The following is a 72089-nucleotide window of genomic DNA, read 5'->3' as shown; positions in this document are numbered from 1 at the left end:
GATGAAAAAGTCTTGAAGTTGGAATGAAAGGGGGAAAAGATTAAGAAATTAGAAGAACCTATCTCTTGAAAATGTGAAGAAGATGAAGATGAAAAGTGTGAACTTTGAAACTAAAGTTTCTATTTTCGTCCGTTGGTTCTTTACTTCTTTGTGTTGGTTGTGATTTTTTTATATTATGATTTTTAATTTTATTTTTTTCCAATTATTTTTAACAATTGCAAACAAACTCTACTATTTGCTTTAGTACTTTCTTACACATTTATATGATCTACTAAATGCTTTAGTACTTTCACTTACACAATTTCTTCTTTAGTCGAATTTATTTATCCAAGAATTAATTTTTTCTTTATTTTATTTATAGCATTATTTTTTTATTTACTTTATAGTGAAAAGGTAAAATACATATAGTATTATAGTAAAATACATGTAGTATTATGAATACTAATTAATATAGAATAAGAGGAGATATTTTTCTTCCTTCTTTAAATTTAATTTAAAAATATAGTATTATAAAATGGATTTCTCTTTTATGTAAATTGTTATAATAATAAATAAACATAGAATTATGGTACTTAATGTCAATTTAAGAATTTAATTTAAAATTAATTCAGTCAATTTTAACTATGAAAGATGATTAAATTTAAACTAAAACTGGTTTAATTTTAAAATAACGTGAATAAATAATTCAAATAATTCAAATTTAGGTTGCTAGTTTTGAATATAACTATTACAATACTACTAATGATATATTTTATAATCCTTTTTAAGGATTAAATGAAAATATTTCATCTATGTAATTTTATATTTCATATAATTTAAAAGTTTATTACGATATTACAGAGTAATTTATAGCCTGTTGCGATGTTACGTAACAGTTTTAGACTGCAATAGTCATGATGTGGTGGACGAAGCATCTGTTGAGGGGGAGGCTGAGGGTTTGGTAAGATCGGCCGAGATAGAAAGTTATGAGAGTTTTTTTAGTTTTTTTTAAATCGGTTAAAATGAAAAAAGAAGAAGTGTGTTTTAGTGAGGAGTTTAGTGGTTAATCGCGTTTTAGTTCCCCATAGTTAGTCATCTTTTTGCACTTTGGTCACCTGCGAGGGACAAATCGATTATTTACCCTTTTTATATTGAACTCGTTTTGTTATTTGCCCTTTTTTACTCATGCTATGTATTAATTAGGATCTTCTAATACAATATTTGATTTAGTAATTAGGATTTCACCGTTGTTTTAATTAAGGAGCAATTCGATTCGAGTTTTCATATCAAATGCTCGATTACTTGAGTCGATTGTTCGAATCCCCAAATTATTACTTATTGAATAATTTTAAAATTTATTTAGTTCAACCCCTTAAATTTTAATAGTTAATTAGAACAATTATTAGAACCTTGATTTATTGGCTAGTCCTCAAACTTTAAGTGTTATAGATTTAGTCCTTTTACTTTAGTTTATTTACACTAAATTCCCTAAATTTTAAATTTTTATGTTTAGGTATCTGGACTTTAGTTTCCTTGTACAATTAGTCCTTAAACTTTTAAGTAGATTTTTTTAAATTAACATAATTAAATAGGTTATTAGTTAGAGCTTCCACTTTAGGTTAGATTTCAATCTAGACCCTTTAATTTAAGGAGTAATCTGAGTTGGCCCCCGCCTAAATGCTCAAGGGAACATATCGATTATTCAATTTAATAACTGGTTAAAAAATCAAGTAGGGTTAATATTAGAGACTATGTTTTTAGGTTCTTTAATTTTCATAATTTGACACTTTAAGATAGAGAAAGTATTAATCTACCTTTAGTTTAATAAAGATTAATAATAAATTGTTTGATTGCATATTATTTCAAAACCTAATGCAATGTTCATTTATTAAGGAGTCAATAGTATATCTCCCGCAAGTATGCTCAGGGGGTGACTACTGGTGTTTCCCGAAATAGGTCAACATCCTTTTCAAGACTGCATCATGATTTCTAAAATATCGAGGCAATGTCCGATTATTGGGAATAATAGTTGATCTCACGCATTCATGTTGGAGGGAGAATGCTATTGGCTTAAATAAAAGAACACCCTCTTCAACTTTGCATCCGTAATTTAAATTAGATAAAGTTTGAACTCAAAATTTTCAATTCTAAATATAGGGTAATCAACTAGGTACCAATTATTTGGGCGTTGTGGGGGTGCTAATCCTTCCCCACGCGTAACTGACTCCTGAACCTATTTTTTGGTTTTCATAGGCCCTAAAATTGGTATTTTGATAAAAAAAATAAAATGTTTTATTAAAATTACACGATTTTTATGGTATCCCGATCGCACCTTAAAATGATTAATGGCGACTCCTCACATTTCAAAATCTTTTCAAAGAAAACCTCTAAGTCATACTAGTTTTCCCCCACCCGGGTAAAAAAGGTGTCAACATCTTGGCAACTCATCTAGGGATGTTTTTTAAAACAACTTGAGAGTCGAGCCACGAGTTGGTTACCCTATATTTAGAATTCTAGAAATTACGAGTTTGATCTTATTTAATTTACATTTCATTATGTTATTTAAAAAAAAGAGGATTTTCTTTCTGGTTAATGCTTACACTTTTGAATTTATTTAAGATTTTTGTATATCATAGCTCTAAACCCGACCTCAATCTCGATTTACCTAAGTAGGGGAAAACGTCACACCTTATGGGGAGTATTGGTATTCTTTATGTGGGTCTGAAAAATTACCTCCAGAAAGCTTTGTAAGTTGCATGTCCAGATATCAGTTTTAAGGCACGCTTTTAGCGGTGTGATCCCTTGAGCCGAATTTGATTCGCAAGCCTGTAATGGCCTAGAATCAAAGCCAAGCTTAGCGTGTTGTAAAGATGGCTTGGGAACCCTTTGATAGAACCCAGCCTCATCTAGAGAATTTAGTAGACCTACCCTGCTAGAGCCATGCAGATAACATAGGATAACTAGAACGTATGTGGTTAGGATTATTAATTTCCTTTGTATGCTTTATTTTTAGTCTTAGCTTTGAGTCGTATTTAATTATTTTTTATAAGTTTATGTTTCTTTGAATAATCATTTTAACTGACTTGATTATTTTTATCTAATTTATACTAACTTGATTTCCTTTTGTCTTGTCTTGTGCTTTGTTGTATTTTTTGCATGAACATGACATATCCTTCAAATGTATTGATCCCTGAAATAACTGATCTTTTATAAGGTTCTTGGAAAAACAATTCCCACACCAATGCCTTTCATTGGGTTAAATGGAATTTCAAAGATACTTTACGTAGATCGAGCAACATCAAGAGATAATCTACCTACTAAGGAGACAAGTCAGACGTCTGCCTGCTAAGGTAACAAGTCAGACTTAAAAAGATTCAACACTGAAGCCAATTGTTGAAGGTCACAAACCATCTCGATAAATTCAGAAAGTAGGTGATGAAGTAGAAGTTTTAAAATGTTTCAATATGCCTAAATTTGACGAAAGATGATGCAATACTCAAATGCTCGTAGGAGCTGGACAACTTGAAGATGGATAGATTTTCACTTCCCCAGTGTACCGAGACATTGTCGGTTTCTCAAGAATTATTCAAGGAACAATTATTTTTGGGATCAATTCCTTTGTTGCATTTGCATATCACATTTTTGTATTCTCATTTCTATATTTTGTGTCCGTATATGCATCTTTTCATTCATATCGATACATTGTACATTGCATGATATACATTACATTTTAACATGCATTTAATCACGAAAATATGGTAGTAACTTATGGAGGATTCCATGACATAATTTCTAAAAGGTAAATTGGAGCCAACTTGGCCTTCCTTAAGAAGGATAAGAGCCATAAATGAGATTTTAAAACGTGTTGGTAGAATCGAGAAACTCCAAGAGCAACTTATCAAGACTCAACAAGAGATGATTGATCAAGCAAGAAATTTCCAGGATGAGTCTAGGGAACAAATGTCCAAATTATTGAAGATGGTGAATGTTGTGATCCATGGGGAGAAGCCACTAAAGGATCCGTTGTAAAAGATATGAATGAGATTCCAAGTGATAGAGTGGGGTCAAAATGTCACTGATAGATAATCAAAAACTTGTTAAAGAGAAAGATATCTCCAGCCATATCCAGAAGTTAAATGTGGTCCCAAGAAGCATCATTGAATTCATAATGAATGAAGAAGAAAAGAAAGATGAAGGTTTCCTTATGAGAGATTGTCCTCACTTAATGAAGACGGATAGAGAAGAATCCCAAGTATAGATCAAGAAAACTAAGGAAAGTCAAACTCTTATGATTCAACACCTTAATCTCTCACAACCATCAAGTCAGGGTAACTAAGCTCAACCTCCAAAAACAACACCAGTTAGCCTTCCCTCACGAGAGTCATATGATAAAAAGAAGTTGAATAGTTTTCAATTCCCTCCCTTCCACTTTTCGTGTGAAAAGATACATTCTGAAATGCTCAAAGTCGATCTGATTATACCGTACTACATCTAGTCGCAATGACCTCCGAACGAGAAATTGTCCTATAAGGAAGTCCCTTGGATAAACCAGATTGAAACATCAAGATGCTCAAATATTTCTAGTAACCTTGAGGAAAAATTTCAAGATCCTCTGAAGCAAGAAATTCAAAGGTGCAAGGCAGGAAAACAAAAGGATAAAGTTTGATCACTATAAATCTCTCTCCCAAAATAGATTAATCTGGTCAAATATTATGAAGGCCATATAGAACAAGAGAATGAGAGGGGAAACCCAAGCAAGAAGGTTTCAGTAGATGTAATTCGAGACTGGCCCATAAGATGGAGAACAAATTGGTTAGATGTAAGCCTCAAAGCATTTAAGATGTCTATATCAGATTTTCTGGTGGTAAGTGGGGGATTAGACATTTCAAAGAGTTTGAAAAATACTCCACCAATCGCTGAAAATTAGATGTTCAAAGTATAACCAAGACTTTCATCCTCGAACGAAATTAATTTGGATCCAAATTTGGGCCCAATCTCCAACAAAGGAAAGATGAGCTAAAAAAGTAAGTGAGAGAGAAAGATGTAAGCCTGAAGAAAGTTGATAGTATTTTGAAACATATGAAGAATACCCTCCAGTTTAGAAAGGTCGATGTTGAACCATGCTTAGTGGAAGCAACTAAAGAAGAAGAGAGGCTGAAAGATCAAGAGTTACACATCACCATTTTGCCTGAAGATGGTGATGATGGAAAATTTACACTGAAATCTGACCATGTCTCCCTGAAGAAGAACTAGACAATTGGGTTACAAAGGACTTTCTCAAAGTTTTAGATGAAATTTAGAGTAAAAAAAATTATTCCTATTTCTTTCTCCCGCGAGCATTTGGGAATCTTTTGTGAAGGGTTGATATGTTAATTTTACTTTTTTTTACAATTAAAGATGATTTTTTCATTCCTTAAGTGGAAATCATTTTATACACTACATTCTTTATCATTATTTACATTCTTTTATTTTACTTTTGAAATTCTTTATTCTTTCATTCATTCCATATAAATGTTTATTACTCTTTCAAATGTACACATTCGTTCCAAATTTTCTTTACAGTTGTCTTAAACATTAATAGATGAATGTTTCTAAATTTTTAATCATGAGATAAATTTTGAGCGGTCTGTGCTTAGTAGAAATCTATTAGTACAAAAATGAGGTGGAGTATGATGTTTTTAGTAAATTATCAAGGCTAGTGAAAAAGAATGATAGAAATATCTTATATCACAATGAAGAAGTTGAGATTTTGAACTTGTGACAAATGAAGAAAGAAGAGAGATAGAGATTGGCACTACTTTATTTCATGAAACAATACAAGAGCTAATAGAGTTGCTTCAAGATTTCAATGGCATCTTTTCCTAATCTTATCAAAACATGCCAGGATTGAGTACAAATATAATAAGTGGAACAAGTTCCTGATAGCCCAAACGTCTTTGAAAATTCATTGAGATATGTGTTGAGGCTACATGATAAGGGTGAAAGAAATGAGAGAGTTATCTATTATCTTGGCAAGAAGTTCATTGATGGCGAGATCTGATACTTACCAATTCAGAAATCATGATGTGTTTTGGTATGGGCTACTCGAAGACTCGACCCACTAGAGTTCTTAATAGAGTCGCCAGCATTGACTAGAAAAATGTCTCACTAGTAAGTGTTGACATTGTGTATGTGAGTCAAAAGACGATAAAAAAATAAGTGACATAGTAGATTTTCTAGAAAGACATGCATCAGATGATTACGAGTCCCATATCTTTATTTTTTTAGATAAGGATTTAATGTGTATCTCAAACGTAGATGATGTTGTTCAAAATATGAATCATGGAAGATTTATCTCGATGGGGCATCTAATTCTTTAGGATAAGAACTAGGGGCAATGGTGATTGATTTAGAAAATATATGTTACCCTTTCAACAACAAATTGTATCTCTTTTGCACTAACAATATGGTAGAATTTGAGGCTCGCACTTTAGGGATAAGATAAGTTGTGAAAAGGAAAGTTAAGTGCTGAAAACATGTAGAAGTTCCTCGTCAATAGTCTTCCAACTACAAGGATAGTAAGAATTGCCATAAGAAATTATCCTTCATCATGTATACATGTCAAACTTCAATATATACTTTGATGAGGTGTAACGTCATTTCCATTTGGCTTTAGAATAAAAATAGTCTTACTCATCGCAGTCAAGATATCATCACTTCAAGTTTTGTCAAAAATAGAACTAAGATGAAGCTAAAGCTCGATGTGATCAGTTGAGCCTCATCGAAGAAAAGAGATTGAAAACTATATGTCATGGACAAATAACGCAAGCTTATGATAAGAAAGTTCATCTAATAGAAGCCTTAGAGGAGGATCTAGTAATTGAAAAAACTCTTGTTAGTTCATATAGATTTATGTGGGAAATGGGTGCATGATTAGGAAATGACCATACGTTGTCAATGAGGCCATTTCCGGAGGAGTGCTAAGTGATTCAATAAATTCATATTCAAGTTTAGAAGAATTACACCTAAAGAGGAAACAAAAAATGAAAAATGAAAATGAAAAAAATGAAGAAAATAAAAAAGAAAAAATGAAGAAAATAAAAGAAAAGAAAAAGAAAAAGAAAAAATGAAGAAAATTGAAAGGAGAGTTCAAGATGAGAATCCGCAAAGATCGTCTCGAAACCAAAGGAATGTTTGAGTTGAAAGCCTAAAAAGGCGGCTCAAATGCATTTTGATATTAAGCATCCGACGAATAAAACTCTCTCAAGAGTTCGATAATTTGGGATGAGCTTTACAGCTACAACATTTTGGCAGCGTCTGAGTCCTTTTAGACACAAGCTCGCGTCTACAGACATTTTGGAAAGATTTGAGATCTTCTAGACAGAGGCTTACCTTAGTGCTCCAAATTATATCAAGTTGATTGGTTCAAGAACATTCATGCTAGTGATGTTTGAGGCATCTAACTTTATTTCTTGATTTTCTATCCTTTCTATGATTTCAACGACTTCATAAAAAATCATATTTTCTCATTTTAAACCTTATAAGTAGATTAACATAGTTCAAAAGAAAGGAAAAGATTTCTTGGTATTACTTTGAAGTAATCTTTAAATGCATGGAACTTTCATTTAATCTATATAAATATATATATATATATATATATATATATATATATATATATATATATATATATATATATATCATTAGTAATATTGTAATAGTTATATTTAAAATTAGTTACTTAAATTTGAATTACTTAAATTATTTATTCACGTTATTTTAAAATTAAACCAATTTTAATATAAATTGAATCATCTTTCATAGTTAAAATTGATTGAATTAATTTTAAATTAAATTCTTAAATTGACATTAAGTAATATAATTTTATGGTTATTTATTATTATAAAAAAATTGCATAAAAGAGAAATCCATTTTATGATACAATATTTTTAAACTAAATTTAAAGAATGAAGAAAAATATCTCATCTTATTCTATATTATTTAGTATTCATAATACTATACTACATGCATTTTATTATAATACTACAAGTATTTTACCTTTTAACTATAAAGTAAATAAAAATAATGCTATAAATAAAATAAAGAAAAAATAATTATTGGATAAACAAATTTGACTAAAGAAGAAATTGTGTAAGTAAAAGTACTAAAACATTTAGTAGATTACATAAATGTGTAAGAAATGACTAAAACAAATAGTTGAGAGTTTGTTTGAAAATGTTAAAAATAATTACAAAAATGAATTTAAAAATCAAAAGATTCAAAAAAAATCACAACCCACACAAAGAAGTAAAGAACCAACGGAAGGAAACACAGAAACTTTAGTTTCAAAATTTCAAGGTTTTCATCTTTATCTTCTTCACATTTTCAAGAGATAAGTTCTTCAAAATTTCTTAATCTTTTTTTTTCTCCCTTTCATTCCAACTTCAACACTTGTTCATCTCAACTCAACATTGAAGTGAAAATACAAGTAATTTATATTATTATTATTATTATTATTTTATGTATTAGTTAAAAATTAAATTTATCTTGTTAGTTGAATTTAGGATTGTTATGAAATTATTATTTTTTGGTGTTAGTTATAAATTTATCTTATTTGTTTAAATTAATATTTTTTTCGTGTTAGTTATAAATTTTTTTATTTTTGTGAATCCTTCTATTATGAGTCACAAATATCTTTATTCAAACAAGTCTCAAAATACATGAAACTTGAAATAACTAAATAAAAATAATCTAGAACTAGAGGAATTCAAAAAATACTTTATTAGATTCACCTTCTTTACTTTTTGAATGGTGGTATTATCCTTACAAACTGCCATTATACTTTTCTTTTATTTTTGAATCTGTTTTATTGTTAGTGTTAAGATTTATAATTATTATTTCATTTTTAAATACTTTATTATCTACTTTGATCTTATAAAACGAACAATATATGGTTTATGTGCAGGTATAAGAAAAATGTCACATTCAAAAAGTAAAAATGTGAAGCTCCTAGTGATGATTATGGTTGGAGTTGGGGAAAACCTATTGAAGGCCATCATAATAATGTTAGATTCAAATTTTATGACAAATCTATCAAAGCAAGAATAATAAGATTGAAAGAGCATATGACTGCAAAAAAATAAAAATAAAAGAAACAATGTGGCACTTCGTCCAAATGTCTCGACTGAAGTTAGAAAAAACATTACTCAATAACTGAAGAAATTTCATAATAAAAAAGCTTTGAAGAAGAAGAAGAAGAAGAAATAAGATTAGGAGATTAAGAAAATTGTAGTGATATTGATTATGATGATGATGAGCTAACTATTGCAAGACAAGAAAGTATAAGATCTAAAATGAAATGGGAAAAAGACAATGTTGAAGAGCAAGAACTGGCCAAGATTCGGTTAATAAACCTGGGGGTAGTACTTCTGAATCTCGAGAATTCATAAGATCATTCAGTACCATTGATTCTAGAATAAGTGGAAGGGAATATCAGTGGAGTAATTTTGACGCTTCTGAAGCTAGATTATCATATATGGATCCCATTCTTGAAAAATCAAAAAGTTTGAAGCAACCAAAACTTACTACAAGCTTTTTAAAAAATGCAAAAGCAAATCTAGGAAAAGCAATTTCAAAATTAATATTGCATGAAGTTTTACCAACAAGAATTGCAGTCGCCATTTCTACATCCCGTACTTCAAGTTACAGTTGAAAAATCGATTAGGGGTTCTTTAGCTTATGAGGTGACATTATGTATTTGGAAGAAGAGTATAAAGAAATAAAAGAATGGGTGAATGACTTTAAGCCTATATAGGAAGAAAGATGTGTGACCATCATGTGATGTGTGACCATCATGTGATGTGTGAAAAGGGACAAGAAATCAATATATAATTAGTTTCATAATTTATAATCCTGAGGTACCATCATTAAAAATTCAATTGATGCTAGTAGTGTCACCTCTCATATGGCTGAGTATTATTTTGATATAATGGACAAAATGGTGGATGAAATTGGTGAAGAATTTATTGTTCAATTTGTTACTGATAATGAAGCAACAATCAAAGCTAGTGGTAAAATATTGATGCAAAAAGAGAAGACACCTACATTGGTTAACATGTTCTGCATATTGCTTGGATATTATTTTTTGAAGAAACTGGTAACAAAAAATGTGTGAAAATGTCTTAGATCAAGTAAAAAAAATCACTTCTTTCATAGACAATCATACATGGACGATTGATTATATGAAAAGGTACACCAAAAGTATAGAAATCTTATGACCAGAGAAATGGTAATTTATTCAGAATGAAAAGGGTTCAAGTATGCAAGAAAACCAGTTGATTAGAGATGATGGAAGTCATTAACTCCACTCAATTTCAAAAAAATACGGGTGATGTTTTAAAGATCCAAGAATTTTTGATTAAAGTATTAAGGATGTGTGATGGTGATGAAAAACCAACTATGATTTTTATTTATGAAGCTATGGATAGAGCAAAATTGGCAATTCGAAGAGATTGTCGATTTTACCAAAAATATTGGGAAATAATTGATAGATGACGGAGTAATCAACTTTATAATGATTTACATTATGTTGGTACATTATAAAACTTATAACCCCATAAAAATGCCATATTTAGGGTCTTTTCACTTAAGTTATTGACTGCCTAAGAGCTCATATAGGATTACATAGATGCATTTAGGAGCATTTAGTTATATGTGGTGCAAATATATTTTGTCGCGGTATTTTATTTTGTAAATGGTGTTGCGTTATAGGGAAGGTGTTTTGTTTGATGATCTGTAGGATTTGGGAGCAAGGATAAACAAAAAGGAATTGTTGTGACATGATGAGATTGCTGAGCAGAATGAAAATACCAAACCGGACGACATTTTGGAAGAGAAAAAATGAAACAAGATATTTTTAAGAGCCAGATGTCCTTTTCTTCGAGTACCACCAGTCACCCGAGAGGAGACATCTGCCACCTGGGTCGTCTGATCCTTTCGGGACCACACCCAACTGAAGCTAATCATGTCTTGTACTCATCCAGTTGCCTAGAGGGGACCACTGCCATAGCTGCTCACCCCCTCACGTGAATGAAGCATGTTTGGGGTATCCTAGGAATTTTAACACAAATTCCTAGTTTATTCTCCCCTATAAATAGGATATGAAGCCAACATGAGAAAGAGACTTTACACACGCCACCTTGAGCTTACTTTCAAAGAGAAAAATGTCTCTCTTTTTTTCGTCAATCGTATTTTTTTGGCATATTTCCATTAACAAGCTAGAGGGAGTTGCGAGCTAGATGTCCGAGAGGAGCTAGCGAGCTGAATCAATTCGTGGTGCCCGAGGGGAGCTTTGATAGTGCACGTCGAAGGCTTTTCCTCCTTCCCTTTGTTGTTTGATCTTTTTTATCTCATTTGGGTTATAAGGAACAAATTAACTTCTTGCCTTGTTGCTTGAAACATTCGAACCCCACAATGAACTAGTCTTATTTGGTGCGAGTTCATTTTAGATATTTAAGTTTTACTTTAATGAATGGTTGTTTTTGTATGTTGTTATTTGTTTTGCTTATGATGTTTAATGCCTTAAGGTTGTAGGAGCTATGAGAGTAGTCATTCCTTAGGAGATTGCTTAGTGTTCAATAGAATGACTAAGTAGCATGTCCTTAGAGAGAAACTAAGGAGGATCCACATAAGCAAGGGGTTCTAGGTAGTAACTAGGCCTAATCCAACCTTAGTCATAAGGCTAGGATTTCAATCGACTAAAAAGAGTAGTACTTGATCGAGAGGTTAGATGTTTGTGATGTCGCTAAAAGGTATTGTCATGACATATCATGTTATCTAGACATATATGATCCCTACACTTGCTAACGCCAATAGGTTTTCCATGGCATCTTGAACCTGTCGAGTCCCTTGACTAGAGATAGCATAGGGCACCCTTAATTAACACTGTATGGCAGATAAGACATAAAAGTAAGCTATCCTAAGAAGTAGACTTAAATTTTCTAAGTGACTCTGATCATTCATTCCCATAGTAGTTTGTTTTGTGAGAAGTCTAAAGTCCTGATAATCAAATCCAGTATTTACATTTTTTTGCCTTTACATTTTCATTTGATTGCACTAAACGCAATTTAATTTTTCATGACATTTCCATCCATTTTTCCATGACATCTCCATTTGCTTCCACATCACACTATCATTCCATTCCCACCAATATCCATTTCAGTTTGCCACAGCATTCTCATTTGTACATACCATCACTAACTATACTTAGGTAAAATAGTAAATTGCTTTGACTGAACTTATAAATTTCGTCCAATACTTGTGGATATGATACTCACTCATCAATGTATTAATTGTTCGATTGTGTATACTTGCACATATTTCGCGACCATAATTTAGTAGTCACAATTCGCAGATAAGTTTTTTGCGCCATTACCGGGGATAGACAACTAGAAGTTAATTAGTTTTATCATAGGATTTTTATTTTACTTGTTTATTTTTTTTATATATAGTTTTACTTTTATTTTCCTTGTATTTTCAAGTTTTTCTTGGTGTATGACCAGAAGACATTCTGACGAGCCATTAGAACCAATTGAACCTGAGATTGAAATGTTGTTTAGGAAAAGAAGACATGCTCAACGTGCAAACATATATCAAATTGAAAATCAAGGTATTAGTCATGAGGAAGATCATAATGTTGACGCAATTCTGAATGTTGGGAATGCAGTCAGACCTCGTTCCATTTGTGATCACTGAAATCCTATCTTGGACGACTTAAATCCAGGAATTGTGGCACCCGAGATTCAGGCAGCCCATTTCGAGCTCAAACCTGTCATGTTAAATATGCTAAATTCTATAGGGCAATTTGGGGCATGCCAAATGAAGATGTCAGACAACATATTTGTAACTTCCTGGAGGTATGTGATTCTTTCCATCAAGGGGTGCACAAAGATGTATTAAAGTAAAAGTTGTTTCCATATTCTCTTCGACTGAGCAAGGGCTTTGTTGAGTGGCATTCTAGCGGATTTGATTAAGTCTTGGACTCATATGTGCAAAAACAATTTTCTACGGTATAATCCTCCGAACATGAACACCCAACTGAGGAACAATATTGTTTATTTTTCGTTAAACTGATGACGAATCAATGTATGAATGCTAGGATAAATATAAAGGATTGCTTCGTAAATGTTCAAATCATGGTTTCAAGATTGGACTCAAGTGGTAATGTTCTATAATGAAGTTAATGCGCCCACGATGATGATGGTAAATACCTCGATAAATGGGACATTACTCGATACATCACCTGTAGAGGAATTTGACATTCTAGACAAGATTGCCAACAATGATTATTAATTTTCATGTACAAGGCTTGAAATTGGGCAAAAATAACATGGAGCATTCGAGTTAGACACTAACGATTCTGTGTCTGCCCAACTTGCTGCTATAACCAATATGCTAAAGAATTTGCAAAGACCAAGTGAGGTGAAAGAAGTGAAGGCAGCCAATTCAGCATGTTTATTATGCCATGGCAATCACCATGGGAGTGAGTGCTCGACCAATCAAGAATCCATCAACTATATGGGAAACTATAATCGAAACAACAACAACCCCTATTTGAACACATATAATCCTGGATGACATCAACATCCAAACTTCTCATGGAGAAATCAAGGAACCACCAATACTAATCAACTCGTTCAACGGTAAAATTTCAATGACTCCTGAGGTTTTCAAACGAATATGCCTTGGCATAATTCTAATAAGGGAATGCCATCTTTATCTAACACAAGTTCTTTGGAGGCCACAATGCAAGAGTTTATAGCAACCACGAAGACCATGTTGCAAGATCATACGACCTCCATAAAAAAACAATGAACTTTTCTTCAAAACCATAATTCATATATGAGGGCATTGGAGGGTCAGGTTGGTCAAATTACCACGACATTACAAGAATGTCAACCATGTCGTCTGTCGAGTGACCTGAAGTCTCAAAACCTCATGGAAAATACAGTGTACTCACTCTACATAGTGGCACCCAAATCAATGTAGAAGACGTGTTTTGGGGGAAGACCGAAGACTGATTTACCCTTGTAACCGCGCAGGTTGAGTGTGAATTGCCAGAAGAGACGCAAGTAGAAGAGGATAAGGATAAGGGTTTATCGAGTAAAGAACTGAGGGAGTAAACAAAAATGCCAAGGCAATTGTTGTCCCCGCCCCTTCATTAAAGGAAGTCAGACCCCCATCACGTGAACTTAATGCCTAAGTCAATCTTCGTGAAGCTTGGAATAGGAAATGCGAGACCCACCTCGGTTATCTTATAATTAGCCGACCACTCCCATGTTTGTTCCAAGGGACGAGTCGAGGATGTCATTGTGAAGGTAGACAAATTCGTATTTCTAGTAAACTTTCTTATACTAGATTGCGAGGTTGATACCACAACACCCATAATCTTGGAGAGACCCTTCCCAGCTACCAGATGTATTCTTATCGACTACGGGAAGGGTGAGCTTACCATGAGTGTGGCCGACCAATGTGTTACAGTTAATTCCTTCCGTACTCTCAAATACATGGATGAGGCTGAAGAATGCCAAAGCATTTTTGAAGTAAATACATTGATAACAAGAGAAGCTGATCAATTTTACCATGACAATTTCATTCATCTGGAAATTATGAGAGGCTATTTGAAGAATAAAATGTCGAAGAGCCCAGTGACTTTTCTTTGGAGGAGCAGCATGTTATCTTTCTCATAGCTAACCCAGGTACACGTTTTGAACCTCTTGATTTCGATGAGTTTGTTCCTCTTAAGCCCTCATTACAACATGCACCTACCCTATAGTTAAAAAATTTGCCACAGGATCTTAACTATGCTTATTTGGGTAGTAATAAACTTTACCAGATATTATTTCCTCTGCCCTTACTTCTAACCAAGAATGTAGTTTGTTAAGAGTTTTGTCACATCACAAGAGAGAGTTAGGATGGACTATGGCAGATCTGAAGGGAATAAGTCCTACCATTTTCATGTACAAAATCCTACTGAAAGAATGCCAAGGTAAATCCATAGAACCATAAAGATGATTAAATGAAAGAAATTCTCAAATGGTTTGATACTAGAGTGATTTACCCCATATATGATATTTCTTGGGTGAGTCCCGTCCAATGTGTGCCAAAGAGGGGAGGCACGACCGTGGTGACAAGTGAAGAAAATGAATTATTACCAACGCACACTATCATCGAGTGGCGAATATGCATGGACTATCGCAAACTAAATAAGGCCACCAAGAATGACCACTCCCCTTTGCCTTTTATCGATCAAATGATGGATCAACTGACTGGCAATGCATATTACTATTTCTTGGATGGATACTCGGGTATAATCAAATTGTCATTGTACTAGAGGACCAATAGAAGACCAGGTTCATGTGTCCCTATGACACTTAGCTTTCCAGAGGATGCCTTTTGGGCTCTGTAATGCCTTGACAACATTTCAACACTGCATGCAAGCCATGTTTTCTGACATGGTTGAGGATTTTCTATAAATCTTTATGGATTAATTCTCCATTTTTGGAGATGACTTTGAGAAATGCCTCGACAATCTGACAAAGGTACTCAAGTGATGTGAGAAGACCGATCTCATGCTGAATTGAGAAAAATATCACTTCATGGTGACCGAAGGCATTGTTCTAGGCCATAAGTCTCTCAAAAGGGCATTGAAATAGACAAAGCCAAAATCGAGGTAATCAAGAAGCTACCCCCACCAACTTCTATCAAGGGCATTAGGAGTTTCCTTGGACATGTTGGGTTTTATAGAAGATTCATCAAGGACTTCTCCATGATATCCAAGCCCTTATACACTAAACTTCAACAAAATCAGCCCTTTGTGTTCGATAAAAATTGCCATGGTGCATTCAACGAGCTGAAACAAAGACTTATATCTGCACCCATTGTGGTTCCTCCCGATTGGACGTCACCATTCGAGCTGATGTGTGATGCGAGGGATTTTACAGTGGGAGGTGTGCTTGGGTAACACAGAGGTAAAATTTTGCATGTTATATATTATGATAGTCATACCTTGAATGAAACACAACTGAACTATACTACCACTGAGAGGGAATTACTTGTCGTGGTATTTGCATTTGACAAGTTTAGGCCATACTTGATAGGCACCAAAGTCATTGTTCACACTGATCACTCAGTTATAAAATACCTAGTGAACAAGAAAGATGCCAAGCATAGACTCATTAGGTGGATATTACTTCTGCAGGAATTTGACTTTAGAGGTAATAGATAGGAAAGGTATTGAAAACTAGGTTGCAGATCATTTATCTAGGCTAGAGAACAATTATGAAGGCCATGACATTTTAAATATCCAAGAAGAATTTCCTTATGAGAAAATTTTATATGCCACGACAATCCTGTGGTACGCTGACATTGTCAATTTTCTTGTTAGTGGTATTTTGCCTAATGAATTGAACAGCCAGGGCAAGAAGAAGTTCAAGCATAATGCCAAGTTCAACTTCTGGGACGAGCCATAATTATTCAAATAATATGTCGATCAAATAATTCGACGTTTTGTCCTTGAGGAGGAGCAAAGAGACATTCTATACCATTACCACACATCCCCCTGTGGAGGACATTTCAGAGGTGTGAGGACTGCTGCTAAGTTTTTCCAATCAGTTTTTTATTGGCCATCACTATTTAAGGATGCTCACGAGTTTTGCAAAGCGTGTGATAGATGCCAACGCACTGTGAACATTTCCAGATGACACGAAATACCATTGCAAAACATTCTGAAGATCGAGCTCTTTGATATTTGGGGCATTAACTTCATGGGATCATTCCCATATTCTTTTAGAGACTTGTATATTTTGCTTACTGTGGACTACGTATCTAAGTGGGTTGAATTTATTGCCACACCTATTAATGACTCTAAAACTGTGTTCACGTTCCTTCACAAGAACATCTTTATTCGATTTGGAGCACTGAGAGCCATCATTAGTGACGAGGGAACTTATTGATGTAGGATGATCTATACGCTTTGGTGGAAGAGAGTATATAGCCTTATTGTGTTCTGATCTAGGATTGCCAAGTACTCATGTCCTTGAATTATAAGCTTGGGCTACAATAAAAATAAGAAAGAAATATGATTAATGTTGAAATAATAAATGGAATAATAAGATAAATAATGAAATGAAAGAATAGGGATAGAGATGGATGCGAAATTGATGGTCTTGATGGATGAAGTTGATGGTGTTGATGATGAAATGGAGATGGTGGTGTTGTTGTATCTCAATCACACGAAAGAGGAAACAATGCTAGGAAGCACAATCCCGGTCTTCACAAACTTGCTTGAGGGGTGGTAGAAGTGTCTTCAACCCACTAGATATCAATCTAGGAATTTAAGAATCAAAATGGAAGGAATGATGCCACAAGTATATGAATTATACTTGCTTAATTGATAAAGTTCACAAAGAACTTTGAAGAGAATTTAACTCATAAGAGTATGTTTTATATATGAGATGAGATGAGTACAAATGAAGGCAAGCCTCTCAATTTATAGTAAATGAGAGGGCTTGGCCGAATGGTTACATAGGGATTCGGCCTGGTACATGTCTCTATGGAAGTACATAATGATTCAAGATGAAAGGATAAGTCCCTTAACTTGGTGTTGGTTCGGCTAACCCTTCATGAAGGGACTTAATGTTTCGGCTACGGGTGGGACGACATCTCCCTTGGCCGAATGTGCATGTTGATTCATATTGGCACCCTTTTCTTCTCCTCGGTCAAATGATGATGTGCCTCCTTATGTTTGGCACCAAAGGCTCTCATGTGCATGGCATGTGTTGTGGCTGAATAGGCATGGAGCTCTGTCTCACGTCCCTTGGTGATTTAAACCTCCAATGGTTACAATCTCTTCACCAACATGCTCCTAGATGAAAAGGCATCTTCATGGGCAACATCATTCATGAAAGGTCATAATGTTTGAGAAAGGCAGCCCTTCATGTTTGAGCTACTTCAGGTGTGAATGAGATGGAGGTGAACTGGCCATATGTGACTTGTATCATGGTGAAAGTTATGGTAGCTCCTTCTGAAAATGTACCTCTTGAGGTGGCAACTATTCGCGAAAAGGTACGATTTCACAAATTTTGAATTAGGACATATTTGAATTTTCCTAAGTGGTGATGAAGATGGTGCAACTCCCAGCTGAAATGAGGTCATCTTGTAGCTCAAATATTCAGCTCAATCTAGTTCTGAGCTCACGGGCCTCCGAATAACTTTTCACCAATGTGTCCTTATGCTCTCCTAAATGTTCCTATGTGAGTTTCCTTACTGTTACATGCTCCATTTAGCTTCAATGTAGCTCCCAAGTATTGGTCGAATATGCCTACATTCATAACATAAGGAAATAAATTAAGTATATAAACTTATATATTGTGTATAATATAAGAATGTGAACTATAGGTTATTTAATATTCAATATGTAATATATTAAACAACATATTATCTAATGGTTCTTTCTCATTAAAAGATTTAAAAGCATTAATTCACTTATGAGAAAGTGCTTCCCTCAATTGATTTACCTTTCTACAAGTGATAGGTCCTTTAGGCATGACTTCAGGATCCATTTGTGTAGTTGTGATCACATCATTTGAGCGATTTGTCCTCAAATCATCGTTGTCTTCAAATGGAGAGAGATCTGAAATATTAAAAGTTGCATTTACATTGTATTCACCAGGTAGATCCAATTTTTATGCATTATCATTGATCTTCTTTATAATTTGGAACAGTCCATCTCCTCTTGGTAACAACTTGGATTTTCTTTGGGAAGGAAAATGTTCTTTTCTAAAATCCACCCACACCCAATCACCTTCCTCCAATTTTAGTTGCTTGCGTCCCTTATTTGCTTGTTGTTCATATTGCCTTGTCCGTTTTTCTATATTTTCTCAAACTTGTTGATGAAGTTTCTTAACGAACTCAACCTTGTTCTTGCCATCTTTGTTGATCATGTGTTCCTGAGGTAAAGGAATAAGATCTAGAGGTGTTAAGGGGTTAAATCTATAAACTACCTCAAATGGTGACTTCTTGGTCGTTGAATGGACTTCCTGATTGTATGAAAACTCAATGTGTGGTAAGCATTCCTCCCAAGCTTTGGTGTTCTTTTTTATGATAGATCTCAATAATGTTGATAATACTCGATTCACCACTTCGGTTTGCCCTTCCATTTGAGGGTGAAATGTTGTAGAGAATAAAAGATTTGTCCCAATCTTACTCCATAATGTCCTCCAGAAATGGCTAAGAAATTTGACGTCTCTATTGGATACTATAGTTCTTGTAATGCCATGTAATCTCATAATTTCTTTGAAAAATAAGTTGGCCACATGTGTTTCATCGTCTGTCTTGTGGAATGGTATGAAATGTGCCATCTTGGGAAAACGATCTACGACAAAAAACATTGAATCTCATCCATTCTTTGTCCTTGGTAGTCCCATCACAAAGTCCATTGATATGTCAACCCATGGTGCTTGAGGAATAGGTAAAGGCATGTAAATTCCATGAGGCATAACTTTTGATTTTTCCCTTTTGTAAGTGACACATCTTTCACATGCCCTTTCAACATCTCTCTTTATTTTAGGCCAATAGAGGTGTTGTTTCAAAATCTCCAATATCTTGCTTACTCCAAAATGACCCATGAGATCTCCTTCATGTGCTTCTCGAACAAGTACTTCTCGAAGAAATCCTTGAAGAATTCATAGACGCCCTTATTTGAATAGATACCCTTCATGCCTATAAAATTTTTCATATGCACCTTTCTCACAAGCTTTATACTTCTCTTCAAAGTCATGGCCAGTAGCATAGCAATATTTAATATATGAAAAACCAATTAACTTTAAATCAAGAGCATTAAGGAGTACATACCTTCGTGAGAGAGCATCGGCTACAATGTTTTCTTTACCTTTCTTGTAATGAATAACATAAGGAAATGACTCCAAAAACTCCACCCATTTGGCATGACACTTATTCAACTTGTGTTGGCCTTTGATATGCTTTAAGGCTTCATGGTCAGTGTGTATGACGAATTCCTTTGGTAGGAGATAATGCTGCTAAACTTCAAGTTCCCTTATGAGAGAATACATCTCTTTGTCATAAGTTTGATAGTTTAGCAAGGAACCATTCAACTTTTCACTAAAATATGTAATGGGTCGTCCTTCTTAAGTCAAAACAGCCCCAATTTCGATTCCATAAGCATCACATTCCACTTCAAAAGTCTTATAAAAGTTAGGTAATGCAAGTAAAGGTGCCTTGGTTAAACATTCTTTCATTTCGTTGAAGGCATCTTCTTGTTCTTTGCCCCATGAAAAGATAGAATTCTTTTTAATAATCCATTTTAAGGGGGCGGAAATAGAAATAAAATTAGGCACAAACCTTCAGTAAAAACTTGAAAGATCATGAAAACTTTGGACTTGACTAATTCAAATAGGCGTAGGCCACTCTTGAATGGTTTTGATCTTTTCAGGATCAAATTCAAGTCCCTGTGAACTTACAATAAAGCCTAAGAATGTTAAAATGTTAGTGCTAACGACACATTTCTTCATATTTTCATAAAGCTTTTCCTTTTGAAGAGTTTCAAGAACATACCTCAAGTGTTGCACATGTGATTCCAAGTCATGACTATAAATCAGAATATCGTCAAAATAAACCACACAAAACTTACCGATGAATTGACGGAGTACATGATTTATTAACCTCATGAAGGTACTTGGAGCATTTGTTAAACCAAAATGCATCACCATCCATTCGTACAATCCTTGCTTTGTTTTGAATGTGATCTTCTACTCGTCTCCTTCTCGCATTCTAATTAGATGATATTCACTTTTTAAATCAATTTTAGAGAACATAGTGGCTCCACTTAATTCATCAAACATATCATTAAGTCTTAGTATATGATGTCGGTACTTGATGGTAATTTGATTGATAGCACAACAATCTACACACATTCTCCAAGAATCATCCTTTTTGGGCACAAGTAACACCAAAACAGCACATGGGCTTACACTCTCTCGTATGTATCCTTTGTCCATCAATTCTTCAACTTTTCTTTAAAGTTCCTTGGTTTCTTTAGGGAATAACTCTTCAAATTACTACAATAAAGATGAAATAGAAGAAGGTAAGCCTTCTGGAATGTTAGTCAAAATTAAGCTTTCCTTGTACCTAAGTACAATTAGAGCTTTGTAGGATAACAAATGTTTCAAAATGTCTTTTCCTCTAGCATATATGTTCAACATCGTTGGTTCCTCCTCCTTGATAGATTTGTAAGCTTCAATGCTTTTCTTCAAAGCGTCTTGATCTTCAGACACTTGATTTGGTGAAAGATGAGTCTAAATGAATTTCTTTTCATTATGATAGAAAGTGTACAGGTTTGTGAAACCATCATGGATAGCCTTCTTATCAAATTTCCAAGGCCTACCTAGGAGTATATGGCATGCATTCATTGAAATGACATCACAAAGGACTTGGTCTTGGTATTTCCCAATTGAGAAGGAAATGTTGACTTGTTTGGTGACTTTAACTTCTCTCCCATCATTTTTCCATTGTAGCTTGTATGGTGTAGGATGTTTAATGGTCTTGAGTCCAAGTTTAGCCATCATTAAAGTGCTTGCAACATTGGTACAACTTCCCCCATCGACAATCATGAAACAAACTTTGTTGTTTACATGACATCTAGTGTGAAAAATATTTTCTCTTTGGTTATCCTCAATGGACTGAATAGTCAAGGCTCTTTTTACTACAAAAATTTGTCCTGAAACTTGAGACATTGTTAGTAGATAAAATAAAAAAATAAACCTTACCAACACACTCACAAAACCTCTCAAGTTCACTCCAAAGAAATGATAAGATCACTCCATATAACACTCTTGTTTACTCTCAGGAATATATCTTGGCTTTTAACAATTCCCCTTTTGATCTCACTCTCTCAATTAGCCTTTTTCCACTCAATTTCTCTTGCTAAGTCCTTTGAAGAACTTACTCAAGATTAGAACAAGTTAATTATTTCCTTGTGTGCGTCGACTGAAAATAGGTTAAGGTTGAAAGGAATAGAAGAAATGGAAAGGTAGAAGAAACAATTTTAAGGTAATGGTTGAAGACAAGGAAAATGAAAGGATGAAAAAGGAAAAGGTGACTTACAATTCAAGAAACAACACTTACTGCAACGTTTCTCAAGAAACAATAAGATTATCTTCTATTAGTGTAGATGGCCTCTTTGATGTACTTGCAATGGCATAGCACTTTCCTTGGCTTTGTTTTCTTTTTTTGAAATTCTTCTTTTTCATATCTTTTTTTGAATTTTTTTTCTTCTTTTTCTCTTTTCTTTCTTTTTGTACTCAAATTTTGATGTAGGAGTCTTTTTTTTTTTGCTTTGCACGCCAATGACACTTTTGTTGTCAATCCAACTATGCTCTGATTACCGCTTGATGTAAGGTGATCTACACGCTTTGGTGGAAGAGAGTAGATAGCCTTATTGTGTCCCAATCTATGATTGACAAGTACTGATGTCCTTGAATTATAAGCTTAGGCTGCAATAAAAATAAGAAAGAAATATGATTAATGTTGAAATAATAAATGGAATAATAAGATAAATAATGAAATGAAAGAATAAGGATAGAGATGGTTGCGGAATTGATGGTCTTGATGGATGAAGTTGATGGTGTTATGGATGAAGTTGATGGTGTTGATGATGAAATGGAGATGGTAGTGTTGTTGTATCTCAAGCATGCAAAAGAGGAAACAATGCTAGGAAGCACAATCCCGATCTTCACAAACTTGCTTGTGGGGTGGTAGAAGTGTCTTCAACCCACTAGATATTAATCTAGGAATTTAAGAATCAAAATAGAATAAATGACGCCACAAGTATATGAATTATACTTGCTTAATCGATAAAGTTCACAAAGAACTTTGAAGAGAAATTAAATCACAAGAGTATGTTTTATTAGGGGTGTGCAAATCCGGGTACCCGGAACATCCGGGTCAACGATTTCTCGGCCCGTGTCCCGGCCCAGATGTTCCGGGTACCCAGTTTTCGGGTACCCAGATTTTACGGGTACCCGTATGTCGGGTACCCGAATACCCGGATTTTTTTTCTTCAAATTATTAAATCAAAGGTATGAAGCACTTGTCACTGGGATTATGTTGAGAAACAAACTGGTTCTTTGTCATATTGGACCTGATAATGCAGAATATGCAAAGAAAGTACTAGCTGAAGAAACATGGGGCAAGCACAAGGATGTATGTGCATCTTTTTAATTTGAAAACTTTTAACCCTCACGTGTTATTTTTCATATTGGACCTGATTTGATTTGCGTGATGTAGGCTGAGAAGGCAGCATTTGAGGATGCAGAGAAAAAGAGAGAGGATGAGGTATTTTCTCTTTGACTGGAAAGATTCCTTCGTATTTCTATTTTATTTGGTACCTGATTAATCTCGCAATCTAACTGTCGAAACAGGATCTTCAGGAAGCAAAGGATAACCCAGCCGATTCTAATGTAAGCCTGAGATATCCCTTAAGAACATAAAATAAACGCTTTCTTGGCTACTGCTGAAGGCATGGTTGCAGGTAGAAAAAGGCCAAACCAGAGTGCATCTACAAAGGGTGGCAAAACTTAACCGGGTACTCGGGTAACTGGGTACCCGAAAAAATCAATTTTTGTGACTCAGTACATATCTCTATGGAAGTACATAATGATTCAAGATGAAAGGATAAGTCCCTTGACTTGGTGTTGGTTCAGCTAACCCTTCATGAAGGGACTTAATGTTTTGACTAAGGGTGGGAAGACATCTACCTTAGCCGAATATGCAAGTTGATTCATGTCGGCGCTCACTTCTTCTCCTTGGTCGAATGGTAATTTACCTCATCATGTTTGGCGCCAAAGGCTCTCATGCGCATGGCATGCGTTGTGGCCGAATAGGCATAGAGCTCTATCTCATGTCCCTTGGTGATTCAAGCCTCCAATGGTTGCAATCTCATCACCAACGTGCTCATAGATGAAAAGGCATCTTCATGGGCATCATCATTCTTGAAAGGTCACAATGTTTGAGAAAGGTAACCCTTCATGTTTAAGCTACTTCGGGTGTGAATGAGCTGGAGGTGAGCTAGCCATAGGTGATTTGTAGCACGGTGAACGTTATGGTAGCCCCTTGTGAAAAGGTACCTCTTGAGGTGGCAACTATTTGTGAAAAGGTACGATTTCACAAATTTTGACTTAAGACATATTTGAAGTGTCCTAAGTGGTGGTGATGATGGTGCAACTCCCCAGCTGAAATGAGGTCATCTTGTAGCTCAAATCTTCAGCTTAATCCAGCTATGAGCTTATGGGTCTTCAGAAAACTTTTCACCAATGGGTCCTTTTGCTCTCCTAAACGTTCCTATGTGAGTTTCCTTGATGTTAAATGCCCCATTTAGCTTCAATGTAGCTCCCAAGTATTGGCCGAATATGCCTACATTCATAACATAAGGAAATAAATTAAGTATATAAACTTATATAATGTGTATAATATAAGAATGTGAACTATAGGTTATTTAATATTCAATATGTAATATATTAAACAACCTATTATCTAATGGTTCTTTCTCATTAAAAGATTTAAAAGCATTAAGGTACTTATGAGAAAGTACTTCCTTGAATTATTTTGCCTTTGCACGAGTGATAGGTCTTTTAGGCATGACTTCAGGATCCATTTGTGTAGTTGTGATCACATCAAATTTTGATAACAAGCTTATTGCCAAGGCATTACCAAAATATGGAATACAACATAAAATTACCATGGCATATCACCCACAAACCAATGGGCAAGCTGAAGTGTCCAACCGGGAGATCAAGCAAATCCTAGAGAATTTGTGAATCCTATAAGGAATGACTGGTCCCCGAACCTAAACGAAGTGCTCTGGGCTTATCGGAAGACACTCAAAACACTTTTTGGAATGTCACCTTTCAAGATGGTAAATGGGAAAGTATTCCATCTACCTGTGGAGTTACAGCATATGGCATATTGGGTTATCAAGAAGCTGAATTTTGACGCACAACTAGCTAAGGAGAAAAGATTACTCAATCTGAATGAAATAGAAGAGTTTCGAGCACAAGCATATGAAAATGACAAGCTTTACAAAGAAAAAAACCAAGAAGTGGCATAATCAAATGCTTTTTCCACGGCATTTTCATATTGGCCAGCAGGTGCTCCTGTTTAACTCGAGGCTGAAGCTCTTCCCTGAAAAACTGAAGTCACGATGGTTCGGACCTTTTGAAATACATCGTGTCTGCCCTCATGGCACTATTGATATCAAGAATATGGATGATGGTTCCATTTTCAAAGTTAATGGCCAACATCTGAAGGCTTATCAAGGAGCTATGCCCTTGCATGACAAATCAACACTCTTCTTGCACGATGTCGAAATCTGCTAAGCATCTTTAAAATGTCGTGACATCATGGATTTACTCCTGTGTATAAAAAAAGTTTTATTTGTTACTGTTTTATTCAGTTTTCTTTTAATTGATTATTTTATTTTTCTTTATAAATTTAGGGTCCACGCAACAGGGACGTGATGATCGTACGGATGAAGAAAGAGAATAGGCGGCAACAAGACAAAATAGGAGGGAAACTTTTTCACCTTTTTCACTTTTTGAATTTTTTAGTTTTTTTTTAGGGTTTGTTTTAATTATTTTTTGTCCTTTTCCTCCACTAACACCCTAACCATAAGTTAAATAACCCCCTTTTTACCTTTTTTTATCTTATTATCATCCTTTTTACTCTCTCACATGGCTTCTATCATTTCTTTTCTTCCCTCCTTAGCATCGAACGCCATAGCCAAATAGCTTCAAGCTTTTTCATCTTTGCTTTGTTTTTTCAAATAACCATGTTGAGCTCACGTCCCTTAAGCATGGCTCCATCATCTCAATCACATTTCATTGATGAAGAGCGACGTAAGAAAGGTTTCAAAGCCTCAAAATCGTCGGGTTCTCTTTGAGTTAGGCTTCGTTTTCTCCAACGATGAAGATGTAGACCTTGGAAATGATGTCATGGACATCGTTCACCAGCACCAATGGCAAAAATTTGCCAAGCATCCGAAGAATATGAACGCCTCTCTGGTGAAGGAGTATTATGCCAACTTATCCGACCCAGATTAACATGTCGTGGTGGTTCGTGGTATTTCTATTCGTTTTACGTCTTCGGCTATTAATCGTTATTTTAACTTGCAGGATATTGTTGATAACCACACCACTTTCACAAAAGCGGCAGATAATGAGACTTTCCATGGCATATTGGAAGACCTTTGTTTTTCACACACACAGTGGAATGACCAACAAGTAAGCTGGTAAATATTGGATCGTGAGAAGCTACAACCGAGGGCTAAGTTGTGGAATCATTTCATGAAGCACAAGTTTCTCCCTACTGCCCACAACACCACAATCTCACTGTAGAGGATGCTTTTGTTGCACTCTATTTTAGTAGGGCATTCCATTGATATAGGTAAGATAATTATGGAACAAATTCATACTTTTATGAAGCGACCTGCCAGGGCCTTAGTATTTCCAAACCTCATTACGACTCTCTGCCATAAGAAGAATATGCCCGATGAGCAATTTGATGAAATATTGAATGCGTTGTCTGATATTACAAAGGCCAAGCTTTCTATGTTACTTGGATTCAAGGAAAACAAGGGAAAAGAAAAAGAGGAGAATGCTTCTCGCGCTGAAGCAACCCAATATGCCAGGGCAAAATTAGATGCCCTAGAGAAGGTCACTAAGCGAACCCAATAGCATGTAGAACAGCTGACCAGTAATATGATGACCTTATTTTCTTATGTAAAGCACCGAGATAAGTTTGTCACGAATACTTTCATGGAGATTCTCCCGCATGTTAATCTTGATATCCCAGTCTTCCCTGCTATGCTCTTGCATCCATCTGAAAATGTCGAGGCATCAACAGATGCTCACCAGCCCGCTGGTGAGGAGGAACCAGCTGATCCTGATCCATTTCACTATGTGCCACTAACTGAATATTAAGAAGTCGGGTTTCATCTTTCAATCGTACCAGCACCCATGTAGCCCATAGAGCCATTTGAGGAAGAAAAATCAGAAATTTCGCAGTAAATTACTCTACGAAGAAGTAACGTTGGTTGAAGAATGTATCTAGGCATGAGGAGCCTCAGCTATCCCTAGTCCTAAAAGGACTTAGAACCCCCTGTTGCACTAGCATCAGATTCTGAACATTCCAGCCCCACGTAATTACGCAAGCGCCCAAGTCGCATAACAGCCGCACCACCACCAGCATAAAGTCAAGGTACCTTGCATTGCATAGCATGTAGTTTAGTTTTACTTAGTTTTTATTTAGCTTTGAGGACAATGCTTCTCTCAAGTTTTGGGGAGGTAGGGTATCTCAAATCATTGGATGATAGTAATAGTATAATGAATATACCATGACATAAGTAAGTGTTAGAACTAGTTTTGTAGAATAAATTAAGCATGTCCAATGATGACGAACTCTTTATGGCTATAATTGAATGTACATGATGGTTGAGGATGATAAAACCAACTCTAGGACTTACTTCTTTGAAACCTTTGGATACACGATTGTATGTTTTCCATGCTTAAGAAACTTAGAAATTTTTTATAAGAGAACTCTTGCATGTCTTGGTATAAGAATTATAAAATGAAATTGCGAATAAATACTTCGGCATATTTGTAGAGGGACACTCCGCTATGTCATGGCATTGCCTAGAAACTGCATTTAAATAAATGGCAGCCATGACATATGAGTGAATGAAAATAGTCAAAGGATGACTCTACCTGACTAGCTCGGGGGTGGAAGGTATGCTCCCTTTCACCTAGAGTTTGGGATGGTAGGTGTTATGAGTTGACTCCCCTCGTAGCAATGTTAAATAAATAAAAGAAAACAATGTGGGAGTAAAATTGTAAATGTCGTGGAAAACAAAAGAGCTTGCTTAGAAATTTCCTAGGTTTGTTAAGCATGGACTTGATACAATCACACTCACACACTCACACAAAGGATCTTTCCCTAAAGGACAATACTTGATTTCTCAAACTATGTTGAAGTCAAATGTTATTAGGGCTAAATGTATATCCCATATAACTATTTTGCATCTGAATTTGCCATGGTATTTTTATTTTTCTTAATATTATCCATTGCTTGAGGTCAAGCAATAGCTTAAGTTTGAGGGTGTGATAACGCCATAAAAAGGCCATGTCTAAGGCCTTTTCACTTAATTTATTGAATATCTAAGAGCTCATATAGGATTATATAGATGCATTTAGGAGCATTTAGTAGCATGTGATGGAAATATATTTTGTCGCGGTATTTTATTTCCTAAAAGATGCTGCGTTATGGGGAAGGTGTTTTGTTTGATGATGAGCAGGATTTGGGAGCAAGGATAATAAAAATGAATTACCATGACATGATGAGACTGCTGAACAGAATGCAAATGTCGAATCGGACGGCATTTCGGAAGCAAATAAAATGAAAGAAGATATTTTTAAGAGCTAGCTATCCTTGTCTTCACGTGACCTCTACCACCAGTCACCCGAGAGGAGACATCTGCCACCTAGGTCGTCTGATCATGTCAGGACCACGTCCCGTTTCCTGGAGGGGACCATGCCCAACTACAAATGATCATGTCTAGTACTCGGCCAACTGCTTGGAAGGGACCACTGCCACAGCTGCTCACCCCCTCACATGAATGAAGCATGTTTGGGGTATCCTAGGAATTAACACAAATTCCTAGGCTTATTCTCCCCCTATAAATAGGAGATGAAGCCACCATGAGAAAGAGACTTTACACACGTCGGCTTGTGCTTACTTTCAAAAAGATAAAAGTTTCTCCTTTTTTCGTCAATCGTATTTGTCGTGGCATTCCTCCATTAACAAGCTAGAGGGAGTGGCGAGCTAGGCGTCCGAGAGGAGCTAGCGAGCTGAGACAGATTATGGTGGTCGAGGATAGCTCCGATAGTGCACGTCGAAGGCTTTTTCTCCTTCCCTTTACTGTTTGATCTCTTTTATCTCATTTGGGTTGTAAGGAATGAATTAACTTATTGCCATGTTTCTTGAAACATTCGAACCCCACCATGAACTAGTCTTATCTGGTGGGAGTTCATTTTGGATATTTAAGTTTTACTTTAATAAATGGTTGCTTTTGTATGCTTGTTTATGATGTTTAATGCCTTAAGGTTGTAGGAGCTATGAGAGTAGCCATTCCTTAGGAGATTGCTTAGTGTTCGATAGAATAACTAAGTAGCATGTCCTTAGTGTTCGAGAGAAACTAGGGAGGATCCACATAAGCAAGGGGTTCTAGCTAGTAACTAGGCCTAATCCAACCTTAGTCATAAGGCTAGGATTTTAATCGACTAAAAGGAGTAGTGCTTGATCAAGAGGTTAAATGTTAGTGTTACCTCTAAAAGGTATTGTCGTGACATATCATGTTATATGGACATATAGGATCCCTATATTTGCTTACACCAATAGGTTTTCTGTGGCATATTGAACCTGTCGAGTCCCTTGACTAGAGATAGCATAGGGCACCCTTAGTAAACTCTGTCGGCAGATAAGGCATAGAAGTAAGACCATCATGAGAATTAGACTTAAATTTCCTAAGTGACTCCTATCATTCACTCCCATAATAACTTGTTGTGTGAGGAGTCTAAAGTCCTGATAATCAAATCCAGTATTTACATTTTGTTTTGCCTTTACATTTTCATTTGATTGCACTAAACAAAAATTAATTTTTCATGATATTTCCATCCATTTTGCCATGACATCTCCATTTGCTTCCATATCACACTATCATTCCATTCCCACCAACATTCATTTCAGTTTGACACAGCATTCTCATTTGTACATACCATTACTATCTATACATAGGTGAAATAGTACATTAATTTGACTGAACTTATAAATTTCCTCCAATCCCTATTGATACGATACTCACTCATCACTGTATTACTTGTTCGATTATGTATACTTGCATATATTTTCACGACCATATTTAGTAGTCATAATTCGCAGACAAAACTTTCAAATAAATTTTGATATATTGTTTAAATATTTATTATATTAATTTTATATAGGATATTTGTTAAATCCACAATTTCTATGTCGAGGTAATTCCACAAGTGACGTGATTTATGAAACCATGAATAGGATTAGAAATGTCATACAAAGGATAGATCCCAACTTGAATGATCAAATTTTGACAATGAATCAGGTATGTATTTTATATACTTTAAATTGTTGAGAGAACTTATAAGTTATCATGTTTTAACTACTAATTCATTTATTTTTAGTCATTACTATATCGCGATAAAATGAATTCTTTTGGAACACCATTAGCTCAAGTTGACATTTTGAAGACTAGCCCTGGTAAACAAAAAGAATTTGGTCTTTATAGTTTTGTAGATAATGATGATATATTTATAAATACTTTATGAATTATATCTTAATATTTGTGAATTTTTTAGCCGAATATTGGATTAATTACGGAAATTGTGAACCTCAAATTTAATGCATTGTTGAGAAAATTTTGAGTCAAACAACTTCTTCTTCATATTGTGAGCGCAATTAGAGTACATTTAGTTTGATCCATACAAAGAAGAGAAATAGGATCAAGCATAAAAAGCTTCAAAAATTGGTTTATGTCCATTATAATATAAGGTTGAAGCTAAATCACATGAAAAGAAAAAGTGCACAAGAGTTAGAAATGAGTTTTAATCCGATCATTATTGAAAATATTTTTGAAGAAGATGATCCACTAAATGCATGGATTAAAGAAATGGATGATACTACGCTTGATAGTGAAAAATTCTCATAGTTGCCTGAATAGTTATTTAATGAAACCGATGAAGAAATTCATGGTAAAGATTTCACATGCTCGTCTAATGATGAAAGTGTTCAACTATCGTCGTCAAGTGGTGGTGATGGTGATAATGGTGATGGTGGTGGTGGTGATAATAAAGGTATGTACCAACCAGAATATGAGCAAAATTATTCCAATACTTTTCATGGATATCAAGGTACGTCCAATATCCTTATGCTAATGATTCAGGTTTGTATGAAACAAATGCATCTATTGGTTTGCAAAATAGAAAAGATAAGATTTATAACTTATAGGAGGATGAGGAAACACTTTTATTATTCATTTGTAAGTTCATCATCATATAGTTTAGCTACAAATGGTAATGAAATTAGTGAATCATCTTAGGGTTCTTATTCCAACCAACCAAATGCATATTTCCCATCTTACCTTGAACAAAATCCTAGTTATGGATATTTTGATCATCATTTATCATATAACATGTTTTCTACCCATGATGCATTTATGATGCACACAATGTGATTTCTTCTTCACATGGAATATGAAGGAATAAAATCAAGACAATTATGAAGATGAAAATACTTTAGATTCGCCACGCCATTCTTTTTGGTGGTGAATTATAAGAAAAAGAACTTTTATATTTGCATTTATGTATATATTTTTTTTCCTTTTTAAGTTATGTAAAATGAATTATCTTATGTTAAAATATGATAACTTTGATATGTTTTTTGAAGAGATTATTTAATGTCTCCTACCTATTGTTTTTACCTACCATGCAGGAGAGTAAAATATAGTCGTAAAATGTATAAATATAATATTTTAGAAGTATTGTGATTTTTTAGGAAGAAACCACGCCCATGACAGCTGTAAAGTGTTATGTAAAGTCCACAGCATCCGTAACCATGACATCGCAACCACATCCGTGATAAATGTCGCAACCGTTATTTTATATTATGGTGAAACAGCTTCAGGTCATGGGTTCAATCCATTTGAACTACATATTTTCATATTTTTTTGCACTGAAAGGGAGGGTTAATTTCAAGCTTGGGTCCCTAAACTTTCAAGAATTTTGAAAACTGCCCTAACATCTTTAAAATCTTATAAATTGATGCCCAAAATTAATTAAATAAATTTAATTTAAAATCAAACGAAAATTGGGCGGGTGTTACAGTGAAGATGAAAAGAAGAAAGAAAGAAGACAAAGGATGTGAGGATCCTTTCCCAACCGTGACCTCACTCTCAATTAATGAGATTCAACCTTTGTTTTAAAAAATGGGATAACTACTCCCTAGTCTTTCCACCTTTGCTCTAAGATTAAAAATGCTCTTTTTTGAGTCTATTTGGGTTTAAACCAAGCCCCATCTAAAACAACTTGGACTTAAGGTTTCCATAAGGCTATTGGTCTTACCCAAGACCCCTTTCGATTTAGCCCAAAACTCTTAATCTGGAATTTGAGGCATTACAAACCATGTTTACAAGGATATATCAACACTAAATTAGGGAGACAAAAAATAAAATTTGAGGAAGTTATGGTGATAAAAAAACTAGGAGAAAAAAAAAGAGTAAATGATATATATGGAGATATTTTGATAAATCTATTAAGTAAAATATATTCATTGCTCTGAGTGGGTTGATTTTTTTTTCTTAAATCCAACTCTAACTCTCGTATTCATAAAAGTTTACCTGAGTTAAACTCAAATTTCAAAGAAAAAACTCAATCCTATAATATCATATCGAAACCCGCTGAACTCGAGTCTTATGGCCATCATTATACAAAGGGCAGTGTATTTTGATCCTACTAAAACTATTAATTTTATAATGTAAATTTAAATAAATACTTGTATTAATTTAAATTATAATATATTATTTTTTAAAAATAATGTGACATTTATTCATCAATGATAATTCAATTCTAATGGTTAAGTTTAACTCAATAATATTGATTAATATAATGATTTAGATTAAGTTACAACTTGTCTACTGAACACTCTTTGTTATTTATAAATATTGATTCATATTTTAAATTAATTCTTTATCATTTAATTAAGTTTTTTTTTAAAATTTAATAGTTTTCTTATAACTTTTATATAAATAAAAGTTGGATGAATATTGTATACATTAATATATAACATTATACACTTTCAATAATTCATGTGACGATATGTCAATAAAAAATAAATTTAATTTGAAAATTATATAACGATGTCTCAATATTTAATTCACGCAATATACAAAATTTATATATTATCAATACATAAGATATTAGTTTATAAAAAATTAACTTTATATATATTAAAGTTTAATTTGTTTTATAAAATTTTATTAGTTAAAATGATTTTAATAAAACCCACTTGATTGCATGATTAGACATTCGTATTGAATCTTTGAGTAAATTATATATTTAGTCATCCGTATTTTCGTTTGATTTCATTTTGATCACCCAACTAATTTTTTTAAAAAAATTATACTTAACGTTATGTTATAGTTTTATTTTAATCACCCGCAGGTTAAAATTAACAAAACTGCTGAAATGGAATTTTTTTATTTCCAATAATGACTTGGCATTACCTTATGATAACACGTCAGTATCACCATTAATTTTTTAACGACTGATGACCAAATGAAACCAAAATACAAAGTTAAGTATATTTTTTAAAAATAAATAGTTGGGTGACTAAATGGAACTGAGTGAATAGTTTGATGACTAAATATGTAATTTACCCAAAAATCTTTTTTTATTAATAAGTTTGTAACATGCTTCAAAATAGAACAACAAATGTCAACCAAATATTGCAAGTTTAAAAGTGGTTGAGTTTGGACCGAACGGTGGGTTTCTGAACAATAACCATTTATCTCCTCTAGGATATTGTCTAAAGAAGAAGAAGTGTGAAAGTGGGATTCACATCTTGTCTCCTCTCACATTGAAAAACTATTTATCTCAGCAATATATAAATGGGTAAAGTATACAAATGGTCCTATGACTATAGAATATTATTTTATTGAGTCTCGTGACTATTAAAAGTTATAAATTGATTCCTCAACTATAGGGAGTTGCTTTATTGAGTCCCTCAACTATTAAAAGTTACAAAACAGTCACTTGACTATTCATTATGATCCAAACTCGTCCTTTTCCATTAAAAATTTAACGACAGCCTGAGTTGGACGTTAACCTATTGACTAAGATGTAATAAATTATGATATCATAATCTCAAACAACTATCATATCTCAATCAACATAGTAACATCCAGCTCAAACGACCGTTAGTTTGGAACAGAATAAATAGTCGGATGACTATTTTGTAACTTTGAATAGTCAAGGGACTCAACAAAGCAACTCCCTATGATTGAGGGACCATTTTGTAACTTTTAATATTCAAAGGACTTAACAAAGCAACTCCCTGTAATTGAGGGACCATTTTTAATTTTTAATAGTTGGGGGACTCAACAAAAAGTATGCTATAGTAGAAGGACCATTTTGTAACTTTTAATAATTGGGGGAATCAAAAAAATAGTATCCTAAATAAATTTATATATGTTTCAAAACTAGTAACCCGTTTGTAACATTTCTAAAACTAGAATTAATGTTACTTCACTTAATATATATTTTAGAAAAAATATTCTGGTTAAATATATTGTTACTTCGAAAAGTTTTGTTCAAAATAGCTAAATTAAAAAATAATTCTTCACGTTTGAAACAACTTTGGTCTGGAATAAGTTCTAGTTTAAAACAATTATATTGAGAATAATTATGTTCCAAACAACTCTTTATATCAACAATAATTGATGTTTAGAATAGGTTAAGAATAACCTTTTTTTAGGAATAATTATTTTAAAATATATTTAATTAAGAAGAATATTGTTGCAAAACAAATTATTATAGGATAAGGTTATCTGAAAATATATATATTTTTAAAGGTGTTTTATAGTTTAGGGTAAACTACATGTTTAGTATATTAATTATTACTCTTTTTTCGTTTTGGATATCCAACTATTACTTTTTTAATTATATTTAACATTATATTTTAATTTCATTTTATCACTCACCACTAAAAAAATTGGATAAAGAACACAAATAGTTCCCCGACTATAGGACGATGCTTTATTGAGTCCCTCGACTATTAAAAGTTACAAAATGGTTCTCTGACTATAGGATGTTACTTTGTTAAGTCCCCGATTATTAAAAGTTACAAAATGGTCACCTGACTATTTAGTATGTTCTAAATTCATCATTTTCTGTTAAAAAATGACGACCGTCTAAGCTGGATGGTACATTGTTGACTGAGATATAATAAAATTTGATCTCAAAATCTAAAAAAATATCATATCTTAGTCAACAGATTAACATCCAACTCAGATTGCTATCAAATTTTTAACGGAAAATGATGAGTTTTGAACATACTAAATAGTTAGGTGACCATTTTGTAACTTTTAATAGTCGGGAGACTTAACAAAGTAACACCCTATAATCGAGAGACTATTTTATAACTTTTAACAATCGAGTGACTAAAAAAAATATCACCCTATAATCAAAGAACTATTTATATACTTTATCCTAAAAAAAATAACAAAACTTTAATCTAAAACACCATACATATATAAAATAAAGGGATCCCTCTCTCTCTCCCTCTCTCTCTACCTCTCTCTCCCTCCCTCTCTCACCATACATACATAAAATAAAGGGATCTCTCTCTCTCTCTCTCTCAAACTTTAATCTAAAACAACATACATATATAAAATAAAGGGGTCTCTCTCTCTCTCTCTCTCTCTCTCTCTCTCATCTTCATAGCCCCACAAAATCATACCACTCCCATCACACGTGGTAAAACAAAAATTGATAAACTAAATAGTTGTACGGACATTGAACCCCCAAGATTTGGTGAGAAATGTCCCCTCCACCAGTCTTCGTAGCTACCATCCCCTTTCAAATCGCATAGACCCGACCAAATCTGTCAAGTTCCGATCATGACTCAAAAGCAACAGTTCCTGGTTGTTCTTAGGTTTCAACATGCCTGTTTTCAAGGCTCAAATTTCATCTCTCGGTCAAAAAAAGGCAAACATTTCATACGTTAGATGATGAAACCATTAAGATGTAGTCAACAGTAGAATGAGAAAAATAAATCCTTTTTTTAATTTGTTTCATTTGTACAGAGGAGGGAGCCATCACCCCATTACATTTCACTCTTTAGATCAACATTAGTTAAAAAGAAAACACTTGAGCTCACCAACAAACACCCACTTGTAAGTAAAAGGAAAAGCTTGAGACTAGGACATGACAACCATTGCAGTATCCAAAATGCAATAGACTCCAAAACTACTACTCCTCTTCCTCTACCATGCTTTCCTATATCATCACTCTCTCTCTTTTTTTTATAGGGGGAGGAGCCAAAGATAGTCAAAGCCATAGGGCACTAGCTTGTTTGAGAAGAGGAACAAGAGTGCCATTGATATGAGAGGCCATGACTCTATCCATTGCACCCACGAGTTTCCCACCAATGAACACAACCGGAACAGCAGGAGAGCTTCCCAGCAGCCTCATCAAAGCCTTCTCAATATCTTTCCCCCGTGGATCTTCATCCAGCTCATACACAGTCGGGTTAACTCCCATCCCACAAAATAGCCTCTTAATGACATGGCACATGCAGCAACTGCTAACACTAAAGATAACCACCGCATTCTCTGACGCCAACCTCTCTATCCTCTCCAGCGGGTCCCCGGAAGTAGTCCTGGTGGTCTGAACGTAACTCCCCCGTGAATATGTCTGGCAATGCATTTTTCTAGTAAAAGCTGGCAAAGCAAGAAATTAATGGAGGAAGAACAAAATGTTTGAGAGCTTGGTGGTGGTGAGAAGTGATGAAGGTTTTGGTAGGTATTTATAGAGAGATAGAGATATCCAAAACATGGGCAAGTTTTTTAGGGGAATCAAGTTTTATGGTTATTTTAATGTGAGAGGGTAGCTTTGTAAAGGAAAGTAAACAGAGTTGGTCTCTTTCACTCCTCACTCCAGAGTGATGTTGAGATAAATAAATGGTAGTAAAACAGATGTTTAAGTACAAAAGAAACCTAAGTTATTCAATAAAGTATGAATATTTACCTAAGCGGCGTGGCAAACTACACATTGAGAGGGAAGAAAAAATTAAAATTTTAGTACATAAATTGAGAAGAAGAATAAGAAGAATACTCGTTAGATGAAATGAGTGTGTTGTGTAAGAGATTGAAGATGAGCTACACTATTTTAAATCCATGACTTGTAGACAATCTACATTATTCATGTCATTTGTTTGTCATTGACATTTCACATCAACTCGGATAAATTGAAATGATTTCCATTAAAATCAGAGAATCTATACTATTCATGTCCTTTGATTTTCATTGAAATATCACATCAACTAAGATAAACTAAAATATTTTAGAAAATTAGGGATTCTACACTATTCATGTCGGCCAATCTTCCCCATTCACGTCCTTCCTTTGTAAGTGTAAATGCCTCTCATGCCATTGTTGTATGAATATAGCATGCTTCCTCGGCCAATTTGAAAATAAATTGTGTCGTCACCGATTTTCGCCCGGGTGGGGGAAAACTTGGTATGACTTAGGGTTTTTTTTTTTAAAGATTTTAAAATGTGAGGAGTCACCACCAATCATTTTAAGGTGCAATCGGAACACCATAAAAATCAATTGATTTTAATAAAATATTTTATTTTTATCAAAATACTAAGTTTAGGGTCTCTGAAAACCAGAAAATAGGTTTGGGAGTCAGTTACGCGTGGGGAAGGATTAGCCCATTCACAATGCCAAAAAATTGGTACTTAGTTGATTACCCTATATTTAGAATCAAAAATTTTGAGTTTGAACTTTATCGAATTTAAAAATCATTACGGATACAAAGTTGAAAAGAGTATCGTTTATTAAAGCCAGTAGCATTCTCCCCCTAGCATGAATGCAGGAGATAAGCAATTGTTCCCAATAACCAGACATTGCCTCGATATTTTAGAAATCATGATGCAGTCTTGAAAAATATGTTGACCTATTTCAGAAATCACCAGTAGTCACCCCCAAAGCATACTTACAGGAGATATACTATTGACTCCTTAATAAGTGAACATTGCCTTAGGTTTTAAAATAAGATGCAATCAAACAATTTTTTATTGACCCTAATTAAACTAAGGATAGATTAAGGCTTTCTCTATCTTAAATTGTCAAATTATGAAATTAAAAAACCTAGAGGCCAAAACTTGAAAATGTAGGCCCTAATATTAACTTAAATTAATTTTAATCAATATTGTAATTCGAATAATTAAAGTGGAATCTCAAGCAAAAGAGATGACCAAATTAAGAATTCTCCTAATTTAAGGACTAAAGTGAAATTAGGCCTAAGATGGAGGCTCTAATATTAATCCTAATAAACTTTAATCAATTATTGATTCGAATAATTAAATTGGAACTTCGAGAAATATTGAGGACCAAATTAAGAATTCACCTAATTTAAGGATTAAATATGAAATTATGCCTAAGATGGAGGCTCTAATATTAATCCTAATTAATTTTAATCAATTATGGACTATCGAATAGTTAATTCGAACCTCGAGAATAAGCGAGGACCAAATCAAAAATTCTTCAAACTTAAAAGTTTAGGGACCAAATTTAAAGGAGTCTAATTTTAAGGAGTCTAATTTTAAGGAGTAGGCCTAAAATCTAAGTAATCTAGATTAGTACTAAAATATTCTAAATATAAATCAAAAAGTTTAATTTAAAACCTAAAATTTTAAGAATATAATAAAGAAATTGAAATTAAAGACAAAAATTATAAGCAATTAATGAAAACAAAAAGGACTAGATTAAAATAAATAAAAATGAAAGATGAAATTAAAAAAATTAAGTAAAGGACTAAAATGAAATAAATCAGAATATAAAACTAAAATTAAAACAGTGCAGAAATATTAAAAGTTGGAATTTAAAGTACTGAAATGTAAGCAATTAATAATTTTAAGCAGAATTAAAATAACATAATTTTAAAAAGGCAAAGTTAAAATAACAATAATTAAACAATCGAATATAAAATTATAAGTTAGGGGTTAATTTTCAATTGTTACTCGAACCATGAATGACGTGAATCACACCCCAAGGCGGGTCATCGTGCGGTTGTAGAATAATTTGAATATATTTGAATATAAACAATAAGGGACCAAAATGTAATAAAATAAGATAACAATATGCCAAATCAAAAATAAATAGTTATGAAAATGCATAAATTGAAAATATAACTGATTAGTGATTGAAATGAAACAAAATAAAGAAATAGGGATCAATTTCAAATAAATAAAAGCAAACATATGACTAAATTGAAACAAATAAGAATAAGGAGTCAAAACCAGAATAAACTAATAAAACAAGACCCTAGTGACCAAAACATAAGAACACTGCAAAGATAGAATGGCTCGAAAGCAAATAAGCTAAAAGTTAGCATTAGAACATAAAATGGGAAAATAACAAAATAAGGATAATTTAATTTGAAATAAAATGAAAATGACACATCATAGTGACCAAAATGTAAACTATATGAACTTGGGAGGTTCGCGCGCATGATTGACCATTAGGGACCAAAACACACAGGTATAATCCCAAAACGACGTCGTTTTATTTTGGTTATAAATACCTTTTTATCACCCTTTTTTCATTTTATCTATCATTTTTTTTCATTTTTTTAGAGAGAGAAACTCTCTCTTCTCTCTAAACCATGGTCGTTTACCGACCATCTCAACCACCACCGGCTGCTGCTGTGGTCGTCGAAGACGGCAGCCGTTTGACACCAAAATTCATAGGGATGTTCCCCTCGTCGTTGAGATCTCGGATTGGGCCACGGTTTTGCGAGATCCAACATCTAACTCCACAAAAATGGCTGAGAACGTTTCAACTTCTACCATGACGATCTCATTCGTCAGTCGTTAGATCGTCTCCATTTCAAGATAAGTTGTTTGTCGGCCTCTTTTCTCCCTCATGACCATTCGAATCTTCGAATAGGATCCCCCAACACCGGCGAAGCCTCCGACCGAGGTAAGGCTTCTTCTTCTCTTCTCAATCTTTCTCTTTTTCTGCATTTGTTTTGCTTGATTTCAGATGAAAGTTGAAATGAGAGAAAGCAATGATATTTTCTTTTAGGTTAGTTTCGAAAAATCAAGAAAAATAACTATTGGAAACTATTTTTATTACTTTTGAAGTCGAGAGAGGGGATCCCTTTACATTGTTGTTGCCTGGGTTTTATAGAACCCATTACAAGCAAAATAAAAATATATTTCTCCTTTTGGTCGCATGTAACATGCTGATGAGACCGGCAGCCTGGGAGTAGAGATGACATGGAGATGGTGTCACAGTGATCGGGGCATTGATTGTCCCGAATATTCAAGGATCACCCCTTTTTTCTCTTTTTTATTTATTTTATTATTATTATTATTATATTTATTTATTTATTATTATTATTCGGCATAAAAAATGATGATTAAAAATTGATTAATAAAATTATATAAATAATTATTATTAATATTATAATTTTTTCAAAAGTAAAATAAAATAAAAGAAATTAAATTTACTGTAGTCAACTCGATCGACGAAATATGAATATCATCAAGACGCAACATTTCTTCTCTTGAGGTCATTTCAACACAAAATCTTCAACAAAAAAGTTTTTACTCTCGATAGAATGTTTATGTTTGATTTCAAGTGAAAAATCAATCTAACTCAAACATTTATTTATACTACTCTATCCAACAGCTATAAAAAACTAGTTTTTTTCAAATTGAAATTAGCCGTTGGAACTCGTCACACCGGCGTAACTAGTTTCATAGAATTTTTTTTAAAAAAGTTGACCGTTGGCTAACGGTTCCCCAAACGGTTGAAGATTTCAAATTTTTACCTTTGAAACTAGTCACACCGGCGTGACGAGTCTTGTTTCCATTAAAATAATATATATATATTTTTCAATCTTTTTAAAATTCGAAAAAAATATTTTTAATAGGGACTCGTCGTACCCGCGCGACGAGTCCCAAAAAAAGTATTAAATATATTTGGCTCGTGGAACCCACTTCCCAAGGCCTATTTGCGTGAGGAGTTCCAACTACACTGTTGCTTTTACCGTAGATCCCAAAATAAAGTTGGAGTTGGCCTATTGGGCTAAATAATCGACCCGATACCAATATTTGCCTAATTATACCTCCTTTTCACCCTCTGTTACTAAAAATTATTATATGGACTCGATTCATCACGTAAACTTTGGTCTCAGTTAATTAGATCCATCAATTTCAAAATAACTTTCAGATAACTACCCACTCTTTATTTACATGTAGAAAAGATGTGAAAATTCACCTTGGAAAAACAAATAAGATAGATAGATTTTATTCACCAGGACCACAAATAATGTGATGAGTTAAGTCAATCTAATAATTTTCCCCTGTTACACTAGAGGAATATTTATTTTTATCCTTTAAGATTTTATAAATTGGTCTTCTTTCTAAAACTTTAAAAGGTCATTCTACATGAACCAACTTACCTAAGTGGTTAAAGAAATCGTTGTTATTCCTAGAGGTCATGAGTTCGAGCACCAACGACTGTAAGAGTGATTGAGCATTCATTATCAAACGATTGAGAATATTTAGAACATATATTATTTTGTAATCACCTTAGCTTAATAAAAAAAATCATACTCTCAACATAAAATTAAGCCCTAGGGTTTATGTTGTATTAAATCATACTTTTTTTTATAAAATCTATTCTTTAAAACATATTATAAAATAATTAAATCTTAATTGAATTGATATTATTCTTACAATAATTTATAAAGAGACGAGTTTAAATAATATATTAGTTTTTACTTATTAAAAAACCATATATTCGAATACATTTATTTATACATTGACCATGTTATAGTTTTTTTTTAACTTTAATACTAAAAAAAATACAATCATGATATTATATATCTTTATCCATCAACTATTTTTGGTGAATCTTTTATTTTACTTTTGTATATATAGCCAACCTGGCTTCTTACCTGATAACAAAATCTAAACCAACCCTAGATCACATCTTCTTCTTTTTCTCCCGGTTACTCGGAATTTGTACTAATTAATTCGGATTGACCCATATTGTATACATGATTTGATGGGTGAGTCTCCCAGCAGGGATATTTTTGCATACACAAAGATTCGAACTCGAAACATATTTAAATGATATCAAGTTTCTTACCACTTGATCCAAACTGTTAGTACCCTAAGATCAAATCTTTAATTTTATTCTAATTTTCTGATTTGATGGGTGAGTCTCCCAGCATGAATATTTTTGCATATACAAAGACTCGAACTCGAAACATATTTAAATGATATCAAGTTTCTTACCACTTGAACCAACCCGTTAGTATCCTAAGTTGAAATCTTTAATTTTATTCTAATTTTCTGTTTCATAATATATACTTTATTAATATCATGATCAAGTGGTGGACATGAGATGATGAGCTCGAATGTGAATATTGTAAAAGGCTCTGATTCTACAAATACTGTGGATTGGGCGGTTTCTTTCAGTTTTCTTTTCTTTCTAGAGGAAAAAAAGTTATCTTTTCTAAATTAAAATAAACATAAACAAAGAATATGGTCAATAAGTATAAATAGTAATGAGAATATCGCAAATATTTGTTACATATTGGACACAGATTTAATATTATCTGTTTAGCATCTTATAATAGATATATGTATTATCATCTATGGAAGAATTTGATCTTTATTCTTTTGAACTTACTAATTTCTTAGGATATATATATATATATATATATATATATATATATATATATATATATATATATATATATATCAATTATATTAGGTAAAGTACACTGAAAATCTTATATTATCTTTAAATGATATTTTAGTTTTTTTAATAATTAATGTTGGGAGGAAGGAAAATTTTGCTCCTTATAAGTATAAAACTCACGACCTAGAGAAAAAGAGGGTGTTAAATCAAAACTATTAACCATTTACTCTAGAGATTAGTGACAGTCAATCTGATATATTTCGTACCCCTCGCTCAATGAGAAATTTTATTCTCTCAAACATCACAAAATGATTATTATATGTTTTGAATGGTTATAAAATGATCATCATGATGTTAAGGGATGACATGACACACTAATTACTATTTTGATCCTGTTGAGTTAATCGATCAACGAATATGGCCAAGAGGGGGGTGAATTGGCAATTAAAATTTTGGTGTAAGCTTTTGCAGAAAATTGAAAATATTTGCACAGCGATTTAGAGTGTTTCGACTTTCTCAACCAAAGTCTACATCCACTACCTTAGCTATCCACACTAAGGATTTTCCACAAATTCACTAATTTGTCTTTCTTTTGAGGACAAAGAGTAACTTTACAAATCCCTCAAGAATTATAACCCAAATTCTTGAGAACACTCTTTCTCAAAGAGAATATTATAAATTTGCAAACTTAATGAAAAAAACTTACAAGGAAAATGTGTTTGCACAATTCTAGAACAAAGAAAGAACACTCAAGAATAATACAATTGAGCACAATGAGTGTTCTTGAAAGAAAAAAATGAATATTGAATGAAATAGGCTTGAAAATGTTCAAACTTGAGGTTTGATGCTTTCTCTTTGATTCTCTCTTGATTCTTGTTGATTGTTGTTTCTTGTTGATTGTTGTTTCTTGTTGTTGATCAATGGCTTCTAAGCTTGTTTAAATACTCCTTCAATTGATTTTGAACGTTGGGGATGATTAGCGGAGTCAATGGAGCCGTTTAAGTGTGAAAACAATTAATAAAACTACTTGGAGCGTGGGGGAATCGGTACCCCCTCATAGGGAATCGATTCTCTTAGTGTAAAATTCAAATATTTCGACCGTTGAACAGGAGGGAATCGGTTCCCTCTGAGCATTCTGTTATTTCTCGGAACCAAACCATTCAGGGGGAATCGGTTCCCTCTGGGCAATCTGCCCATTTTGGTTTGATTTCAATTAAGAAATGATTTTTGACTCGATTAAGGATCGAAATAATTTGTAAATTTGTTTAACATATTTTTACACTTTAGTAAGGATTAAAATGAACTTAGAAAGACTTGGAGTAATATTTTGATATTCGACAAATTATATCGAATATACTTTAGAAAACCTTTTGTAAAATCTTAAAATTTATTTAATTTAATTTGTTATATCGAAACATCAAAATGTTTTCAACAATCTCACCCTTTTTTATATAACAAAACATTTTAGTAATTTTAAAATTTTCTAATTGAAAATAAATTTTGAAATCGGTTTTGAAATTACTCCCCCTAACTATTACACTCACTACTAGAAAATATACCTTTAATGACACGCGAACGATGACACACGCTAATTTATGACTTGCAAAACATGTGTGTCATTAAAAAATGTCATGTTTTTAAAAATCTGAACGATTTATTACTTACAATAATGTGTGTCATATTTAATAGTCATAATACAAAACATTTACAAAAACACGGAGTACAATTTTAAATGTGTGTCATCTTTAGGAGTCGTATTTTAATTTCCCCCCATTATTTTCATCATTTCCCGCTTCTCTTCTCCTCTTGTTAATCAATTCTAGTTTTCTCTCTGAATTTTTTGGGTTTTTCTTTTTTTGGTGAGGATATTTTCTTAAGTTTTTTTTGTGGAGATTATAAGCTGAGAAAGTGGGGAAAATGTGGGATCTCAATGACTCGTCGTATCAACAATCGAGAGACGATTAATCTGAGGGCTGTTGTTCATCGCAGAAGACTTCCGTAGACGGTGACGAAGACAAGGGAAAACGGGTCGGATCCATGTCGAATTCAAGTTCTTCAGCTTTGGTGGTCGAGTATGGATCGAAAGAAGAAGATGGTGAGCAAGTTAAAGCGGGGTTAAAGAAGAGAAGTAGCATGATTTTTGATTTCTCGGTGCCTCACGAAGAAGAAGAAGAAGAGTGCTCCATGGAGAATGAACCGGCCCCCGTGACCCGGCAGTTCTTCCCTCTCGATAAAGACCAGGAAACGGGTTCTTCTTCAGGGTTCCCCCTTCTTTTATTATTTTCTTGGCCTCCTTCAATGTCCCATTAATGTTCTTTTGTTTTTACTTTCGGGTAAATTCATCTTTTTTCATTTCCTTCTATGTATCTGTCATGAAATTCCTGCTTTTCATTTCCTTGATGGGTTTCGGGTAAATCCAACTTTTATATTCGTTCTCTAGATGGATTTTTTCTAACACCATCACCATTCAAATGTCCTCTTGTATTTGCATTAGCTGTGTTATTAAAAATCATTTATCATTTGACATTTAAAATTAACTCCTTTATCTTTGATTGGGAAGTTTTTGCATGATTTAAACTAATCTCCAAATTATGTTCTTTATGCTTTATATTCCCATGATTTGTAGGTATTATCACAACATTACTTCAAACACCTTGGTGGTCCTAGAGTCAATGGCTGCTCATGGTGTTAGGACTTTGATATATTCTAGTACATATTGCACATATGGGGAGCCTGAGAAGATGCCAATCACTGAAGAAACCCCACAGGCACGTTGCAAACTTGGTTTTATGCTTGATAACTTTTAAAATTTTTGTTTGAGGCTAAATATTAAAGGATCAACCTTCATCAATTTCTAGATTAATATAGAGTTGTATTACAAGGAAACTAGCCTTCATTTCATTCGTTTTGGAACCAACTCAGGTTCCAATCAATCCATATGGAAAAGCTAAGAAGATGGCAGAAGATATCATCATGGATTTCTCTAAAAATTCAGACATGACAGTAATGATCCTAAGGTTTTATTTTAGTTTACTTTTAGGAGCTTTGAGTTTACTCCATGTTTTCTTTTCTCAATATGCATAATTTTATCAACTTAGCATCCCAGAAGTCTTCCATGCCTTAAATCAAAACTAAATATTTTAGATCATTATACTTTTTCATTGGAGGGAGTTAGTTGATAAGTTTTCATTGTTCTGCCAGCCAACTGCTGCATATATAAGACATGCATGCAAGGTCTACATAATCATTTTTTTAACACAGTCATTTTGTAGTTCTAGATTACAAGGAAACTATAGAAGGTAGCTTAGTTCAGAATAATTTAGGATTGATGAACTTTGTAGACCTTGAAGGGCTTCTACTATCATATTCAATGTGTAGAGTTCTGACCACAATTACTGATAGTCCAACAATATGCTCTCCTATTAATATATTATTATTGTTATTAAAAACTTGAACATTAAAAGGAATTTATTGAGGTTATGATTCATATATATTTTTGTGAATTTTAGATACTTTAATGTGATCGGGTCAGATCCTGAAGGAAGATTAGGTGAGGCTCCCAGACCTGAGTAGCGTGAGCATGGACGAATTTCAGGTGCTTGTTTTGAAACCGCTCGTGGTATTATTCTTGGTCTCAAGGTGTGTTATTCCTTTTATCCATTCACTATGATTCTATAATGATTGCTACATATTTCAGCTACACCTGGGGTCAAGATGTAAATAACTAGTCATGTACAGACAATGTAGAGAACACTTCATTATTTTAGGAAGATTGTGAACACCACATATACTTTCTTGAAGGCCATATGTATATTGCTGATGTGAAATTGGATAAATTTGTGAATGTATTCTCTTCCTAACAATGGGAAGTGCAAAGAAGTATATTGAAGTGAAAATATGCGTTCAATCAAATCATTGATTTTCTGTGTGTGAGTATCAAGTAAAGTTCATTAGAATCAAAAGTATATATAAGTGATTCTAAAGTTTGACAGCTACTAGAAAAAACTCTATGATCATTTATAATGCCTACATTTTCATCTTTTCCTTGAAACAAGTTTGCTATAGATGATGATTTTGCATAACTGGATGCTTTGTGTATCTAATTTAATTTTCTTTTATGCTGACATCACCTTTGCAAGCATTTTCCTAATACGTTAGGTAGATCTTAGAGCTCATTGAAGATTTGAATGGTTTGGACTGAACTATGATTTTCTGTCATTCCACATGTTTAACAATGATGCATTTTCTCGAGTGAAAAAGATTGTGTATATGATAAAATAATTTGTGTATTAATTACTACAACTGTACTTTGTATGTGCCTTTTACATGTTTGTTTTGTTCTTGTAACTTTTATAATGTTATCACACCTGCCACCCAAGATGTCCATAGTTTTACCTTTATGGTTTCAAATTGATTTTGGTGAACTTTGTTATGGTTATTGTGATTTTCGTGTAGGTCAAGGGAATGGACTATAAAAAACACGACGGGACTTGCATTTGTGATTATACCAACGTTACTGACCTGGTCAATGCTCATGTGAAAGCTCTTCAAAACGTAAAGCCCCCATAAAGTGGGAATCTACAATGTTGGCACCGGAAGAGGTAGATCTGTGAAAAAGTTTGTGGAGGCATGTAAGAAAACCACTAGGGTAAAGATCAAAGTCGACTATCTGCCCTGCCGACCTGGAGACTATGCAAAAGTGTTTAGTGATCCAACTAAGATAAGGTGGGAGCTGAATTGGACAGCTCGATTTACCGATCTCCAGGAGAGTTTACAGATTGCATGGAGATGGCAAAAGGCGCATCGCGACGGATACACAGCAGCCTCTTAGGTGATAGTTTCTTCTCTTGAGTTGTTCACAGGCATTTTATTTATTATAGCAAATGGCATATCGAAGAGATGAATTATAGTTTCTTCTCTTCATTTTGACAGAATATAATCTCGTTATATTTGTATAGGGTTTTGAGGAATCTTATGTGACAAACTTTATTATGTCGTGATATTTTGTATCGACACATATGATTACAATATTTTTGATAACTTAATGTGAATATATTGTATGCAAATGGATTGCTTATATATAATATGATATATATATATATTTAGTATTATGAGGCATTAAATGTGATTTAGTTTGATTATTTGTCAATCTACATATATATATATATATATATATATATATATATATATATATATATATATATATAATTTACGAAATACAATCACGACACAAGAATGTGTCATCTTTTTTAATGACGTGTGCTTCAATGGCACGCAATGTAAGTCATACATGCGTGTCATAAATTTATGACACATAAATGTGTGTCATCTTCATTTATGGCGGGGGCTTCAATGACACGCAATGAGCGTCATAAATACGCTTCATAGATTTATGACACACAATTGCTCGTCATAAAAAATTCATGTCGGTGGCTTCAACGACAGGCATTTGTGTGTTATCCGCACCCATAGATGACGCGCAATACGCGTCATTAAAGGGGTTTTTTCTACTAGTGATTTCTCCTCCTTTTTGTTAAATCAAAAAGACTCTGAAATGTTTTTAAACAAGGTTTTGAAAAAAAATTAGCCAATTGATATTTAGAAATTTAAAGCTTAAGCTGCTAAGAACACAATCAAAAGAGATATTAGCCATTAGTTTCATAATCAATATTCATAAACGAAAGTGAAATGGTAAAATTGTCTTATATCTAAAATGATGCACAAAATTAAAATTGAAGCAAATCCACAAATAAGTTCAAATCATCCATAACATCCAAAACATAAATCCAAACATATAAGCATCCAAATTCAAACAATCAACAAATTCAAATATCCAAAATGTTAAAACAATACTTTCTAAGTCCTATCTAAGTGAAGTAAAGCACAACAAGAATCAAACATCCGTAGGAGGATCGGGAGGAGGACAATGAGCTCGCATAGCAGCCATCTCATGTGTGAGTGCATCAATACGTTCATTAATAGTGGCGTTGTTCGCGCACATCTCTCGAAGAATTTCCAATTGTTGAGCTCCCATTGTGGATAAATGAGACTCTATGGAAGTGAAGCATGAATCCATGGATGCATACCGGAAATTAAATGTCTCCATAAAGGATTGAAAATATGGAGGCATTTCATCATCTGGTCGTGCTTATTCTTCATGCTGTTCTGGCTCATCGTCAGTGTCGTCAGCTTCCGGAGGGTGCTCTCCAGTACGGACCCATATACTAGTCTCTTCATTGATCTTCCATTCCGATTTAGTTAAAGAAAATAGATTGATTTGGTTTTTAAGTGGAAAAGCGGCATCAAGACCAACCCTAAGCTCGACTTTAGAAAACATATTACTCAGAATACAACCGTAAACTAGAGATGAATAGAGTTTCTTATTAGGATCAAGATTTACGGTTTCGACAATTTCAGCAAATATAATCTAAGGTAGGTTAATTTTAAGATTATTTTGGACAAGTGTAGCCAAAATAGATCCAAGGCTCGAAGAGTGGAGTAACGGCCTCCGAATGGTCGAAACAACCAAGAGATCATTAAATGAAGGAAACGATCATGGAGATCTAAGACACTCGCACTATCCATTTGTTTATACTGAGAACCTACCGTTTGTTTTTCATTTTCTAAGCCGTCGTTATCTAATCCTAATGCGGTGGCTATATATTCCGGGTCAATATAAAAGAATCATCCTAGAAGATAGGAATGAATTCCTATGGTTACGGTTTTATCCTGGTTTTGGACGCAAACGACATTAGAGTATAATATACGAACATGTTGGTGATAAACTATTGGTTCAAGTTCACAAAGTTTATCAAATTTCCACTCTATAAGGGTAGGAAGATATCTAAAATTAATGTCTAACATGGCTTGAATAGATGGGATTCATTCTTCCCGGATTTTGTAAGACTCAAAGTATTGAGATTACCTAAAGAGTAGATTTTGTCTACGACCTGGTTCATTGAAGCACGAATTAAGAATAGTCATAGAATGATCATCGGGATTGGGATTAGGAATTTGTTGGATAGGAGGTGGATTTTGAGGTTGGTTTGGTGGTTGGCTAGATCGACTAGAGGAAGGTCTAGAACGTTTGTGAGACATGACGTAAGATAATCGGAATGGAAAGAGTAACCTGTAATTTTAAAACCACATGTATGCAAAAAATATCAATCCCAAAACTCAATTGAGTCTGTAATATTTCAAGGTTCTCTAAACCGAATCCTAATGGGCAAAGTTTTGAAAAAACAAGTTTTCAAAATTAATATGCGTATAGTTTTCATAGTAACAACATAATTAAATCAAAAACAAAAAATTTGAAATTAATTAAAGATTTTCGTTTTTTTTAATTTCGAAAATTCAAAAATCAATTGAAACATTGTGAGATTTTGATGAAATTAGTTGTAAACTTTAGTTTAGAAACATCAAATAATCAATGTCTGATATATAGTTCAACCTAGAACTAATTAGAACTAGTCCTAAAATCAAAATTTGATAAAATAGAAGTTTTAGAAAAATACCTTGAAGATTTTTGGATTTGAATGAGATTGGATGAAGTTTGCACGATTTTAATGATTCTAGCAGGTTTAGGAGATGAAATATGATGAAATTCCGAATTGAAAAGGTTGTTTTGAAGTAAAGTAGAGATTTAGGGAGATGGAGAGAGTGAATGGCGACAAACGGAATAAGAGAGGGTTTGAGAAAATAGGGTATTCTGGCCGTGTAATATCCAGAACCCGTGGGGGTGTCGATTCCCTCCAGGGGGAATCGGTTCCCCTTCAAAAGGGAGAATCGGTTCCTCTTTAAGGGGGTATCGATTCCCTCTGCACCAAAATGCTAAAAATATGATTTTAAACACTTAAAATGTTAAATTAAGTTGCTCTAGTTGTATTGCCAACTCATATATTGAAAATTAATCATGTTCAATCAATCAATTTTATCCTTAAACTACATTTGAACATTAATTTTCAGTAAGAATCATAAACTCCCCCTAACTAAAAGTAAAAAAAAGCAATCAAAAAATATTTATTATTATAAGAATTTTTCATTTATTCTTAAAAGTGCTAAATTTATTTAAAAACTAAGTGAAGATAGGTCAGTTAAACCTAGTTCTCTTTTAAGTGACTAAAATCTTTCTTTGTCTAAAGGTTTTGTAAAAATATCTGCTAATTGATGCAAAGTATCAACAAATTCTAGAACTACATCTTCCTTAGTGACATGGTCTCTAATGAAGTGATGTCTAATTTCAATATGCTTAGTTCTTGAGTGTTGAATGGGATTTTTAGTGAGACAAATAGCACTAGTATTGTCACACTTGATAGGAATGATACTTACTTCAATTCCATAATCAAAAAGTTGTTGTTTCATCCATAAAACTTGTGCACAACAACTACCGACTGAAATGTATTCCGCTTCAATGATAGATAATGCAACACAATTTTGTTTCTTTGAAAACCAAGAAATCAACATATTTCCAAGGAATTGGCAAGTACCGGAGGTGCTTTTTCTATCTAATTTGCATCCTCCATAATCCGCATCAGAGAGGGCATGCAAGCTAAAGCTAGAGTCTCTAGGATACCAAAGTCCTAAACTAGGAGTGTCCTTAAGGTATCTAAAGATTCTCTTAACAGCTGGTAAATGTGATTCCTTAGGGAATGATTGAAATAGCATATTAGCAAACATTAAACATAATATCCGGTCTACTTACGGTTAGATAGAGAAAAGAGCCAATCATTAACCTATATAATTTAACATCCACACATTTACCTCCTTCATCTTTGTCTAGCTTTATAGATGAGCTCATTGGAGTGTCATGAGGTTTCCCACTTTCCAGTCCAAACTTTTTGAGCATATCTTTGACGTACTTAGTTTAATTGATGAAGATGCCATCTTTTCTTTGCTTGATTTGGAGTCCCAAGAAAAATGAGAACTCCCCCATCATGCTCATCTCGAATTCACTTTGCATTAGCTTAGAAAATTCTTGACAAATAACATCATTAGTAGAACCAAATATTATATCATCAACATAAATTTGAACTGCTAATAAATCTTTACCTTTATACTTTAAAAACAATGCAGTGTCAACCTTCCCTTTTGAAAAACCTTTTTCAATTAAAATATTTGACAATCTTTCATACCAAGCTCTAGGAGATTGTTTTAAACCATAAAGAGCTTTTTTCAATTTAAGAACATGATTTGGAAATTTTGAATCTTCAAAACCAGGAGGTTGTTCCACATACACTTCTTCTTTTATAAAACCATTTAAAAATGCACTTTAAACATCCATTTGATATAATTTAAATTCAATGAAACATGCAAATGCTAATAACATTCTAATTGCTTTCATCCTAGCTATGGGAGAATATGTTTCATCATAGTCTATGTCTTCTTCTTGAGTATACCCTTGAGCAACAAGTCTAGCCTTGTTTCTCACTATATTACCACTTTCATCAAGCTTATTTCTAAATACCATCTAGTACTTACAGTAGACTTATTACTAGGCCTTTCAACTAATGTCCATACTTTACTTCTCTCAAATTGATTTAACTCTTCTTGCATAGCCATAATCCAATGTTCATCATTTAATGCTTCATTAATATTCTTAGGCTTTATGCATGAGATAAATGCAACATAATTACAAATATTTCTAAGAGAAGATCAAGTTGTTACCCCTTTGGATGGATCACCTATTATTTCACCATCCTTGACATAGTTGTATTCCATTGGGTAAGAGACTTCCCTTTCTTCAATGGTTGGATTCTCGAGAGGATCTTGAGTTTCCTCATCTTTCGTTTCTTCCTTTGATGATGGTTCTCTAATGTCATGTCCAACTTCATTTATGTTTATAATACCTACATCATCATTCACACAAGAATCCTTCCTTGGAAGGGGATTATCATCGAAAACAACATGTATAGATTCTTCTACAACTAAAGTTCTTTTATTAAATACTTGATAAGCTTTAGAATTTAAGGAATAACCTAGAAAAATTCCTTCATCACTTTTAGCATCAAATTTGCCAAGATTATCTTTACCGTTGTTTAAAACAAAACATTTACATCCAAAAGGATGAAAATAGCTCATGTTAGGCTTTTTATTTTTAAAAAGTTCATATAGAGTTTTCTTCAAAATAGGCCTAATCATTACTTGATTAATAACATAACAAGCGGTATTTGTGGCTTTCACCCAAAAATATTTTGGCAAATTGTTTTCACAAAGCATGGTTCTAGCCATTTCTTATAAAGTTCGATTTTTCCTCTCAACAACTCCATTTTGTTGAGGGGTTCTAGGTGATGAAAAATTATGGCTAATACCATTAGAATTACAAAATTCAGTAAGTCCAAGATTTTCAAATTCAGTTCCATGATCACTCCTAACACTAGTTATAGAGTAACCTTTTTCATTTTGGATTACTTTTGAAAACATGAAGAATTTTTCTAATGCTTCATCTTTAGTACTTAAGAATAGAACCCAAGTATATCCAGAATAGTCATGTACCAATACAAATGCATATTGTTTTCCACCCAAGCTAGTAGTTCTAGATGGCCCAAAAAGATCTAAATGGATCAATTGTAATACTCTAGTAGTGGATACGTCGTTAATGGATTTAAAAGAAACTCGCTTTTGTTTTCCTTTAGCATAAGCATCATAGATTTTATCATTATCAAATTTTAGTTTAGGCAACCCTCGAACTAAATCTCCTTGAATTAACCATTGCAAAACACTCATACTAGCATGTCCTAGTCTCCTATGCCATAACCAACTATCATGCTCATCCTTAGCAACTTAGCATAAATTAGTCATATCTATAGAATCTAAATGCACCATGTAAATGTTTCCAATTCTATGACCAACAAGCATAATCTGATTAGATGCAATGTCAATGACTTTACAACCATTAATATCAAACATGACATTGAATCCCTTATCGCACAATTGACTAATACTCAATAGATTATGCTTTAATCCATTCACATATAAAACATTATTAATTTGTATGGAAGAGGTATTACCTATAATGCATATACCTTCAATGTGACCTTTTGAGTTATCACCAAAAGTCACCTTCCTCAATTTTTGGCGTTGAGCTCTATGAACCGGCTTTTGTCTCCGGTCATGTGTCTTGAGCATCCACTATCAAGGTACCATGAGTTTGAATTTGTTTACCGTGCCTTGTAGAAATGCTCCATTTCCTACAAACATAGATTAATTTTTTATTTTTGGTACCCAAATTCTTTTGGGTCTATATTCATTAGTTTCCAAAATTCTAGTCCCCTTAGGTATCCATTTGTGTAGGATATACTTATCTATAATAGTAATGAGTTCTTTAGGAACCCATATACTTCTAACGATTTTTCCATTAGAGGTTCTTCGGGGACCTCTATGATTGTAGTTTTTAAAACTTTTTCTAACAAAGTTAGATTTTGAATTTTCTCCAGTTTCAAAACGTTTTGTTCTAACTTTATCAAAATAAGCTTTAAGATCATCAATTTTCTTTTGATGATCATCATTGACCTTTGAAAGTAAATTTTTCAAATCAAGATTTTTCTTTTCAAACTCTTCTAGTTTGATTTGCAAATTTTTTATTTTACTTTCAAGATCATTGTTGGTTTTGGACATAAGACTATTTTCATTTTTTAATTTTGAAATATCATTTTTGTATTTTGAAAATAAAGTCTTATAATCTGAAGCCAGCCCATTATAATCATCTAATAACTCATCATAAGATAATTCATCCAAATCGAATGAGTTAGAGGTTACCTTAGAATCTTCCCCGAATGTCATCAAGAACAAGTTTGCTACTTCTTGTTCCTCTTCATCGAAACCTTCTTTATCGCTCCATGTAGCTACATGAGCCTTGTGCTTCTTCTTTGATTGACCCTTTTTCTTCAATAGAGGGCAAATGTATTTTGACATGCCCCGCCTTTTTGCATTCGTAGCAAATGATAGGGTCCTTCTCATTTGGTTCAATTTTGAAGCCTTCATTTCATTTGAATTTTCTTCCTCGATTTGGCCTCATCAATTTTCTGAACTATTTGGCAAATAATGCCATTTCCTCATCATCGTCATCTTTATCTGAATCACTCTCATCTTTTGTGGATTTGAGAGTAACTCCAACGTTCTTCTTCTTCTCCTTCTCCTTTGGTGTCTCATCAATTTTATCGAGGTATACCTCATCTTGTAGCATCATTTCATGAGTGAGGAGTGAGCCAATTAGTTCTTCAAGGGTTAAGGACTTTAAGTTCTTAGCCTTGATAATTGTCGTCTTCTTTGATTTCCATGATTTTAGAAGTGAGTAAACCAACTTCCTCACAAGCTTTTCATTTGGAATAATCTCTCCATATGATTTGAGACCATTGACAATCGTTGAAAATCTATCCGTCATAGCTTTGATATCTTCATCCGGTTTCATCCTGAAATTTTCATAGCTATGAGTTAGAAGACTAATTTTAGATTCTTTTACCTCGTCGGTGCCTTCATGAGTGACTTGTAGTTTCTCCCATATTTCTTTGGCGGTTGTATAATATGAAACTCTTCCATATTTGTCTGGTCCAAGAGCACAAAAAATAATATGAATGGCTTTGGAGTTGAGCTGGAACATTCTTGTCTCTCCTTCACTCCACAATCTTGGGTGAGTGGAAGGTTTGATGTATCCATCTTCTATGGTATTCCATTCTCCCATGTCACTTGCTTGAATGAAGTACATCATTCTATTCTTCCAATAAGCATAGTTAGCTCCATTGAAGAAAGAAGGCTTGTTGACGGGCATTGAATCAAGAATGAAGTCGGAGTTTGAAGCGTCGACCATTGATGACTTGAATATCGATGTAACTCTTCCCGGATCTACTCAAGAGGCGATTAAACCTTCAAATGAGTCAAGCTCTGATACCAATTGTTGAGCTAATCGATCGACGAATATGGCCAATAGGGGGTGAATTGGCAATTAAAATTTTGGTGAAAACTTTTGCAGAAAATTGAAAATATTTGCATAGCGATTTAGAGTGGCTCGAATTTCTCAACCAAAGTCTACGTCCACTACCTTAGCTATCCACACTAAGTATTTTCCATAAATTCACTCATTTGTCTTTCTTTTGAGGACAAAGAGTAACCTTACAAATCCCTCAAGAATTATACCCCAAATTCTTGAGAACACTTTTTCTCAAATAGAAGATTTCAAATTTGCAAACTTAATGAAAAACCTTATAAGGAAAATGCATTTGCACAATTCTAGAACAAAGAAAGAACACTCAAGAATAATACAATTGAGCACAATGAGTGTTCTTGAAAGCAAAAATGAATATTGAATTAAATAGGCTTGAAAATGCTCAAACTTGAGGTTTGATGCTTTCTCTTTGATTCTCTCTTGATTCTTGTTGATTGTTGTTTCTTGTTGTTGATAAATGGCTTCTAAGCTTGTTTAAATACTCCTTCAATTGATTTTAAACGTTGGGGATGATTAATGGAGTCAATGGAGCCGTTTAAGTGTGAAAACAATTAATAAAACTGCTTGGAGCGTGGGGGAATCGGTACCCCCTCGTTGGGAATCGATTCCCTTAGTGTAAAATTCAAATATTTCGACCGTTGAACAGGGGGAATCGGTACCCCCTTGGGGGGAATCGGTTCCCTCCGAGTATTCTCTTATTTCTCGGAGCCAACCCATTCAGTGGGGAATCGGTTCCCTCTGGGCAATCTGCCCATTTTGGTTTGATTTCAATTAAGAAATGATTTTTTACTCGATTAAGACTCGAAATACTTTCTAAATTTATTTAACATATTTTTACACTTTAGTAAGGATTAAAATGAACTTAGAAAGACTTGGAGTAATATTTTTATATTCAAAAAATTATATCGAATATACTTTAGAAAACCTTTTTTAAAATCTTAAAATTAATTTAACTTAATTTGTTATATCGAAACATCAAAATGTTTTCAACAGATCTTTTAATTGTGTCTAAAATTTTGTAACAATTAAAAAAATTAAGGGTAAACTACTTCAAATACCACTCACCTTTAGGCTCGGGCTCTTTTATTCCATCATTATTTCAATTTTGCCAATTTTAACACTAACATTTAAGTTTAATTGCAATTATACCACTCTATCGTTAATGACTTAATAGCATGATGACATGTCATCTTCGCGCCGTGACGTTGCTGACATGGCTCCCTTAGCAAAACGACGTTGTTTTGACACGACCTTGTTTGGTGCTAAAAACCCCCAATATGACGTAGTTTTGTTTGAGACAATTTAGTAAATAATGCATTTAAAGGGATTTGAACCCAAAACCTTTTGAAACAAAGGTTAAGACTTAACTACTATGTCAACTTAAATTTTTGATATAATCCTACAAACATAATATACATAACATGAGTAAGCAATCCAAAAATTACTTTCTAAAAACCCATGAAGTTATTAAAATTTCTAAAAAAAACACCTTAAATTCCAGAAAATCTAAAAAAAAATCCTAATTTCCTAAAAATCCCAAAAAAGCATAAACTCTAAATCACAATCCTTAAAAATCATAAAAATCATAAGATTCATTTTTTAGAATGAATTTTGGGGTTACCAAAAAATCATAAACTCTCAATTGTCCTAAAAATCATAAGATTCATTTTTAGAATGAATTTAGGGATTACAAAAAATCATAAACCCTAAATTGTAATCCTTAAAAATCATAAAAATCATAAGATTCATTTTTTAGTCAATTGTAATCCATAAAAATCATCAGATTCATTTTTTAGAATGAATTTAGGGATTACCAAAAAATCATAAACTCTAAATTATAATCCTTAAAAATCATAAGATTCATTTTTTAGAATGAATTTAGTGATTACTAAAATTCATAATCTCCCTAAAAAATGAATCTTATGATTTTTAGGAATTACAATGTATAGTTTATGCTTTTTTAGGATTTTTAGAAATTTAGGATTTTTTTAGATTTTCTGGAATTTAAGGTATTTTTTGGGAATTTTAATAATTTCATGGGTTTTTTAGAAAGTAATTTTTGGAATCCAGACTCATGTTATGTATATTGTGTTTGTAGTTTTATATCAAAAATTTAAGTTGGCATAGTGGTTAAGTCTTAATCTTTGTTTCAAAAGGTTTTGGGGTTTTTTAGCACCAGACACAATCATGCCATAACGACGTCGTTTTGGTGAGGGAGCCACTTTAGCAACGTCACCGTGTGGAGATGCCATGTCATGCCGTTAAACCATTAACAGCGGAGTGACATAATTGCAGTTAAACTTAAACGTTAGTGTTAAAATTGACAAAATTAAAATGTTGGTGGCATAAACGAGCCCGAACCTAAAGGTGAGTGGTATTTGAGGTAGTTTACCCAAAAATTAATGATCATTTTATAATTTTTCAAATTTAATAATTAAAATAATCATTTGAGTATGATTTTAAAAAAATATGATATACTTTATCTGACTATAGTTAAGAATATATAGCTTGCTTTTTTAAAATTTATTTTCTAAAAGAAAGCCTAAATGATTCATAAAGATTATATATATGATCTAATTATCTAGTGTAAAAATTTTTAGTTTTTCACAAATTCAGGATGGTTGAATGAGTGAAAATAGACAGTTGTGATTAATATTAAGAAATGAGAAGATATTCACTTGGAAAAAAAAAGTTAATCTCAAACATCTATTTTCACTCATTCGACGATTATAAATATATGAAAACTAAAACCGATAACTGTTAGAGATATCCGAGACTAAAATGTGAGATATAGAATAGATATATACGATTGGGTTCGTCCCTTAAACTATTTGATAAATATAAAGTTTTCCACTATTACAGAAGCACATGCGATGTTGCTTCTATGGCTCACATGCAGCATGCATGCATGCCTTGGTATATATATATATATATGCAGCCTTGTCCAACATTTATGCAACAATATCTGGCTTATTTTAATTCCTTTTTCAAGTTTTTACTCATCATTATGGATTTAATTAAAATAAGAATCGGGAAACCGTTAAAGTAGTGAAATAAATAAACAAAATCTCATTCCTGGATTGTGCTTTCAATATAAACTTTTGAAGAATGATAAATAAAAGGGTAAACTACACCATATACTACCGAACTTGAGGCATTGTATCGTTTATATTATTAAACTTTCAATTTTATCAATTACAACATTGAACTTTAATTTTTCGTTTCAATTATACTATTGGACCGTTAGATCGTTAACATCCGGATCAAAACAACGTCATTTTAGTGAGGTGTCTATGTCGACAACCGTTAGCCACATCACAGCCGTCAACTATGTCATCGTGTCATTAACGATTTAACACTTCAGTGGTATAATTAAAACGAAAATCAAAGTTCAGTGCTATAATGATAAAATTGAAAACTTAGTGATATAAACAATATAATGCCTAAAGTTTGGCAGTATCCGGTGTAGTTTACCTTAAATAAAATTATCAAAATTGATATCTCTGTATTTCACCCTATGAGCTGCACCATGATATATTTGGGTACTGGTATGATATGATACGTGAGAGGTGATTTGATGAGTCAACCTTGAAGCTTTTGGAGATGAAACAATGCATGCTTTTAAAGTAAGTGGTTGCAGGCGCAGTCTATTGCGGATCCATGCATTTTCTAGGGTAGACATCAACACACATTAAAATTTGAATTTTCTTCAATTACTTATTTATTTTATTGATTGTACTCACTTTGAAATTTTATTAGTATCCATCTTATATAAAAATTTTATGTTATTAATATATATATTCACTAAAAAATATTTTTGAATCTGTCACAAGCGTAGATTTGCATAACTAAATGGACTAGATAATGCATTTGCGCCTACTATAACATCAACAGCTAAAAGGCTTAAAAAGATTGAAATGCCATAACATTCAAGTAGCTGTTGCTCTCTTACTATGTCTATCACACCAAAAGGAACTGTTTCTTTCTTCTTTCCTTCCTTCAACCCTAACCCTAATTTCACACACCAAATTCATGGTCAAAAGAAGACGACTCCAGGGTCGAGATTGATGATGAATCATAGCCGTTTGATGGCTCCACAAAAGCTTATCAAACGGTGGGGGTTTCATACAGACATATTATATTTGAAGAATCATATCCTAAACTTAAATATATGTATATAGGACTTGGGTGCTGACAGCATGTAGCTGAAGGTAGGTTTACAATGAAAATACATATGGGGGATGATCCCTTTGTCAACCTTTTCGATTTTTATGTTTAATTCTATGTTTCATCCCTTTGCTTTTCCTTTTTTACCTTTTATGGTGAAACAATGCCCCAACACACATTTGGAGTGTGGTCAGTATTTACCAGCAATCATTCCCAAAGCTTCACCTCATACTAACCATTTTACTTTTTTAATATTGTATAGTTAACTTATATAAAATTTTTAATACCTTGTAAATTAAAATTTAAATAATTTAGAGTAAATTATTCATTTAGTACAGAAACTATAACCTTTGATCCGTTTTAGTACCTACAATTTCAATTTTTCAAAATCATACCTAAATTTAGTTTCTGTTTCATTTTAGTATCTCGTTAAAAACTTAACGTTAAGTTTTGAAAAAAATTTAAAAGTTTAGGCACTAAAACGGACAAAAATTGATAGTTTAGGTACTAAACGCATTAATTTTTTAATAGTAGGGGTACTAAAATGAAATAAAAACTAAATGTTAGATATATTTTTAAAAATTGAAAGTTTAGGCACTAAAACAGACCAAAACTGATAGTTTAGATACTAAACGCGTAATTTACCTAATAATTTATTACCATGATAAAATCTTAAAATATTTTAATGATTTATCAACTAAGAAAAATTTAAGTGTAAACAATGTAGTGAGGTGGAGAAGGTAATAAAATGGGTAAAGTATACAAATAGTACAATGATTATAAGGTTTTGTTTTGTTGTGCTTCCCGACTATTAAAAGTTACAAAATAATCTTATGACTATAGGGCGTTGTTTTGTTGAGTCCTTCGACTATTAAAAGTTACAAAATAGTCACCCAACTATTCATATGTTCTAAACTCATCCTTTTTTGTTAAAAAATTAATTGACGTTCATCTGAGCTGGACGTTAACCTATTAACCGAGATATGATAGTCGTTCGAGATTCTAAAACTATATTTTAACATATCTCATTCAATAGGTTAACGTCTAACTCAGACTGCTGTCAATTTTTAAACGAAAAAGGATGAGTTTAGAACATATGAATAATCGGGTAACAATTTTATAATTTTTAATAGTCGAGAGACTCAACAAAGCAACGCCCTATAATTAGAATTTTTTTTGTAACTTTTAATAGTCGGAAAACTTAACTAAACAACACCCTTTAGTCAGGGACCATTTATGTACTTTACCCATAAAAAGAAACCTAAAAACATGTCTCGTGTTGTGCTCACGACAACCGTAAAAAAAAAAATACAATGGATGTCGGTCGATATTCATTACTTTAGTCATGACTCTAATTCAGTGGGTAATTAAATTAGATTTGAATTTGCTCAACGTGCTGCCATTAGATTTGTGTTAGTAAGAAAATGTGAGGTGATTAATTAGTTATTGTTGTTGGTAAGTGATGGCAGACAAACTGTTATTTGCGGGGGGAAAACCAAAGTTTTCGACATTAACTTCCGTTTACACACATTATATAATTACTATTACAATGTGGGTGTCGTATGATGTCAATTCATGTTCATCATCTTTTTTTGGGGAGGAAAACAAAAACCCAGTAATTAGTAATTGTGCTAAATTTGATGCTAATTAAACACTTTCACAATATACAATTAATAACTAATATGGGTTGGGTTGGGTTGGTTTAAGTAGTAAACAGTTTGATATTGCTTAAGTAATGTCTCAAGTTTGAGTCATTGTGTATGTAGAAAATCCAATTAGAAGACTCACACGCCAAAGCTAGATGTGCAAAGCGGGTCGGTCCGGTGTAGTCAAGGTGAAGCCTTGGAACCGAAATGACAACAATAAATTCATTTTAAAAACTTAGGATAAATTACGAAAATGATCATTTTCATTTCATTAATGTTTATTTTATCATTGATTTTTTATAAAATTAAGTTTTGATAATTTATGTTATTAATTTATAATTTTTGGTAAATAAGACGTTAAACATCATCGATTTAATGATCTTGTATACTAATGAAAAGGGTTATTTTTTTTAAAGAGAAAATAACCTCATCGACCAAAAATGTCTTATAATATACGATTTTAACCAACTTTTTTTGGATTTGCCAAAATGACCAACTAAATCGCAATGCGATCGATAATTCGCAACGCGATCTCCGGTATCGCAAATTAGTTTCTAGATTTGCAACGCGAACTTCGACTATCGCAATGCGAACTTGGACTATCGCAATGCGAACTTGGACTATCGCAATGCGAATATGTAAATCGCAATGCGATAGTCGACTATCGCAATGCGAACTTGGACTATCGTAATGCGAATATGTAAATCGCAATGCGATAGTCGACTATCGCAATGCGAACTTGGACTATCGCAATGCGAATATGTAAATCGCAATGCGATAGTCGACTATCGCAATGCGAACTTGGACTATCGCATTGCGATTTACATATTCTCATTGCGATAGTCCAAGTTCGCATTGCGATAGTCCAAAATCGCAACGACTGGTGGTATTGCATTTGTTTCTTAAGAATTTTCTCTAAAAAGATAGTATTCGCGCGGACGTGTCGAAGACACGTATTACCACGACCACGACCACGACCACGACCCGACCCGAGACGAGACGGACGGCGGCAGGGGTGGCACGCGAGAGTCCCCCTTGTTCTCTATCACTCAAAAAAGAAGTGGGAAAGCCAAGCCTTAAATACCATTCCCAATAGTGTTTCCAATACTATGTGGGATTGAGCATTACCAACACTTGTTTCCAATACAATGTGATTATTCAGGAAAAAATTAACAATCATGCACCTTAAAATAACTGAATCAGCAACCAATTGCATTAGTATTATACGATTAAATATGTCATAATTAAATGTCAATCTATAATCAATCACGATTATTGCAATTTTAAGCAAAACATTCAAAAATAATGTCACTATTTAAGGCTCAATCCCACATAGTATTGGGAACAAGTGTTGGTAATGCTCAATCCCACATAGTATTGGAAACACTATTGGGAATGGTATTTAAGGCTTGGCTTTCCCACTTCCTTGTTGAGTGATAGAGAACAAGGGGGACTCTCGCGCGCCGCCGCCGCCGCCGTCCGTCTCGGGTCGGGTCTTGTCGTGGTCGTGGTCGTGGTCGTGGTCGTGGTAATACGTGTCTTCGACACGTCCGCGCGAATACTATCTTTTTAGAGAAAATTCTTAAGAAACAAATGCAATACCACCAGTCGTTGCGAATTTGGAATAAATTGCAACGCAAACTTCGACTATCGCAACGCGAACTTGGAATAAATCGCAACGCGAACTTGGACTATCGCAATGCGAATATGTAAATCGCAATGCGATAGTCGAAGTTCACGTTGCGAATCTGGAAACTGATTTGCGATACTGGAGATCGCGTTGCGAATTATCGATCGCATTGCGATTTAGTTGGTCATTTTGGCAAATCCAAAAAAAGTTGGTTAAAATCGTATATTATAAGGCATTTTTGGTCACTGAGGTTATTTTCTCTTTTTTAAACAATAGGGGTTGGTTCAAGTGCTAACCAACTTGATATTGCTTAAGCAAGGTCAAGAGTTCGAATCGTTGTGTATGCAAAAAGTCCTTGATGGGAGACTCACACATCAAAGTCAGATGTGCGACGCGGGCTAGTTTGGATTAGTCAAGTTGAAGCCTTGGAACCGGGAGGGCAACAAAAAATTAGTTAACTTTTAATTTTACTCTTAAAATTTGAATAAAATATCAATTTGACCTCTAAACTTTCGATACAATATCAATTTAATCTTTAAACTTTAGATAAAAATTTCAATTTAATCCTTGAATCCAATCAAAGTCCCCCATTATCAGTTATCACTAATCATCGTTGTCCACACGGTCGACCATCATCATCGGTAACCTTAGGACCCCAAAAATTCTAGTTTACTCATGGTTTACTTCCTGGTCTCCAATGCAACTTGTGTTTCACCAAAAAAAAAATATTTCATATTCCAAAAATCTAGCCTATAACTCTTTGATTTTCATTAGGATTAAATCATAATAATAATTTTATTATTTTTTAAAAAAAACTAAAAATTTATATCTATATCATAATCAAATTTATAATTTTTTGTTTATAACGGTATAGACTGATTCGAGTATTCTTTTTTGTATTCAAGCTTGAAATTAGTTTTAATCAACTAAGAATAATTTCGTGTTCCAAATAAGATTGACTGATAATAAAATTCAAAATATTTATTTTTTCAAGTTAATGGTCTTAAAATTAAACTAACACATACAAAAGTTACAGTATAATAAAATTAAAATGACAATAAAACGCTCTCAGTGGTAAGGATCTTTTATTATCTCTTGAGGTCTCGGATTCGAGCATCACATATATAGAAGTATGAACGTTTACTGTCAAAGAGTTGAAAATCTTTAAATAGATATTATCTTTATATTCATCCCATATTTATAAAAATAAATGAAACTAAAATCATATTAAAAAGTTTATTTAGAAGAACATAATATGAGATAAAGTTTCGTTTTACATTATTTCTTTTACTAACATTTGAAGTCATCAAACTAATACATTTAGTATTATAATTATCAAAGTATTATATATCGATAATGTATATTATTAAAAATATTATTTTTAAAAAAAAATAAATCATAGAAATTCATATTAAATTAAAATGAAAGTAATAGGTTTATATTTTACCCAAAAACTTATTTTATTCGTATGATTGGTTCAGTTAAAACTGAAATTGTTTTTTTTCCAAAAAAAAAAATAAAATCATTTTTTAATTATTTAAATGAAACATTAAGTTTTTCGTGTATATCAAATTAGAAAATCATACAAAAATATGAGTTCAAAAATAAATTATCTAATAAATATATAAAATTAAAGTTTCCAAATTTTAAAATAATATTATTGAAAAAAATACCTATAACTTTAAAATAAAAATATAAAATAAATACAAAACAAATGTAGTCACATGGCGTTTTCAACTTAACATTTTCAGATTTCTTCATTTTTGCCTTAAAATGTAGTACCAACATTACGTTCCGTATATAATATATTCGTTTTATTAATTTTTATTTTTATTTTTATTAAATTTTAATTATTTTAAATAAACTTAATATAAAAATAAGTGTCTAAATTATAATATTTTTTTCATTTAGATGCTTAAAGTATTTTTTGATCAATCTATGTGTCTAACATTATAAAAGTTGCTAATTAATTGTATCGACCATAACTATCATTAAAAAAATATCAAAATAATTTCCCCTCCCCTCCCCTCCCCTCCCTCCCCTCCCTCCCCTCCCCTCCCCGTCCCCCTCCTCCCTCCCCCTCCCCCTCCCCCTCCCTCCCCCTCCCTCCCCTCCCCTCTCCCTCTCCCTCTCACCCACTGTCTTCCATGTCCCCCTTTACCTAATATTAATATTTGGTGACTACACATGGAATGATTTCAAAGGCTAGCGATGGTGGTTGTATCATTAGGTGGTTGTGTCGTTGGTGGAGGTTCGGTAAGATGAAGGTTTGATCAACGGTAACGACGGTGACCGACATGGGTACAGAGATTGTAATAATTTTTTTTAAAGTTTTGATATTAATTATTATTAAGATTTTTAAAATTTTTGGATTTTATTAAATAAATTATATTTTTAAGATTTTTAGTTTAAATTATTTTTGCCAAATTATAAGAACGTGACACATGTCATTTAATAGAATTTTTTAGCATCGTTACAGTCAGAGTACTTTAAATGATAACGTTTATGATGTTAGACACATGATTGTCCCTTGTTCCCATATGTAATGGGGTAAAGGGGAGGTAAGATAATAGGTTGCCCCCAACACCAGGTTGAGAGCAGCTTCCGTAGAAGACCTCCGAATTATGAAATACCCTCTGTGAGACTCGATCCCACGACCTCAAGATTAAAAACTTTGTGCTCTACCAACTGAGCTAGATAGTTTAGACACCTAAATAAAAAACAATATAATTTGTGCACTTATTTTTATATTAAGCCTAAATAATTAAATTTTTAAATATACATATATATATATATATATATATATATATATATAAATTATTTAATTCAATATTTTGAAAATATACTTTTTTATTTTTATTAATAATAATATAAAATTAAATCTAAAAATTTATGATAAAAATAATTTTAATACAACAGAAGAAGAAGTATATTAGCAAACTGAAATATTCCATTTGAATTTGAGAGTTTATCCAAATTAATATAACCAAAGAAAACAATAGTAAATAAAAGCATGGATTGGGGTTGGTGTCTTATGGTATCACACTTGTTTTCTTTATAAGGGTTATATTTAGGGCACGGTGCCCTTAATTTTAACGGCCTTTGGTAGCGAAAAGCAAAGGCTGAGGCAAAAATGAGACCAAAGTTACTTTATAATCACATTGTGTTTGACCCGTAGATAAAGCAAACACGACGTGACGGCTTTTCTCAGCTTTTGTTCCTCATTTCGCTGTCTGTGGCTGACGTCGAGACTTGCCCTTCTTTTTGACAGTAAAAGTTTTGGTAGTTCCAAAGAAAATAATGTTTGTTTGGAAGCATTGTGGTTGGTTTATGGATGTTGGGATCTGACGGTGCTTTGTGTTTCCACAATTTTGTCATTAGGGAATGTGTCTTTTCTTGTTTTCTTACAAAAGTCATTGGGTTAATATTTATTTGTTCGTTACACTAATTAATTTATTTCAATGAATAAAAAAATCGTTGTTATTCATTGAGGTTATGTGTTTAAGTATCAGCGGCTAAAAGGGTAATTACGTTCATTGTTAAATAATTGATAGTACTTAGAACATTTAATATTTTATAATCACCTTTAGCTTAATAAAAAAAATATGTTCCTCAATTGTTTAATCACCTTATTAATTTGAAGTTAATAGTTGGGTGAACTACATGAATAATCAATTTCATTTAAGTTTTGTATACTTTTTCTTACTAAATTAAAAAATACATAATAATTGATCAATTTCATTTTATTTAGTTAAGATGTGGTCATTGAGGGTAATATGTCGTTAGACTTTTAATAATTAATGATGTGACATAATGAATTATAAAATTAAAAGGGTAAACTGGACAAATGATCACTAATATTTGAGTAAGTTAAGTTTTTGTTTTTCTCACTAAAGTTTTAAAAGTAAAAAAATTGGTTATTAAAATGTCAAATAGGTATAAAACCTATAGATTAACTTTTTTGGGTAACTTTATGATTTTTTTCAACTTTTATATGTATACTTTTTAAATTTTAAAAATAAAACCTATAGATTAACTTTTTTGGACATGAACCAATTGAATATTTCAAATGATAAACAAAAAATTAGAAAGTTTTTAGATTAAATTAGATATAAAATAATTGTTCAATGATCTAGTTGATGTTTTAGTAATCAATTTGTTATTTTTGAAACTTTAATGGGGAAAATGAAAACTTTCTCAAAAATAATGACCATTTGTGGAATTTAACCTTTTTAGTTTTATAAATTTATTGTGCCACCTCAGCAATATGTTAAAGGTCTAACGACATTTAATCCTTAGTGACCACATCTTAATTAAAAAAATGAATCTGGACAAATCTTAATTAAATAAAAATGAAAGTGATCAAATATTATGTTTTTTAAATTCAGTGAGGAAAATTGTACAAAATGTTGAACTATGTTTTATAATATTTTGGTATAACAAATTAAGGCAAAATGTTTTTTGGACTTGATTGAATTTGTTCAAAGTTTTCAAAAATAATTCAAAGTCCATTAAACTAGACTTTGAGTACCAAAACAGTTTTCTGTGTATGTAGTACCGATATTGTTCTTATAGTATCGATACTACATGAGCAATACCGATACTGTTCATGTGGTACCGATACCAAAGGTAACAAAAGTATCGATAGTCTTTAGGTAGTATCGATACTACCAGTTGTTTTCCAAATTGTTTAAATTCCATAATGCAAAATAGGTACCAATACCCGAGGGGGTACCAATACTACTTTACATAGTGGTATTGATACCATGAAGCATATTATAGATACTGGTCAAGCCCAACGGTCTTTAACGGCTAGTTTTATTTAAATATTACAAAGGTAGTATTGATACTCATTAAAGGAGTACCGATACTCCCTGTCCTGGGTAGTTTTATTTTGCAAAAAATTAATCTCCAACGACTAGAAATGGCCACAAACTCATTCCAACATATAAAAACAAGTTGATGACACTTGAAGAACGCTACCAACACCTATCCGAGCATTCATACACAAGAGAAAAGTTTTTAATCTTTATTTTATTTCTCTTGTTAATATTTGTGTTTTCAGCTTAATTGTATATCCTTAGATTTTTGTTTTTTGTGAGCTAAATCTTGTAAACACCTTCTTTTAAGAGGGAGTTATAAAGGTTATCTCTTTATACTAGAAAAAAAAAGAAAAAATTAGTGAATTTGTTAGAAAATCCTAAGTGGGGAGCTTAGGTAGTGGATGTAGACTTTGTTGAGAAGTCGAACCAATATAAATCCTTGTGCAAATTGTTTCATCTTTTTTACTCCTTACTCCCTAAACTCAAAAAGTTGATTTACCCCTTTTGGAAAAAATTTCGGTTGATCAATTTGATCTTCATCGAAATCCCAACAATTAGTATCAGAGCTTGACTCATTAGAAGAACTAACAACCTTGAGACGATCCTTGAAGAAGCTCTATCCATTTTTGACAAAATAAGAAGATTGCTTCCACATTCGGCTCATTGCACATGGAAGACTCCCAACCGATAAACATGCCTCTATACTTCAATGGATCCAACTACCATCATTGGAAGAAATTAATGAATCTATTCTTTCAATCCAATAATCTTAATGCAAGGGAGATGATCAAGAACGACTACTATTCTACAAAGAACAAGGAGTGCCCAACAACGGAAGAAAACTCAACAAAATGCTATGGCCATGCACATGTTGTTTTGTGCATTTGGTCCCAATGTATATGAAAGAGTTTCTTCTTGTTCAAATGCCAAAAAGCTTTGGAATAAGCTCGAGGAGATCCATTGAAACTATCACACTCCAATTTAGAGGCTAAATTTTAATAATTTTAAGTATCAAATTAAAGTCGTAACACAGGAGAAATTGAGGACCAAATCATAATTTTTTAAAAGTTTCATCTTGGTTTTGGAACTTACAGGAAATTCAATGACTGAACCCAAATTATCCCATTTTTAATGGTCAGTGAATAATAAACCCCTCAATTTGGATCGAACCAATTCCCCCCGAATTTTATCTACCATAATTATCGTCGCCTCTACCTCGAACCATCATCATCCGACCACCGTGTCATGCACCACCGATACTATTATGACTGGCGTCTATCCTCAAACAAAATCCCTTAAACCCCTTACCGTGAAATGACACCTAACACAGTAATTTTTGACGCAAAGTTTTGTCAGTTTCAATCCCCGTCGCCACGAATTTCCGTGATTTTGGCCAATCCAACGACTGTCTCTTCTCACTGCCCTTTCCATTGAGTACCCCAGCTCTGTGCGATCAAAATCCAACCGGTGGGTCATGTCAACGCCACTAGTTTCACATATCGCTGACGTGGGTAAGAGTTTCGACCCTTTTCTTTTATTTCCGATGGTTTTTGGCTGGGTTTTGATATGATTTTTTATTGTAAATGGTGAGTGCATGACCAGGGAAGAATTGGCCGACCAACTCGACCTTCATCGCCGCTGCACACGCGTAGGGCTCTTCCTCAGCTATGGTTTCTTCTAGAGCTGGACCGATCCGAACTGGCCAACCCAGTCAAATCGGGTATGTTTGACCCGATTGAGTCAATTCGTCTGAGCTAACTCATCTGAGTCAACCTATTTGAGTCAACTCGTTAACTTTGATCATTGACTTTGACCGATGACATTGACCATTAATCGTTGACTTTGACAAAAAAAGTCAAAATTTTTTAAAATACATATTTTATGTTTTTCGACGTACTGAGTCCGAATCTGAAATTTGTTTTTCCAAATTCACAAATGATAAGCCATTTTTCAGTGTTTTATCTTCACATTCAATTTGGTTTCTCAATTAAGTTCAGCTTCTGACATAAATTCGGTTGCTATGTATCCGAGGAATTATTGGACATGGAATTTAAGTTCGAGAGTAATCGAATGGAGTTTAAATGTTCGATCGGTGAGGCATGAAAATTGAGGTAATATATTACTGTTTTATACATGCTTTATGGAACATGTTTGAATTGGTAAATACATGGATGAATATGATTGGTCTCATCTATATAGTAAATTATTTCTAAACTCGATCCGAATACGATAAAATAAGTCAGTAACCTAATATTACTCAGATGACTCATATAAGAAATTGAGGGACGATAGGAATTTAAATATAAATTCTGTGATTAAGTGGTAAAGCAATCCCATGATTTGTAAGTTCTGATTTATCTCATTAAAGGTTAAATGTTAAAGATACTTGTATGAGAAATTATGAAAATACTTTGGTTGGGTAAAATTACGAAAACACCTTTATGAGGTAACATTATGAAAACTCCCTTGAGTTGTAAAAATGGTATGTATTGATCCTGATAGTGGAATTACCCTGAGAATATGTATTTCGACGTGATATAATTTTTGACGCACCCGTTAACTCTTAATTTATCTGGAAAATATATTTTAATATGTTTTAAACCTCAGAGAAAGCACAAGGCCTATAAACTTCGATTCTTGATTAAGCACTTGAAGCCTAAATCATCAGAAGTAATGCCACTGACATAATTGAATAAAATGATGATAATACCCTTAAAGTGTAAAAAGGACAATGGATGACTATGATAATGGAGATGACTTGAGAACTTATATTATGATCCACTTGAATTTTAGACTGATTTTTTTGGAATGCCCCTGAAGCGTAATATGATTCGAAGCACGTCTAAGCTCTAGAATAACTAAATACCCTCAGCTCTAAAATGAACAAATCAACCTCGAATACCAAAATGACTATATTATATGACCAAGTTAAACTGAATGGAAGTATTGTATATATTTGAACTACAGAAACAACCGGATTACTCTGGAAACTCCAAAGTGACCGGGATGGATTTGACTACTAAATGACCTAAGTACCCTAAATAACCTAGGATTAAGTGAGTGACTTGGATAAGTCTGGAAACAATGGTGAACTTATATGATGTACTGTTCCTAAGGGTTATGAACCATGAATCAGGTACGTCAACATTTATTGATATCGTTGTAATATAGAAGTGAAATAAATATCTTTGGAATTACCTGTTTGTCTCCCTAAGATCCATTCAGCGGAGATTCTAAACAAGATCAGTTCGACAAAAGTTGTCAGTATTAAAGTGGGAATACCTTTGAAGTGCAACGATTTGACCGGTTGTCAAGTATCACAGTGCTGGGAGTTGTTCAGTTCAAGTTAACTCGATATCCTGATAAATCGACATGAATCTTAAATACCATGAATCATCGTTATTCCCTTATTGGATTAAATTATTAATAATTCTCCAAGAATCAAATGTCTAGAATGCCCCTAATTTGCTTCAATAATGGGAACAATCATGTTATGTCTAAATCCTCAATAATTATGATGTAAAAGATTCTGAATGCCTTCTTAATACTCATTTGCCTACGAAAAATATCTGAATATTGTATGATCTTGATAAATCACTTCCCGATTGATTGATGAATCAGTTGCTATCAAACCCCCTTGTATAGGGATTTTGATTTTGAAATCCTATTAAATTATAAAAGTTTCATGGTTCCCTACCGGATAAATACCAAGTATCTCTGAATAGTATCTAGATCATCTAGTGTGTTCCCTATGTGATGTACAATTGTTTCATCTGCTTTGAATTAAGTTTCACTGAAAATTATGATTTACTGGTTTAAGGTTTATGAACTATGGTGAAATGATATATGTTATTAGAATACTTGTTTTCACTAGAAATATGATTATGCCAAATACGGATCATGATAATTACTGATTATTATGTGAATTATTTTATTGGAACATTTTTTGTGTAGGTTGGGGTATGGAGGTTCAGCTCTGATCAAGCTAGTAAATCCGTACGGACCTAAGGTGGCCCTTGGGTAGGCTCTGAGGCCTCAAGAACTTTCTTGGGTAGGCCCCGAGGCTCTGATAACTTTCTTCGAAAGGCTCTCAGGCCCCAAGATGCTTCATTAGGTTGGCTCCTTATATCTAATGGGTATAAGGTAAGCCCTATGGATGTAGTTATGGGGAACTATATATGGTGTATGGGTGGAGGATAATTACGTGGTTTATTTTATTGTCACACTTACGAGATTTTACTGGATCATGATCCAAATATTACTGTTACTGTTA

General features: G+C 33.2%; 1 protein-coding gene and 1 pseudogene across 1 annotated transcript; one reads left to right on the top strand and one right to left on the bottom strand.

Moving 5' to 3' along the window:
- Nucleotides 1–36117: 36117 nt before the first annotated feature.
- On the bottom strand, nucleotides 36118–36646 carry LOC120138508 (glutaredoxin-C1-like). Its single transcript, XM_039153957.1, has one exon. The coding sequence runs from the start codon at nucleotides 36591–36593 to the stop codon at nucleotides 36216–36218; it is 378 nt and encodes a 125-aa protein (XP_039009888.1). The 5' UTR covers nucleotides 36594–36646; the 3' UTR covers nucleotides 36118–36215.
- An 8599-nt stretch (nucleotides 36647–45245) lies between these two features.
- Nucleotides 45246–47458, top strand: LOC120138507 (annotated as a pseudogene).
- Nucleotides 47459–72089: the final 24631 nt, after the last annotated feature.

The sequence above is a fragment of the Hibiscus syriacus genome, unplaced genomic scaffold, assembly GCF_006381635.1.
Source record: "Hibiscus syriacus cultivar Baekdansim isolate YM2019G1 unplaced genomic scaffold, ASM638163v2 tig00110694_pilon, whole genome shotgun sequence".
Classification (NCBI taxonomy): domain Eukaryota; kingdom Viridiplantae; phylum Streptophyta; class Magnoliopsida; order Malvales; family Malvaceae; genus Hibiscus; species Hibiscus syriacus.
The sequence above is the reverse complement of the archived record's forward strand: the minus strand, read 5'-3'. Positions and strand labels throughout refer to the sequence as shown.

Coding starts and splice junctions, on each gene's coding strand:
- LOC120138508 (XM_039153957.1), bottom strand. CDS start 36,593: ATGCATTGCCAGACATATTCACGGGGGAGTTACGTTCAGACCACCAGG.